This window comes from Topomyia yanbarensis, chromosome 1 (assembly GCF_030247195.1).
Source record: "Topomyia yanbarensis strain Yona2022 chromosome 1, ASM3024719v1, whole genome shotgun sequence".
NCBI classification, from domain to species: domain Eukaryota; kingdom Metazoa; phylum Arthropoda; class Insecta; order Diptera; family Culicidae; genus Topomyia; species Topomyia yanbarensis.
In genome coordinates this window covers 170,168,659-170,240,747 of record NC_080670.1, presented here as the reverse complement: position 1 = coordinate 170,240,747, position 72,089 = coordinate 170,168,659, and the positions used below count along the sequence as shown (strand labels likewise).

General features: G+C 40.4%; 1 long non-coding RNA gene across 1 annotated transcript; it reads left to right on the top strand.

The window, feature by feature from the left end:
• Positions 1–26,793: 26,793 nt before the first annotated feature.
• LOC131676410 (uncharacterized) lies at positions 26,794–61,192 on the top strand. The gene is made up of 3 exons (XR_009303174.1): positions 26,794–26,868; positions 60,484–60,942; positions 61,000–61,192. It is a non-coding gene; the product is annotated as an uncharacterized LOC131676410 (long non-coding RNA).
• Positions 61,193–72,089: the final 10,897 nt, after the last annotated feature.

The following is a 72,089-nucleotide window of genomic DNA, read 5'->3' as shown; positions in this document are numbered from 1 at the left end:
TAACTCAGCTAGGAAATTTCTGGAACGAGTAAACAATTGATTTCGAAACGGCAAAGTAAATTTTGGTTGCTGAATTTCAGCGAAATAGTTTCAGTAACCATTGAGAACTCAATAAAAATACATTAAGTGTTGATTATTTTCGACCGTGTTCCTCATCAGCTTGCTGTGGAAAAGCTAAGGCGGACTAGACTGCCGGACTAGACTGGACCGGCGGACTAGACGGATCTTCTCGTACCTTGCGAACTGTAGCGCCTCGGTGCAACTTGGAACTATACTCTCGGATCCTCTTCACATTTCATCTGGCGTTCCTCAAGGGAGTCATCTCGGACATCTTCTATTTGTGCTCATTGTGAACAACCTCTGCAGTGAATTATCGTCTTCTAAAGTCATGTATGCTGATGATCTGAAAATTTACCGTGTCATAACAACTATGATAGACTGTTGTGCATTGCAAATGGACGTCGATAGGATCATTGACTGGAGTGACAGAAACGGAATGAGTGTGAATATTCAAAAATGCAGCACAATCACTTTTACACGAGTTGGACTCATCAAACGCAACACTATGCATTACACTGGTTCGCTGTATGCTAGAATATGGCGTTACTGTTTAGGCTTCTTATCACACCATACATATTAATCGTATCGAACGGGTACAGAAGAACTTTATCAGGTTTGCACTTCGTCGGTTACTCTGGCAAAATCGTTTCCAGCTTCCTTCATATGAAGATCGCTGTACCCTCATCAATCTCCCTACGTTGCGAAACAGACGGATCTTTCTGCAACGACTTTTCATTTTCGACCTTCTGACAGACAACGTAGACTCTCCTGCGCTTCTAGTAAAACTTGACCTCAACGTTCCTGGAAGATCTTTCCGAAGAATTGTTTTTTGCCTTTCTCAATAGAAAGGTATTGCAATTGCTCTGAAAACCGACCTTTTAACGGAGGCCCGGAGGGCCGAGTGACATATACCATTCGATTCAGTTCGTCGAGTTCGGCAAATGTCTGTGTGTGTGTATGTATGTGTGTGTGTATGTATGTGTGTGTGTATGTGCGTCTGTGTGTGTGTACGCGAACACAATCTCACTCACTTTTCTCAGAGATGGATGAACCGATTTTTACAAACTTAGTCCCAAATGAAAGGTGCAACGTTCCCATAGGCTGCTATTGAATTTCTAATGGATCCGACTTCCGGTTCCGGAATTACAGGGTGATGAGTACGATCACGCAGAAAACGTCGATTTTAAGAAATTCTGCAATGAATGTATAATGGTGAAAATTTTTCCAAAATGTGACCACAACTGCTTCGATTTGTAGTACTAGGTCATTAACAGCCATTCAAAGTCTCTTTGGTCACATTGGCCACCATCATCGGTTCCGGAAGCCCCGGCGGAAGTATCCAAATTCAGAGTAACAGTCACATCGGTTTCTCGGAGATGGCTAGACCGATTCGACTAAACTTGACCTCAAATGAAAGGTATTGCGTCCCCGTAAATGGCTATTAAATTTTATCCCCAACCGACTTCCGGTTCCGGAGTTACGGGTTGTGGCGTGCGATCACATAGCAAATTGTGATTCAAACCGATACCCCGATGGAAGCAAAAAAGGTAAAAATTTCGCTAAAATGTCTCTCAAATAACTTAACTTTGCAGTTCTAGGTCACCGACGGCCAAACAAACTTTCGTTGACTACATTGACCACCATAGACGGTTCCGGAAGTGCCCGGGAAAAGCGGCCATCTTTCATAACTAGCAAACTCATATCAGTTTCTCGGAAATGGTTGGGCCGATTTTCACAAACTTAGTCCCAAATGATAGCTATATTATCCCCACAGATGTCTGTAAAATTTCGCACGGATCGCTTGTATGGTTCCGGAAATATAGACTGAACGGTCCGGTCACACATGAAATTCCCATATAAGCCGGAACTCAATTTTTTTTTCAAAATCGACTTTTTGGGACTTTGCCGATTTCGCACCTTTTTTCAGTTCAATATTACCATGGCTGTTTTTTCTTTTTCAAAATTTTAGAACTAGAATAATGATTTATTGTCCTGTATATAGTTGTCATGTGATGTATATTAATAAAATGTAATATATGCATTTAAAAGTTTTTAATGAATATAAACAACGCACACATTCTCGTGATTCATGATTGAGAAAGGCACAATTGCACCGCTAGGTGGATTAAAATAGGTTTTTTCCTACGCTCCACACATTGCACGCAGTACGGCCAGAATAATCCTTTGGATGTTTGCTGTCAACTCTTCAACAGTGTCTATCATTTGTTTGATTTTAATATTAGTAAAGACTCGTTCAAATTAAAAATAGGTTTAAGTTAGTGTGCGATGTAATTTTTTTAATCGACGACAATACAATACAAGTGTTGAAGTTCGACAAAAAATACTATAAACTGAGATTGTTTCTTCAGTTCCGCTTTTCTCGTTGTTTCAACTATTCGCTAAGTATATCTTTAAATTTTTAAGCATTCAAATTCAAAAACGCTAAAGTTTTAAAACTTTACAGATTTAAAAGTCTATAATTTTGAAAGTATAATGCTTTAAAATCAAATTTATGAATATTTAATTTTTTGTTTTGAATTTATGAATATTTTTCTTATTGATTTTCAATTTATTAAATTTCAAAATTCTTGGATTCTCAAATTTTTTATTTCTGATTTTTAAATTTTGAGAAGAAATGGAACTTTAAAATCTTTGAATTTTAAAGTTTTTTATGTTTAATCCTTTAAACCTTATGTTTTTAAACTTTTTAATTCTCAAATTTTGATATAATCTTTATATCACAAAATTTTCAATTAACAAATCTTCAAATTTTAAAATATATAAATTTTTAAATGTTTAACTTCTTGAAGTCTCAAATATATTTACTTTTCGAATTAAATTTTTTTAACAATGATATTTTTAAATTTTTATGCATTTCAATTGTTTAAATCAAAAATTTCAAATTTAATGTTTAGGCCTGTAAATTTTTAAATTTCCAGTTGAACCTGCAAAAAAAATATCTTAATTGTTTATTAGATTTTTAAATCTTCAATTTTTTAAATTTCTGGATTTCAAATTTTTAACTTTTTAAATTTTTGAATCCTCAGATTTTAATATTTTTTTTAAATTTTTATATCTTTCAATTTTCAATACCTTTAAACTTTTAAACTTTTGAATTTTGAAATTATTTTCTTTTTGAAGTTTTAAATAACTTTTTTAATTTCATAGTTTTTAGATTTTTAAAATATTTAATTTCTAAAATTTTAAATCATTAAGCTTGAAATTTTGAAGCGCGTTGATTTTTAAATTCGTGAGTTCCTGAGTTAGATTGTTTTTATTTCGATTATAGACGTTTTGGCCTTAGGGTCATTTGCCTCCTTTATCAGGATAGAAAAATCTCTTTAGAAAACCCTCTAACTCTATGTGCGAGATTGATAATTGAATCCAAGTGAGCTGCGAACGAGGCAAACAATTTATTATCTACGCTATGCCCGCCCCTTTGAAATTGATTGACGCATCCTTAAATTGTTGTGCTTTTTGGTCATTTTTCAGTTCAGGTTTTTTTTTAATTTTTAATTTATTAGGTTTTAATTGTGATTTTTCGATCATTTAATTTTCAATTTTTATATTTCCAATTCATGTTTTTTTAAATGTTCCTTTTTGAAAATTTCTGGTGCGCAGAACTAAATATGCGTCTGGTCGAATTTCCGCAGCTCCTTTAGTTCATTGAGAAAGTGGATTTTCTCCCACATTCAGCGGCGAGTGTGGAAAAAGTTTTCAGTCAAACATTGAAAATTGAAAAATAAAAGTTATTCATACAAAACGATAATAGATTGTAAAAAAGCTTAAAAAGCCCTTAATAGTGGAAAAAGAGGGGCTTTTATTGCTTGCGGATTTTTGCGGATTTTTACGTCAGCCAGTGATATCAAATTTGCGGATTTTCCAAAATAAATAATGGCAACGCTGGTCTTATAGCTATTTGAATTCTTGTTGCTTTTAGATTCTACTATTTGAATAATTACGACAACTATAACACAAAGAATTGACAACCAAAATAGACAATAACGACAGAGTTAGGTTATGTTGTATCCAAATAATTGTCAAGTAGACCACAGTGGGTGAAATAAAAGTATTTACCCAAAAACATATGACACACGTCATTGTCGTATGCTATTTTTACATTTCTTATAAAAGAAATGTATAGAATTCAACTTTCAAGATTTTTTTCTTATAAAAAAAGGTAAAAAGATAAAATCAATCGAAACATGAAAAAAAAATCCTGCTAATATGAAGATGAACTCATCAAAATGTTTTTTCCGATAAATATTAATGTATAATATATTCCGTGGTATTCCTAGTAAATATTGCGTGCATACCGGGCCTGCCAGGCCCGGCTTGCCTTTTTGTGCATGTAAAAAATTCAAACATAGCTGCGCATCACTCCATAGATGAAAATTTCACAATTCTTTATTTTTGTGATAGATTTCAAAGCTACTTATCAAAATTTCCATGCCCAAGCTTATACTGCATATACATTTATTTGTATCTAAAAAATTGTAACGTGCCGGGCCTCTGAGACCCGGTTGCCTTTTTGAGGGTTAAAGATGATGGGGTTGAAAGGGAGGGGTATGAGGGCTGTATGGGGTGGTGGTCTGAGGGGTGATTTAAGGAGATTTTTAAAGGAGGGGAGTGAACAGTAGAGGGGGAGTGTAACCCCTCTCCGTAAACCATCAACTACGCCCCTGTTAAAATCCAGAAACCTTAAGCGAGTCGAAAAAAAAATTTGCCGGGATTAGGTTGACGTTTTTCAGAGTGATTGCATAACCTTTCTATATGAGAAAGGCAAAAATGTGCAAAATCCAAAAAAGTGAATCTTCGTCAAATTTTTTTCGTGTTTGCATCAAATCTCGACGTTTTATGCACCTTGAATACATTTAGCATCAAAAATAAAAATTCTATTTTTAATTTTTCCTATAGTTTTTATGAGAAATTTCTGTGTGGCCGCACTCTGAAACCCGTAATTCCGGAACCAGAATTCCGATCGATCCAAAATTCAATAGCAGCCGATGGGAAGGTTGCACCTTTCATTTGAGACTAAGTTTGGGGAAATCGGTTCAGCCATCTCTGAGAAAAATGAGTGACATTATTTGACACATACGCACATACATACACACACACATACACACACACATACACACACATACACACACACACACACACACACACACACATACAGACTTTTTCCGATCTCGACGAACTGAGTCGAATGGGATATGACACTCGGCCCTCCGGGCCGGGATTAGGTTGACGTTTTTCAGAGTGATTGCATAACCTTTCTATATGAGAAAGGCAAAAACTCATTCCTTCTTTATCGACAAAGCAAAAGAAAAAATTAACGTTCAATAACGTACCCACGATTGACGATTTAGTGCCTATATAAATGGGATTCGATCCGCAGTTGAAAATCTCGTCTCAATTTGGCATAAGCGTTTGATCACTGATCTGTGAGAAGGTTTAATCCAAACTCTACCTAAATGTTTGGTTGAAATTTCGCAAACGTCTATTGTGGATTATATTTGCAATTGCATTTTCTTCGAAAAATCGTGCAGAATTTGCATTTTGATTTTAAGTTTATTGCATCATCATTTATTAAATGAAGGCATACGAGTTTAGGTAACTATTGGAACGCATACGTATATTTGGACGGCGCCGGTGGTTGAAGGGTAAGCGTGACCACCACTCATTCTAGTTGGCCTGGGTTCAATCCCAGCCGAGGTCGTTGAAATTTGAAAAATCTGTGGTCACGTCTTCCTTCAGAAGGGAAGCAAAGTCGCTGGTCTTCGGTCCATGAGTTGGTAGATCGATATCTAGTCCAGATAGTGGATAGTGGATAGTGCTTACTAACAAATATCCTCTTACCATGATACTTGCGGAGTGCGCAGTAGTATATACGTCAATATAATTGTCAATATATTTCAGTCTCAATACCCCGGCATTTTACTTTCGAAAATCTTCAGGCGATTGACCGAAGTAAATATCCCCTGCATTGACGAGATACACAAAGTTTTACTTAGGAGTGAATTCCAAAACAAAATATTTGATTACTATATTTGCACTGTAAATAGTACCGCCAACTTGCCCCGCGTGCGTCACCGCCAACTTACTTCAACCACATATTTTACAAAAAACTATTTAAAAAATAAACTTTAATTCATGGATAGATTTAATATCTATACGGATACTGAAAGCTCTTTTTACGCACTATCGAAAAATAAAATCAATTGAGAAAGTGCTTAAAATTTAAAAAATTTACCTGTTATGCTCGAAAACACAGTATCGCCTACAACTTTTACAAAACAAAATGTTTTTTAACGAAAATACATTGGATAATGGGTTTCACATAACTTGAAACTTGAACTACACAATGAGATGCAGCGCTATACAGGGTGTTTGGTTCATGGTTATGAACCTCTCTAAGGGTGATTCACTGTTATATTTGGAGAAAAAATCGTTCTACACATACCACCAAATCTCAACCGTTACAGAGTTATTGAACTTTTTGTGTTAAAAACTTATTTGTCTTAAAATACCTCTAACTCAAAAAGTATACCTTATATTTCAAATCTTTTGGATCCATTGGGAAGGTGAGAGAATTTCCCATTGAGTGATGCCCTATGTTTCAGCTAATGAGTTTAAGTAGCCTTTTCAAAGTAATTTATATAAAAATTTAACAATTTTGACCGATTTTTCGTTCATTTCTCGAAAATCTTTATCTTATCATTTTATTAATTCAGATTATTAGTCTTGAAGAGCTGCATAATTCGTTCTTTGACATGATGCACTTATCTTTTCTGGTTTTCATATGTTTGGGTTATTGAACTTGGCTATTTTTATTTCATTTTCACTAATACTAGTTCTAATTGAAAAAGTGTAGCACTTATCGTGCTTTTTTTTCTTTTCATTCGAAAGCCCAGAAAATTTTACAGAGAAAAATGTATTAATACCTTTCAGTTAAGTGAATTTAGCATTCTTTTAGAAATAGATTAGTTTAAAGTTAGTGTTATTATTAGCATATTTTTACCATTTTATTTTTGTTAACGACCTATTGAGTCAATTTGTCAACAGTTTTTACGGCATTTAATTAGCAAGGGACTGGAAGGTGAAATATGTTTTTCAATATTTAGAGCCATAGTTCTCAAGGGAGAGCAAGGTGTTGAAGGGAGAAAGTTTAGAAAAGCGTGGAAGGATCATATATGCAAGCTTAGAGCTCACCGGCGACTTAACTTTTTGTCTGCTACCGTAGGAGTCAAAGTCTTTTGGCATTAGAAATGCGAATCACCTGAGTCTACGGCATGTCCGGACAAGCGTAAAGTAACTTGTTACTTCATGCTGTCGGAACCGACTTATTATTAGCATTTTCGTTAATTTTCTCAAAATAGTAAATAATAAGGATAACCATTATTATCATGTAAATAATGCATCTCAGCAAGTTCTACAATTCTTTCTTTGACTCCATACAATTACCTCTTTTTGTTTCGACGCAATCATTTTTATCACATCGTTTCATATGCAAAAACAACGATTTCGAACCCACTACATTTGTGGTTAGATCATGCTGTGTTAACTATTAAATAGCAGCCAAATGAAAAGAGATATGGATAAAGTTTCAAATGACAGGTTATAGAGAATGTTAAGGGGCACCAAATGAACAATAGTAACGATTAATTTTGTAGATTAATAATTAGAAGAGTTACAAAACTCGAAAAACGCTAAATATGAGCAATTTTACTAGTAAAAAGTCATTTAGTACCCTTAACTAAAAGATATTGGTGCATACATCGAAGAAAATTTTCTCAGCTTTCCAATGAAACCTTTCAAATAACGATATATAGTATATTTTTTTAGATTATAGTCTTTTAAGCACTTGCAAGTCAATCACAAGAAAAAGTTTAGCAATGACATTACTAAAAAATGAGAAGAGATAGGAATATGATGTTTAAGAACAAATTATGAATCGTCCTAAAACCCTACTTTTGGATAATAGATATTGCTATAAACATAATTCATTATTTCGAGAAAATTAACAAAAACCGCCTCAAAACACTAACTTGTAACTACTTTACAACTAAAAGGTAATTAAAACTAATTAACTGAAAGATATGAGAACACCATTCAATAGAAAAATTTCTCACCTTTCGATCGCAACTAAAAAATTTAAAATACAAAGTATACTTTTTGGGTTAGAGGTATTTTCAGACAAATAGATTTTTTACACAAAAAGTTCAATAACTCTGTAGCGGTTGAGATTTGATGGTATGTGTAGAACAATTTTTTCCTCCAAATAAGACAGTCAATCATCCCTCGAGAGGTTCTTAACCATGAACCAAACACCCTGTATGTGTAATAGAAACGAAGACAAAGGGATTCCGCCAACTTACCCCAACCACCAACTCGGGCTAATATTTAATTAACTTAATCAACATGAGTTCAATGTTATCTTCATGTGATTATATTTTGAAATGTTAGTGGAATGGATTTGGAAGTGGAGTGGATTTAGTAGGAGAATGCGTCAAAAATCTTTCATCTTATTTCGGTGTACGGGGTGGATGAAGGAAATGCGGATGTGAGGGTGGTCCAAAGGGAGAGGAGTGATGAAGGAGCGAGGTATGAGGGCAAGGGTGGGGGGGGGGGGGTTTGCTGAGTGGTGACACAATACTCAACCGTAAATGTTGCCTTTCATTTGAGACTTGGTTTGAAAACATCGGTTCAGTCATCACCGAAGAAACGATGTGACTTAAATTGTGGACTATGCCCGGAATCCGGGACTTCCGGAATCGTCGATAGTAGACAATATATCCAAAGAATGTTTGATTGGCAATTAGTGATCTAGACGTGCGAATCGAAGTAATTTGGTGGCCATTTCAATAGTGTTTAGCCTCTGCGGTGTTACGATTGTACCGATTTATACGGGAAATTTCAGTGTAACCTTACTAACCAACCTGTAACTCCGGAACCAAGAGTCAGAACCGAATGAAATTCAGCAGCACTCAATGGCATTACTGTATCTTTCATTTGAAATCAAGTTTGTAAAAATCGGTAGAGAATTCGCTGGGTAATAGGTGTGATATTAGCTTAGGAACTTGGCGAGTCCCCCGGAGGCATCATGTACCGTCATAGGTGGCCAATGTGGTCAAAGCTGCTTTGATTTATCATTAGTGTTTCAGACCCGGAATGTTGAACCCATTTTAATATGTTTTACGTCATTTGGACATCATTATTGTACCAGCTTATATGGGAATTTGCTGTGTGACCGCACTCTTCAACCCGTAACACCGGAACTCGAAGTCGGATCAACTAAAAATTCAATAGCAGCTTATGGGAGCGTTATACCGTTACGCGTTTCAGATGAAACAAAGTTTGTGAAACGATCTCAGCCATCTCTGAGAAAATTGTGTGAGTTTAAATGACACACACATACATACATACACACAGACATTTACCGATCTCGACGAACTGAATCGAATGGTGTATGACACTCGGCCCTCCGGGCCTCGGTTGAAAATTCGATTTTTTCAGTGATTGCATAGCCTTTCTTTATATGAGAAAGGCAAAAAGTGAAGAAAATCGGTTGAATGGTTTTTCGGCAATCGAGATCACGGGAAAGCCAGGCGGCACCGGTGGTTGAGTGGTAATCGTGACCGCCAGTCATTCCAGTTGTCCTGGATTCAATTCCAGCCGAGGTCATTGAGATTTTTCTCAGGTGAAAAAATCTGTGGTCACGTCTTCCTTCGGAAGGAAAGTAGAGCCGTTGGTCCCCGGTCCAGGAGTTGATGGATCCGATATCTCGTCCAGATAGTAGAGTCATCTCTCTGGCGTCGGTGAAGAAGTAGAATCAAACCTCTATACTTACTAACAAATATCCTTCTCCCGTGAGTAGTATATACGGCCTCTAGCAAAAGCCAAGTAGCAGCCAGGGGTGGTCACACAAGCTCAAGCTCAATCCAACCGATTTTGATACTTTTGGGTGTTTTGGATTCAGGAACTCATTCGCTTTTGAACTTGGTAAAAATGAATCGGGTTACTTCATTCGGTTCTCGAGAATCCGGATTTCAGAAAGCAGGTTCCAGTACTGGGATGCTATTTGTGAACTTCAATGGAATACTAGCAATATGGGTATCAAAATTCTTGGAATTGCATCAGTAAGCTTTATCTCGTGGTTTTGGAACCATTTGGTGATTTGACCCCGGAGCGGACATTCCGGAGCAGGTTCCCGTGAGGCCGCTTGGAAGCGCTGTAGCTTTCGATATATTGCTCGGATCTCTATAAAAACTTGGGACAATATTCTCAAGGAGTTGCACTTTCAAATAAAGCAGGGGAGCCCGAGGCTAGTTGGCGGTTGGGGTAAGTTGGCGGAACCCCCTTTTCTCCGTTTCTATTAGACATAAAGCGCTGTCTCTCGTTGTGTACCTCAAGTAATGTGAAACGCATTATCCAATGTGTTTTTGTAGCGAAACATTATGTTTTGTAGAAGCTGTGGGCAATATTGTGTTTTTGAGCATACTTTGTAAATTTTCTTAATTTTAAACATTTTGTGTTATTTAAGGTGGTTTTCAATCTATTCCCCGAACGATTATATTTTTCTATTGTGCGTGAAAAGAGCTTTCAGCATCCGTACAGATATTTTACCTATTCATACCCAAAAGTAATTTTTTAAATCCTTTTTTATAAAATATGTGGTTGGGGTAAGTTGACGGTAACGCACACGGGACAAGTTGGCGGTACAATTTATAGTGCAAAAATAGTCATCATATATTTTTATTTCTGGAATTCACTCCAAAGTAAGAGAAACTTTTCCTTGTGTCCTTCGTCAATGCAGGAGCCAATTATTTCAGCCAATCACTTGTAGAATTTCGAAAATTTGCTTTTGAATATGGAGTACGCGTCGAAGTCAAAATGACGGGGTATTGAGACTGAAATATAATGAAAATGTCCAATACTATACAGTTTTATTGAAAAGACAATCGGCACATTTCATATGGACCACTCATGTAATTGTATTTCCGTTGGATTGTTTATTTTCTAAAAGTCCGCCAACTTACATATTTTTGACTCTAGAAATGAAGACAACGTATCAAACATTTTAATAAAATTCAGAGATGTTGCCAACAGTCTACCCTTTCATGCAACGTTTTCTATTTTGCAAGACCTACCAAAATCAAAGTGGTAAAAAATGAAAACTGAAAACACCGCCAACTAGCCCCAGTCTCCCCTAATAAATAAAATCGATTTTTTGAAAAATAAAAAGGTATGTAACCCCTTAACTCAAAACATTAAATTATATGCCATACGATACCAAAATAAACAATCAATGTCAACGATATTCTGTTTAAAATTTATTTTGAAAAAATAAAAGATAAAAAGCAACCTGCATTTAGGGTAACAATTATAGATTAAACTCCAAATATTTGCAAGTTATGAATCACAAAATTTTGTTTAAAAATGACTCACTGTTGACGGTCTTCTTCTTTTTGCAGCAAAACAAATACTTCGATAATTTTTTTAAAGGTCATTCAATACACATTGCACACTAGAACTACTGAAAACATTAACTTAATAAATAATTTATTCAATAAATGAAATAAATCGATACTTTTTTCATATTTTAAAACTCCGTCTTCAGTATTATGAAGAAGAAAAATTGTATCGGATAGATGTGCCTTCCTTTACGTCCATCGCAACAGTCGTTGAAAATAAACAATATCAATATTTATATGAATCTCATATTTCTCATGACCGTGCAGCGACCATCCACCATACCTATTTTCGGTGGGTTCTGCTGTATCGCATATTCGTACAAATTTGCATAATTTAATAAAAAGCTTTTTTCCGCTTTTTACCAAAAGTCACTCTTCGCACCCAATCGTAGGTTGGTATGTCTTCTTCCGGTGAAACAACGACGACAACCGCAAAACATGCCCAACGACATTATCACGTGCGTCATCATCCGCCATCGAAACACCCGGTCCGGCCCCGGCACACTGTTGCCTTCCAGCTTCGCGAACCGTCAAGCGGTCACTGTTTGTGACGGCGATGGTGACGACGACGATGAAGATGGCGACCATGAGAACGTCCAAATACGAAACTTGAACCACACACCGACTGTGTGCGGATTTGGACAACGAAATAGCGAACGAATGATGGGGCGGGGAGGGAGATGGAACGCCCTCGGTGATACCACAATGTTATGGTCGTGCAACAGCAATTTAATTCTTAGGAAGCACCCATTCATTTGGTACATTCAATATTGGAAAGACCACCTCCGGCCCTCGCGCGCACTAGTCACACAGTATAACGATCGACTGGCCCGGTTCGTCCGCTGTAATCCACCGAAGCGATAATAACAGCTAGCAAGCAGCGGATACAAATTTGATCCCATCTCTGATTGCGCGCCCAGGTCCTTGTGCTAAGAAGACCAAACCAAACCAGGATAGCAACAAGGATAGTTTCGGAGCGCTAATACGATGTAATGCGCGACAGATGGAGAGTGCAGCTCTGGTTTCCCTTCCAAGTGGGACACCGAATCAACGGCACGGCCAGTTGCTAGGTGTCGAAATGTGTCTGTCCTTTTCGCCGTTCGTTGGCACTAGCTAGGACCAGGCTCGAAGCACTATCGGTCGTATTAAATTACCTAATTTATGGATGCTAATGACGAGCCGGATATTCGACGGCAGCCAAACATCTTTTGTTGGTCTGCCCCGGGTTCAGGTTTTTGGATTTTCCGGCTTCACGAACCCAATGGATCAGAAACCGTTTAAATGTACGAGCCGATTACGAATGAACCGGTGGGCGACGGCGTCGGCATTGGATTATGGTGCGGGCGGTCGAATTTTAATGCCATGCAGAAAAGGGTTAAGGTTTGACTAACTTTGCCTTTCGATTGCATTGTTGGCGGTGGAAAGCGTAGGTAGCAGGAGTTAATTGCTTTCGCCGAATTGAGTTTCTGATTTTAGACATAACCTCTTCGACTATTTGTAAATAGCCGGTCAAGCGTTAGAAATTGATTGTTCAACGCTTGGGGAAATGGTTTTTTATCGATTTACGAAGTGGGAACCTTCTTGCTGAAATTGGCTGTACGAAAATTGAATATCCAATGTTTCTTTTCCAAGGACTATTCCGCTGGCGGAATTGCTCCTAATTGCAAGAAAAAGAACCGACGAAAAATGCTCAACTCAGTCATATCAGCCATTCTTCATAGTAATGGTCATTTGAAATGGTGCCTACGAGCCCTTTGCGAAAATTACTGCACTCCAGGGTGAAATATTGCCCCTAGTCGGCACTGCAATAACGTTCTAAGCTGACGGTGCAATCCGCCTACTTCGCCGTACATAAATCTACACCCTTGGCATCGCGTCCATTCGTTCGGTCGGGGGTGCGAATTATTTTCAACTTTCTACCTTGCGTCGTGTGCTGCAAATGGGTGCCCATCTCTTGATTTCGTAGGGTGATACGAGGAAATGGAACATTTTGAAAAGTGATGCGGCACTTGTTTAAAGTTCAGATTTTTTAGGTTCAATTGAAATGAATTATATGTTAACAATGATTAGCGATGTATTTAAATATAGTTCACCACCCTAAACAAAAATTCACTCAAAAATGAAAATCTACCCTTATCATTTATTCATAGCACAATCGAGCATATTATATAGAACTAACCACCACTCCACACATTAAATAGAATACTTTTGATAAATGTTATACCCTAACCTGAAATTCCATCATACTATAAAGGTTATAATTTTCACCGCTACTTGAAGTCAACTTACGTCACCCTAAATATAATGAGAAACGTAGCATTTATACTGTAGATATTTTGAATTTTATAGTGTGTAGAAGATTTCAGGTTCCAGCGAAATCGACATAAACGAACAGTAAGGCACAGAGAACAGACATCCATGATCAAATAAATTTATCAATAAACGTGTGTAAATATTTGAATTATTAAACGATGAAACACTAGCGCCGCCACACCAACTGATCCCAACTATGCGTCAAATTCATTCCGGAATCGGTTCAAAATCCTGAATGGATTCAGTAGGTTTGTTCCAGTACACGGAAGTCACTCCGGAATAAACAGGAGCAAAAAATCTTTGCTCCTTTTTACTCCGGTTTGCTACCAGAAGAAGAAAAAAGAGAAGAAGAGAGTACAGGAACGATTTTCTCCGGAGTTCTTCCAGTTTATTCTGGTACTGGAACAGACCTAGTATGGAATCTGGCTCAAAGAAAACAACCCATTCCCTGTCAAAAAAAATGCGGACGAACATGGTCAGGCGATTTAAAAAGTTTGACGTTTAACTCAACTCGCCTGTGCTAATTGCCCCTCGGAACAAATGCAATTTGAGAATGCGATTTAAAGGCAATTTCAATACTTAGACAAATTTTCTGGCGGCTGGAATGGACTTGGTTGTTTTCGCGTTTTTCAAACATGGCGGCTTTGGCTTTGGCTTGAGCTTAAAATTGTTTTTTGAACAATTGGTGTGTTCTCCCTTGTACTTTGTTTGTCTAGTGCACTTCATTTAGCCAAAGAATGTGGGAAGTTGTGGAATCGTGTGTAAGTATAGTGGAACAACATCTCTGACCTAGAGTCTGAACGTCAGATGGTGATAAGTTTTGGAGTGCAATACCAATTTCACCATTGATTCTTCCTATAATTTGGTGGTGATTACCTAGTATACTGGTAAGTATATGTGAGTAGATAATGAATCCGAAAATAAGTATTATTTTTAATTTTCATATTAGGTAATTAAGGGCGATTAAATGGCGCGTTCCGTGGGCGATTGAAGGGCGGGTAGGGCGGCAAAAAAATTACGGCGGCAAATCACCTAAATGTTGCATTTGAAATAGCCCCCTAATTGTCAGCAATTTGTTGGCAAATTGAAGGGCAATTAGCACATCCGAGTTGGCAAATAGCCCCCCGTTAGCCAGCAACTTGCCCTTTTTGACTGGGTTCCGAGTCAATCGGTTGATGCATTTGAGCAAAGAGAAGAGACGACAACAGGCTTCTTGCTCTTCTTAATTTTCTCGACTTGGCCCTGCCGTAAATCTGAAGACAACAAGCGTTCATCGTTGCCAGATTCCCTTTGAATGTTTATTACAATTGCCGAAAATAATTGTACCTAAAAGATCGCACCTCTACCAAGAATTTACAATGCTAGCTGCATTTAAAAATTAAATTAAATATTCATTTATTCATGTCTCTCTTAACAATACACGTAACTATTCGTATGAAAAATAGCCAGAATAGATTCAGCAGCACTGTTTTCCATCCCGATTGTAAATATAATGAACGCTCATGACTGGCAAAATGACCAATCAGAAGCTGGTTCAATATTGAGGTTAGGACTGGATCAAATTGGCTACGCGATTGTCTTCTCTTCTCTTAGCATTTGAGTTGGAATCTACACTGAAAACATTCAGAAGTTCGAACCGATTCCGAAATGGTTTGACTGTGAGTGCATATAAGGAGAGTGACGACAATGTCAAAATTGGAACAATTATTATTTGTCAGTGTCATTCCAAACGAGTCAAATTTATGTATTTTGAGAGGTCGTTTGTTTGTTTGGAATATCGCTCTGACAGATAATTATGACAGTTGTCTTCACTCTCCTTACATACACTCTGGTTTGACTGGGTAGAGGTATAACCGCTGTCAATTCAGTCCAACTCAACCACTAAAAAAACATGACGACAGTAGCGCACCTTGTTTAGTTATCCCAACTACCTTGAAAACCGCTAGGGATTCTTACACAAGTTGAATGCTGAAGATGGACGTCTGTTCTCTGTGAGTTAAGTATTATTTTATTATTTGGGGTTGGCAACAGAAAGTTGCACTTCGAATGACAGTTTTCTCGTTCCTAACATATCTCGACAAACATACACAGAAAAAAAATATTGGTAAAAGTAAGAGTGTTCCGCTCTTAGCAAAAAACAACCAACGCCAACTACTAGGTTGAAAGTAAAACTTTTAAATTAATCAAGAATAATAATCAAAGTAAAAGTTTTCCTTTTAAGCAAATGAAGAATAGTACTCAAAACAAAAGTTTTATTTTCAAACTAAGAGTATACGTTGGTTGTTTTTTGCTAAGAGTAAAAAACTTATTTTTACCAACATTTCTTTTCTGTGTGTATGATTACAGCTTAAAAGCCAACTGTCAACATTCTCTTTGAAAGGAAATTCCGGACAAACCGTTACTCATCAATCACAGATGTTGGTAGTAAACAAAAGAGAAAAGTTTTAACTTTCATTACCTGCTGCAAACTGTGTTTAGCCCTAGGGCAGATCACTTGTGAAGCCAACTGTCATAATCCACTTTGAATGGAAATTCCGGACAAACCGTTACATGCCAATCACAGATGTTGGTAGTAAACGAAAGAGAAAAGTTTTCTCTTTCATTGGCGAATCAAAGCGCGATTGACTCACAGATGGCAAGTATGTAAAATTGATGATGGGAAATTTGACATCCGTCAAACTACGGTGATTTTTTTTTGGTATTTACGAAACCTTCTCTAATATCTTCAACACGGAATCCAAAACGGCAACAAAAACGTTAGGTAAGTTACAGAAATCTATCAAAGATGTAACTGCAAAAATCTGACGTTACTTAAATATTTTTTGTTTTAATAACCGCTGACATTGGTTATTTTTCAGAAAAGAAAAAATGTGTTGCTCACGCGTGCCTGAGCTATTTTAGTGCATCCGGAAATTTTACCACCTTTTTCAAAATTCCCTATCCAATGTTTCATAAATGAAAGCAGCTCTTGCACTTCTCCGATAAGCGCCGAAATTATATGTTCAGCTCATTTAACTTCGGCGGATATTATTGCAAGTAAGACAAGCTGCGAAAACAGCATATCCCTCCTTTATTGGACGGATGGATTCTTCGACGTAATGCAGGACGTTCATGGTCGCAATATGACAAGAATAACATAACCTTTTATAATTCAAAGTAGGTTTTGCAATACTTCAAAATTTCGTGAACTATAACTTTACCAAATTGCACAATAAAGTAAAAGTAATTTCTTACCGTCACTTTTATATTCCATATCAAAACAATTTGTATTTACCTGTAAGAATATCGTTTAGAAATTCACTTCCTCTATAAAAATTAACCCATCATCCTTTTTGTAATTGCAGGCCCGACAGACAGGTGTCTCACAACACGTTTTAGTTTTGCTTTGATTCTTCAATAAACTGTTGTGAACTGTGTTCAGCTAGTAACGGTTTGTCCGGAATTTCGATTAAAGGTCGAGGGTCTGCCCCAAAGCGAAAAAGAGCGTGTCCGGATAAGAATAAGAAGAGTGGCAGATTTGACAAACGCAAAACAGATTCAAGATAATCTGCATAAGGTGTATGCATGTGTGTACAATAATATGTTTGGTGACAAACGCTTTGAGAGGCTGAAAGCACTAGTTTTTATATTCAAAACATTGTATTAATTAATTTCGATTTTAATAACTTTTTTCCGGAAGTAAAGCAGTATTTACGCAATATAGATGTTGCCAATTGTAAAACCAAAACTCTCGCTTTACGTATGCCTATACCTTATCTGGTATCATCTTGGGTTTTCACGTCATTTGCAGTTTGACAAGACCAAAATTTGACAAGACCATAATTTGATGTTGAAACGGTCTATCCCTGAGAATCATCATAGGAAGGGCAATCCCTCATTAAAGGTGGATTTTGACAGTTGGCTTTTAGGCCGTAATCATATGTTTGTCGAGCATTTATTTCCATCAAATAAAAAAATTATAATGTATTTTGCGTTGCGTGCAATGTTTTTGCGTTGCGTGCAATGATGTTTGCGTTGCGTGTAAGACGTCAAAACCCTACAGAAAAACTAGCCCTACATTTAACAAAACGTCGAACAAAGTGGATCAGCGTAGGACGTTTGTTAAACAAACTTTTTTGCGAGGCAGGGCAAAGCTGATGCAAAAATGGAAGTGAAATGCATTTTTTTCAATTTGATGCAAATTTGTTGTACATTCTTAAAGTGATCTGCCCCTAGGTTTAGCCAGTAACGGTTTGTCCGGAATTTCCTTTCAAAGAGAATTTTGACAGTTGGCTTTTAAGCCGTAATCATATGTTTGTCGAGATATGATTTTTAAACATCTAACTAGCCCTTAAAAATGTGAAAAACATGGAACGTCAGAAATGAAGGCGCGATCAAATTTAACATTAATCGAAGACTCCATATCAAGAAGACTGGCAACTCTGTCCAGAATCCTGAGACAGTAACAGCAACGCCACTTGCGGGTAAAGGTGGTACTTTCCATAGTGATGCACACACACATATACATTTTTACATAAAGCTTCCTCCCTTCTTCCAATAGAGGCGCTGTAACCTCTGTCGCTTCTCGTTTGTATGGGGGAAGGAAAGAGATATCAGTCTTCTTGATATGGAGTCTTCGCATTAATGCAGGGTTGTTAGGGAACACAACAGAAAAAACGAGTCAAATCCGAGCGACATTTTGCGCGGTTCTCAAACCAAATAAATTCTTTAATGGTTTCTATTTAAATATTAATATCATGAATTGTTCACCTGCATCTTTTATTAATAGGCTAAACAAAACCTGAATTGTTACATGAAAATATTCTTAGCTTTCTGAGTTGTTTTGAACCCAAAATATTTTCGACAAAACGTTATAATTGTAGTATTAGCGAATGTAATTCGAATCGAATCTTACACCCGTTTGATTTTTATTTGTCGTTATTGAGAATGCAAATCATATTCGTTCTATTACGCGATCCGTAATAATGCAGAATAAGGCTGATTAATGGGCTACGAACATCCTGATTACCTTACTGCACCATCTAACCGTGCATCCACATGCTCCTCATTCGAGTAGAGAACGACGAATGAAGCACTTCGCATGAAAATGCATGTGGGACTTATATATCTTCCCAATATACCAATATTGGGTGCAACGAGCTGATGTGTTTGCCGAGTTCTTCGGCAATTTCGTGGGGTTCGACTGTTGTGGTTCCGTTTAATTCGAGGGAGAAGCCGACTTGCCCTCTTTTCGCGCTGAGGGCGTTAACTCTCCTTTAGTGCTCAGTGGTGGATACATCGGGAGCTTTGCCGCGTTCCAGCTCTTGATCTTTGCAGCCTCGACGACCTTCCTGGCCCGGTTTCGTGATCAACGAAACTCTGCAGTCCTATCGTTCTTTCATGGTGTGGCTAGTGGAGGACTTTTTCAGTATCCGGAGTGCTTTGCGGTGGTCTTTGATGGCTTGACTGACCTGCGGATTCTACCAGTAGGTGGCTTGGGTGGAGGCTTGCCACTTGTACGAGGAATACTGCGCTCGGCGGTTTCATAGGGTTTAGTTGTTCGGGTGACTATTTGCGACCTGGCGCAAGGGACTCCCAGACTGCCTCCTCATAGGCAACCCAGTCCGCCTGGTCGTATTGCCAGCGCCAAAGGCGTGTCGTGGCTGGTGCGAGAACGGACCAACCACAGGCCCCAGCGAGCTCCGTAGAGCAGAAAGATATGTCCAAAAGTGAAGAGTATTGGCCTCGAATATAGGTGAAACTTCCGTTGTTAAGTACAATAGCGTTATATTCTTGCATGACTACGGCAATTTGGTTGGCCCCATCACCAGGACGGGGGCGTCTAGTTGCTCCTGCATGATCTTCAGTTTTTAACCGATATTGCGCACTCCGGCAGGGGTGTATTTTATAATGGAGAATACATTTACGTACTAGCCCAGTACACGTGCTATTAGTAGATGCCAAGCTACCACACGGGATGTACTGTGGGCATGTCGGGTTCGAATGGTGATGCTGCCATTAATACCGACTAAACTCCATTGGGCTCCGCCATCCTTCCCCCCAGGGACTACCTCTCGGTATTAGTTTTAGGGGATTGGTTATACTTGATGTACTCATTCACTCTCGCTCACGCGTTCATACATCCTGTATGAGGCTTACTTAGGTGCTTTCTCTGTCGCACCTTGATTCTCTCTCTAACACTCCACATGAGGCTGACTTTTGTGCTCACCTTTTTCATTCTTTGCTAGGCTTATTTTTGTGCTAGCCTCTAAAATGCCATGTGAGGCTGACTTGGATGCTCACCCTATCACCTGGTTCACTCTCGATCGTGCCACTCTATTATACCCCTGTCGCTTCCCCTAGCATCCCATGTGGGAAATTTTTCTTAGGCCCTACTTCTGACATACCATGCGAGGCTTACTTGGGTGCTCACCGTTTTCATACCTTGTGAAGCTGACTTTTGTGCTCACCCTTAATATACCGTGTGAGACTGACTTGGATGCTCACCCTTTCACTCCTCTGCCACGCCATGAGGCATCGATAGCTAAGTCCCAACATTCTACGCTACGACCCTCCCATCTTGGCATGAGGCAGTCCACATATACGCCTATACACTCGCTCTTCTGCCTTGCTTCGGGGTGGCTGGGTTTACCCCTTACGCGGTTGCCAGTCGCTGCGCCAAACCTGCCTCAGCACTAACAGACCATTCACTCACTATTTTTCCGCTCCAACTAACCAATCACTAGTTAGTCGTGCCCGTCGTCTGTTGCTCGGTGCGCCAGATTCCCTGTAGCCTACAGGCAATCTGGGTGGTTGTAGTCGAGACTGCGTTCCACTTCTCCACCGATTGACACATCCGCTGAATAATGGTATCAGGGGTTGTGTCCCAGCCACAGACGTCAAGCATTGCTCTTCTTTCGACGTCGAAACGAGGACATACGAACAGTATGTGTTCGGCAGCTTCGTCTACACCTGGGCAGTCAGGACAGACTGGGACCTCCGCGTGCCCGAACCTGTGGAGGTACTGCCGGAAGCAGCCATGGCCTGACAGGAATTGTGTCAGATGGAAGTGAACTTCCCCATGGGGTCTGCCCACACAGCTCGATATGTTAGGTATCTGCCGGTGGGTCCACCTACCTTTCAAGGAGTTATCCCACTCACGCTGCCATCTGGCGACCGAGGTCACCCTGGTGCGCTCGCGGGCTCCTCTATTTCCGCGTAGCTCGAAGCACTCCTCATCTTCCCGAATGACCAGCCCGACTGGCATCATGCTCGCTATCACGCAGGATGCATCGTGTGATACCGTGCGATAGGCAGATATCACTCTGAGGCACATCACGTGGTGGGTGCGCTCCAGTTTCTGTAGGTAACTGGTTACCCTCAGTGCTCTTGACCATGACGGGCCGCCGTACCTGAGGATAGATACGGCAACGCCTGCCAGTAACCTACGTCTACTGGCGCACACCTTTGAGCTGTTGGACATCATCATCGATAATGCCGCAACAGCAGTCGACGCTCTCTTGCATGTATAGTCGACGTGGCTGTCGAAGGTCAGCTTGTCGTCTATAATGACTCCGAGAGACTTCAGACTCCGCTGTAAGGTGATCACGACTTCTCTCACATGGATAACTGCATGTTGTGCCGACTTGCGGTTGCTGACGATAACAACATCCGTCTTATGCTGAGCGAGCTCCAGGCCTCTCGCGCTCATCCATTCCTCCACCGTGCTAATCGCGTGTTCTGCGGTTAGTTCTACCTCAGGAATTGACTCCCCATAGACCTCCAAGGTTACGTCGTCGGCAAACCCGACGACCTTGACCCCAGGAGGGAACTTCAGTCTCAGAACCCCGTCATACATGAGGTTCCATAGCACCGGGCCTAGGATCAAGCCCTGCGGGACTCCGGCGGTAATCGGAACCCTTTTCTGACCGGCATCGGTCTCGTATAGCAGTACGCGATTTTGGAAGTAACTTTCCAGGATCCGGTACAGACCCACCGGTAGGCTAAGCCGGTGTAACGAGAGCGCGATGGCATCCCAGCTTGCGCTGTTGAATGCGTTCTTCACGTCAAGTGTCACTAACGCACAGTATCGAATACCTCGCCTTTTTCGTTGGATCGCTATCTCGGCAGTCTGAGTTGATAGCGTCCACCGTGGACTTACCCTTCCGAAAGCCAAACTGGTTGCTTGACAGACCTTCTGAGTACGGGGTTAGCCTGTTGAGGATGATCCTCTCAAGCAATTTGCCAGTCGTGTCGATCAGACAGATTGGTCTGTACGCCGATGAGTCGCCTGGCGGCTTCCCGGGCTTCGGCAACAGCACCAATTTCTGCCATTTCCATCTATCGGGGAAGCAGCACTCGTCAAGGCATCTCTATATAGCTAGCATGAACATGTTCGGGTTCGCTATGATTACTGCCTTGAAAGCGCTGTTTGGAACTCCATCCGGCCCTGAAGCTTTGTTCATTGCTAGGGAATTAGCCACTGCGAGTAGTTCTTCATTCGTCACCGGAGCCACGATTTCGGCCGTGCCCACACTGTCTCATAGTGCAGGTGGCCAGGGGCTTGTGGCTCGAGACGGGAAGAGTGCTTCGATAATCGTCGCCAACCGGTCCGGAGACCGTTCTGGGGGTGAAGAGCCCCCTTTGGTCTTGGCCATCACGATTCTGTAGGCCCACGGATCCGCGTTGCCATTCTCACACAGGTTGTCGAAACACGCTCTCTTGCTGCATGTAATGGCCTTGTTAAGGGCCAATTTCGCAGCCCGAAATACTTCACGGCGGTTCTCTCTTGCATCCTCGATGCGGGCTCTTTGCATCCTACGTCTAGCTCTGAGGCAGGCTGATCGTAGAACTGCAATCTCAGCACTCCACCAGTATACCGGGCATCTGCCGTTTCTTGGCAGGGCTTTTCTCGGCATAGTGGCGTCGCACGCGCGTGATAGAACGGCTACCAGCGCATCCCCGCTTAGACTGTCGGTGTTGGCCTCCAGTCCCAGCAACCCCAAAAGTCGTTCATGTTCTACTGTAAAGCAGTGAGAGCCGGAGGGTGGAGTTGTTTCCATTGATTGATTTGCTACAAATTGTCAGGACGCTCTTTCCTTGCTTCCTCTGACAGGAGGGTTACCAGCAGGTTTCAATTGGGGCCACGGTAAGGTTTCTACAAGGCTTCATATTCAGACTAAAAGTTTGGAATATGTTCCAAATCTGAAACAAAGTCTATAGGAATCAAGATAGTCGAATTCGCAAATCGTCGTCGTTATAACGAGAATTATAAGCGAGACGCAGGAAGAGGTTTAAATGCTGGCGGCGGACACAATCGAAAACTGGATTAATGAAGTTAAGTTACAGGTAGCCTCCCCACAAAACGAAGGCAGTGCTAGTCAGTTACCAGGTCGCTAGTCTGTTGGACCTGTAAGAGCCGTTATGTCAAAATACGTGTAGTTCTTCCCTCGTCTTTATTCTCCCCCCATTAATCATGTTGAAGTACTGCAATTTTCTGTGGCAAGCAATTAAGCTGTACTGTAGCTTGAATTTATGTTTCCATACGATGGGCTAAACGACCCCAATCAAGTTCACATACATAGACACGTAGCAACAACTTAGCAGGTCTGTGTGAGTGGCACCAGCCCCGTTTAATTGAACGCAAGCCCCCCGTTTGTTTACAGATTTTCATCGGAAGCGGAATGACGCAATAGATATAGTTAACTTAAAAAGCAGTTCCGGCGACACCATTTAAAAAGATTTATAAGGTAATTATTACCTCACGGTTTCTGGGCGGACCACTAGTCTAGCGTACACCATGTTTCGCCCGCGAAGTAAGCCGGAATGGTGTTAAATGGTTTCGAAACGGTGCCGCCATTACCGGGGTGACACAACCCGATGATAACGGTTGGCCAGTTTCTAATTTCCAAAGCTTTCATAATCGATGATGATGGTGGGAAAATTTAAAACATACATTTGCTCACCATACTTACCATTTAATTAAGCTTTTTGAACTCGGGCAATTTTCAGCGGTCAAACTTCAAACGAACAGTACTCGGTTGGCAGAATGTTGTCCAGTTATGCAATGATTGAGCAGCACTCAACCGACCGTCTGGTAATTGATCCCTGTCAACTTACTAATGATACTAAATTAACATAAGCCAGTAATTGTCGGTGCTTTGAGGGGGGAAGTGCGCTGCGTCAGAAGGGGTGGATTTTGCGATTTTCATGAATATATAAAATAAATCATATTAATTTTCCAATAATCTTAGCAATCAAGATTTGATTAGGCAATAGAAATATAATACCCTTTAAGATTCGAGCAATTTAAAAAATTCGTCGAAAGAAAGTTTGAAATATTATTCATTTTTATGGAGGCGGATGGTACTTTGTTTAATTGAAGCGATGTTAGAAAAAATGTAAATCATACAAATATTTTGAAAACTCAACCCAATTAGTTTTAAAACCAGTTTCAAATGAGAGTATAATAATTGGATAATCATCATTTTCTCTCTCTTTTCAATAGGTGATGCCGGATACTGGTATGGGTACATTAGCACCAATGGTCTCTTGATAATTAGGCAATTCAAAATTTAAAATAATTCACGACATAACTTTCGGTACTACTACCAAAAATTTTAAATGCTTCATACCTGCAACTTCAGACAACTCGTTCCTGACAATTGAGTTATTTTTAGCAACGTTTGAACACAAAGTAGCATCCGCCTCCACAAAAATTTCTTTTTCCTGTGCATTTTTTGACATTAAAAATGTCTTACTCCACTATCTGGGGCTAGGTGTCATTCTAAAATCTAAACTATCTCCCATGTAACGAAACTATGTAAGGTTTGCACGCTTATAACTCCGATATTACTAGATGAATTTTAATCATTCATACACCAACCGATTCAGAAACACCTAACTTAAATATTGGTAATAATTTAATATCTCCCCAATAAAAGTAGACTTTTGGAAATTGGTAAAATTAAAAAGTTCACAAAAAACGGGAAAAATACCATTCGTGAGGCAGATTTCTCAGACACAGCCGTCAAAAGAGGGCAGCTTAGTTGCTCAATGAAACACGAAAAGTCATAAATAGAAGCAACGCATGTCCGTTTAAATCAGTTGTTGCTCTTATCCCACACGAGCAACGTCGTCTCCGGGCGATGCAATAAGCGCTATCGATTTTCGGTAACGTTGGCATTTGCACACACTCGCACCTAAGTGACTAAACCATATACGGTTAGTTTATAAATAGAGGTGACGCGTACCCGTTTGAATCAGTTTTTGTTCTTATGTCGAACGGGTAAGATCATGGCTGCAGCGTTTGGGCACTACAATAAGCGGTAGACGCTATGCATTTTCGGCAGCGGTGGCCGTGTGCGGATTTGTCGGGTACCAGCATGGTGTCACAGAATGATTTGCAAAGTGGGTGGGCGGGGTGGTTTGGATTTAATTCAATACGGTGTGTGCTGCTTAAGAGTGTTGCGTTTGAAAAAAATATATTTATTTTTTGTGCATGCGTGTGCGTTGTAACTTGTTAATCCATGTTTACGGCGCTTTGTAGCTGCGTAGGGTAAAGAGCCAATTGGTTTTCATGTTTCATATTTCGGTTATATGTTTTTTATCAGTAAGGCATCTGACAACGTGCTTCTGCAGTTATTGCACTGTTCAGCAGCGTAGTATTTTATATAGGAGAGTACAATCAGGTTTTTTACGCGGTTTTCATTAACGCGTTTTTTTTTAAATTTACGCGGTTTTCATTTACACGGCCTGTATCCCCTGCGTGAAAAATCTGAGTGTAATTGCATCGGAAACAATCACATTCCCAGCAGAACTTTTTGTTTTCTAATTTCAAACACTTTTGTTTCGTACTGCACACAACGGAAAATTTTAAAACAGAACTTACCGTCCCAGCAGCAGCTGAAGCGGGTGTTCTTTTTCGATTCAAATTCAAGCCATGTCTTAAGCGTTACTGGACTTAAAATTGTTTTCCCAGTTTAACCAGTCAGAATATCTGTCCTACCCTATGTATTTAAAACACAGTTCTAATTGCGTTTTAAGGTATACAACAAATACGGTTGGGTATACTAATTTAAATTTTAAAATAAATCTGTTTTAAATTATGAAACAAACCGCTGTACTGAAGATATAATTATGTCAGTCCTATTATCACATAAAACACCTATATAACATAAAACGCTGCAGAATTGGTTTAATAATACAACGTTTACACTACAGAGTTATAACACGTTTTAATAATTAGCAACAAGAAAAATGTCACCAAGATAGCATAAAAACCCGTTTTAACTGGTAGTGCGAACGTTGCATAACAATGTAATTTATCAAATAATTTCATTTTTCCACCACTAATCGATCAAGAAATACTTACACTTAAGATTGTTTACTTAAGTTCATTAGTACATTATTGAAAATTTAAATGGAAAATTAAATTTCATAATTTATGGAGAATCTGTATATTTCCGTTGGCGGGCGTGGGTTTCCTCATCACAGCTCTCAATATGGAACTTTTCTTTTGAATATACTTTCTGGACAGACCAGCCTATTTTTACTAGATGGATCAGCCAAATAATGCCAATCACCTAGTGAGATACTTGATTAATTAATAGATTACCGTTAAAAGACCTTCAATAAATTATGTTTTAATGGGGAGGGTATAAAGCAAATTGTAACATATGAAAACAGGCGAGTGAACAAGAACGTGTGTCGATATGTGTGATAGATAAAAAAGCTATATTTTTAATGTCACCGTGGTCGTGTCCTGTACACAACCCTTTAATTTTTTTTTTAAATTTTCCCCGAAGTCACAAACTTTTAAAATCGCCAAGTCTTTTTACTAGAAGGATCTGAATTATGATATCAAAAAAAAATACTTTCATAGCAGTAGCATAATCCTACCCTTCCCAAACAGCGCGTAGGACACTTTCCCGAGTCACCGTATGTATGTCAGAAACTGAACAGATCCCGTACGTGTGTGACTTTGACTGTGCTCCCGTTTGTGTGTGACTGGGAAGAGGCATCGTCGCTGCCGCTGGCTTAGGTACGTAGTAGGATATGGTATCAACTGATTTGAATCCAGGACCCGGCTATGTGCAGGACGTGTACAAAACACAAACAGGCATTGGAGCGAAAAGTTTGTCGAAGCCAACCAACCAACCAACCAACCAACCAACCAGCCGGTGTTCGTTTTCATCAACGCGCGGTTTTCAAGCTCTCGTAATGGAGTGAATTAATTAACATTTGCCGAAAATTATAAATTTTAACTCAGAGTGTAGCATAGGCGAGAACGAGGCTAGAGGGTGGGGGGACGTGCGTGTGCGTTTTTGGCAGTGTGTAGTATTTTTTGTGGTTGTACAGGAATGAGGCGGCGTGCCTCGGTTGGAGTCATGACAGCAGTAGCAGCCAGTGTAGTGTAGTTGTAGGAAGAAAAAAAACCAACGAATAATGAGGTTATATCTAATTCATATGTATGACAGCACAGCGCAACGCGACGCACCAGCTTTAATGGCAATTTGGCGGTATGCTTCACGGATTCACGGTTTACGTTCTCGGTGGGGCGATGAGATTCTAATGATGGTTTGAAAATTGCCTGCTTCATGCTTGGTGCGGCGTGGGAGTGAGCACAAACTGTCAGGAGCTGGGTGGGCCATAAACATTACATGAAAAAAAGCTTAGTGCTATGTTTACTCTTTACAGAACGGATACAGTTTCAAATGATTTCGTTTGGTTCAGCTAAAAATTAAATCGAACTTTAAGCTGATGTTGTGTACTCGCTCAATCAGTGGCGTAGCAGCGGGGGCGAGGGCAACCGGTCGGCTATTTGAGGAGGATAGATCTACCGCCGAGCTCTACAACGAGTAGATCGCGACGAAGCGGGGAGCTAAAAGGCTCCTGGTATCGTGACATAACGGGGAACAAATTGTATCACGAAACGGACATCGGTACCGTGAGAAATTCCGCCACATTCTGTAGTCTTTGATTGACGGCGAACATGGACTGGATAGTCCCGGGCCCCGTGGTGGTGGAGGAACGCTATGTGGGAAGCTGAGCTGCAAGCAACCGGGTGGGTCATAGGTGATGGATAATGCTTAATCACGATAGCAACTAGTTGTGATTCGCGACCCGAACCAGTAGCGGGGGCTGACTGCGGCTGTGGTAGGACGAGGTAGTGGGCCCTACACGTTCTAGGCCTAAATACCATATGCCCCAAAGCAGCCCTGACATGGCGAGCCGCGCCGCCTTTGAATAAGCGCTTAGCCCAAATCTCTCTCCTCCCGTGATCCTTCAGCGTTACTGCAAGGTTGACGCAGGCCTAGCTGGCCGCCCATAAAAATAGCGTGCTCAGGAAGTTCAACAAGTTCGGATGGACAAAATTGGCACAGACGTACGCAACGAAAACGGACAAGAGACTGAAAACTTGGGACATGGAACTGCAGGTCGCTTAACTTTATCAGGAGCACTCGCATAATTGCCGATATAGTGAAAGACCGCAAGTTCGACATTGTGGCGCTGCAGGAGGTGTGTTGGAAGGGGTCTACGGTGCGGGTCTTTCGCGGGAACCACACCATCTACCAAAGCTGCGGCAATACACACGAGCTGGGAACAGCTTTTATGGTGGTGGGGGAGATGCAAAAGCGTGTGATCGGATGGTGGCCGGTCAGTGACAGTAAGTGCAGGTTGAGGATCAAGGGCCGGTTCTTCAACACCAGCATAATTAACGTGCATAGTCCCCACCTCGGAAGTAACGATGACGACAAGGACGAATTCTATGCACAGCTGGAGCGTGAATACGATCGTTGCCCAAGACATGATGTCAAGATCGTCATCGGCGACCTTAATGTTCAGGTTGGCCAGGGGGTGGAATACAGACCGGTAATTGGAAGGTTCAGCGCCCACCAGCAAACGAACGAGAACGGCCTAAGACTAATCGATTTCGCCACCTCCAAGAACATGGCCATAAGGAGCACCTTCTTCCAGCACCGCCTCCTGCACCGATACACCTGGAGATCACAGCAACAAACAGAGAGGCAAATTGATCATGTTCTGATTGATGGACGGCACTTCTCGGACATAATCGACGTAAGGACCTATCGGGGCGCTAACATCGACTCGGATCACTATCTGGTGATGGTTGAACTGCGTCCAAAACTATCCGTAGTGAACAGTGTAATATACCGGCGCCCGCCGAGGTATAACCTGGACCTACTGAGGGAAACCAACGTCGCGACAACGTACGCGCAGCACCTTGAAGCAGCGCTGCCACCGGAGGAGAAGCTCATCGATGCTCCCCTTGAGGACTGCTGGACGAGGACTAAAACAGCCATAAGCGGCACTGCGGAGAGCGTCCTGGGACACGTACAGAGGAGTAGACGGAACGATTGGTTCGATAGCGAGTGCCAAGAGAAATTGGACGAGAAGAATGCAGCACGCGCAGCGATGTTGCTTCAAGCCACTCGTCAGAACGTGGAGTCATATCGACGGAAGTGAAAACAGCAGACTCGTTTTTTTTTCAGGACAATAAGCGCCGCCTGGAAGATACTGAGCGAGAGAGGAGATGGAGCTGTTGTATCGCTCTCAGGAAACGCGGGCGTTCTTCAAGAAGCTGAATGACTCTCGCAACGGTTTTGTGCCGCGGTCCGAAATGTGTAGAGACAAAGGTGGCATCTTGACGGACGAACGTGAGGTGGTCGAAAGGTGGAGGCAGTACTACAAAGAACATCTGATTGGTGCGCAGGTGGACTATCGGGCGTTCGAGGAGGACGATTATGTCAGTGTCGCAGCCGACGGGGATGTACCGGCGCCTACTATGAATGAGGTTAACGAGGCTATTCAACAGCTCAAGAACAACAAGGCAGCTTGTCAGGATGGTCTAGGAGCGGAACTCTTCAAGGTGGGTCCGGAGAAACTGACGGAACGCATGCACCGAATAATCGAAAGAATCTGAGACAGAGAACACCGGAGGAGTGGAAGGAAGGGGTCACCACCCCGATATACAAGAAAGGCAACAAACTGGACTGTGAAAATTTTCAAACGGCCTCTCGGGTCCGTTGTGTCAAAATTTCAAACGGCCTCTCGGGTCCGTTTGAAACACGCAGGAGACTAAAACAAGGCGGTGAGTTGTCCTGCCTGCTGTTCAATATAGCGCTGGAAGGTGTAATGCGAAGAGCGGGGTTCAACATGCGAGGCACGATTTTCACGAGGTCCAGACAGTTCGTGTGCTTCGCTGACGACGTAAACATAATCGGTAGAAACAAGGAGACGATAGTAGATCTGTATACCCGACTGATGCGAGAAGCAGCACGAGTAGGACTGAAGATAAATGTGTCTAAGACGAAGTATATGCTGGCTGGCGGAATCGATCGCGATAGGGAACGCTTGGGCAGCAGTATTACGATCGACGGCGACGAGTTCGAGGTGGTTGACGAGTTCATCTATCTAGGCTCATTGGTGACTGCGGATAATAACACCATCCGGGAGATAATAAGGCGTATTATCTCTGGAAGTCGTACTTACTATGGGCTCCACAAAACATTGAGATCCAGGAAGCTTCACCGCCGCACGAAATGCGCCATGTACAACACACTGATTAGACCGGTGGTTCTCTACGGCCACGAAACGTGGACAATGCTCGAGGAGGGTCTGCTAGCACTCGAAGTCTTCGAAAGGTGCTGAGAACGATCTTCGGTGGTGTGCAGGAGTATGGCCTGTGGAGGAGAAGGATGAACCACGAACTTGCGCGACTCGATGGTGAGCCAAGTATCCGGAAAGTAGCTTACGCTGGGAGGGTACGGTGGGCGGGGCATGTTGTGAGGATGCCGGACAAAAACCGCACCAAGTTGGTTTTCACCGCCAACCCGGCAGGTACAAGACGGAGAGGAGCACAGCGTTCCCGGTGGCTGGACCAAGTGGAGCAGAACCTGGCGAGTATCGGGCACCTGAGAGGTTGGAGACAAGCAGCAACTGACCGAGGCGCCGAGAAGGACGACCGGCAAGCTAAAGTGGAAGACGAATGCCTTTAACAAAAACCTCTTCGTTGAGTCACTTCGACGAACAGCGGAATCAAGTATGCGGCTGATCTAACAAGAAGGATTGTGACGCCTTGTGACGTTACAATGCCACGAAAACTGGAGCCATGCAGTAGACGGCGTGCAGCTTACTGGTTATATGAGTAGCTCAGTATGCCACACGCCGCTTGTCTTAGAGCAAAAGGCTGGCTCAGAGAGCAAGATCGGAGAGTGAGAGAGCAGCGCAAGCGACGTTTCGAGAAGGTGAGGACACTATCAAACGAGCTTAGCAAGCCAGTTTGCCATAAGTGGCTGTGCTGAGAAGCAGACGCTAATCCCTGGGGGACGCGTACTGAGTCGTCATGACGAAGATGACGGGCCGTCGACACCAGCTGAAATATGCCCGGGTAAGCTAAAGATAATCGTTATGGGTCTCTTCCCGAAGCACGATCCAATTACCTGGTCACCGACTCCGCACGGCGAAGAAGAAGGAGCAAACACAGCCGAGTAGCAAGCGACTAACGACGAGCTCAAAGAAGCGTCTGCGACTAAAATCGAAGAAAGCTTCCGATCCGGATGGAATACCAAACGTGGCGCTGAAAGCTGCGATCCAGGCATATCCGGACATGTTCAGGATGCTACTGCAGACGTGTTTAGATGATGGACATTTCCTAGAAATGTGGAACGTGCAGAAGCTGATGTTGCTGCCAAAGTCAGTGAAGTCACCGAAACATCCAGCCTCGTATAGCAAATGCCGCAGCGCCGCACAGAAGAATAAGACTGATCCTGAGCTACTTCCAGAGTACAGTACTGCCGTACGAGACGAACGAAGGGCAGAAGTCAATGCGAGTCAAAGCGAGCGTTCCTCACGGCTCCATTCTCTGTCCAACTCTTTGGAACGGGATGCCCCAGCGTGCATCTTGACACTGCGGCTGCTCGGGAAAGTGAAAATCGTGCGTTTCACGGATGACATATCACTGACGGTGATTAGTGAGACACTTGGAGAAGTGGAGGTGTCTGTGACGGAGACAATAGACGCGACCGAGAGCTGAATGAACGGGGTCCTCAAGACGAATGTGTTGTTGGTCAGCAGCTGCAAAGTGGTTCTGCGGATACAGATCACCGTCAAAGGGCACGTGATTGGATCAAAGCCTGCACTTAAGCAATTGGGAGTGATAATCGATGACTGGTTGAGCTTTAACAACCCCTTTGATTACACTTGCGAAAAGTCGGTCTGTTATCTAGTGCCGAGATGATCCCCATAGGCATCACCCTGGCGGAGGATATCAAGTGCTACAATCAATGTAACGCCAGAAACGTGAGGAAGAAGATGATAATCGTTTCGATGGTGACGTGGCAGCAGGAATGGGACAATACGGAGAAAGGAAAGTGGACCTACCGGCTCATCCCAAACCTATCGAAGTGGATCAATAGAAAGCACGGAGAGATGACCTTCCAGCTGAAACAGCTCCTGTCGGGCCACGGCTGCTTCAGGAAGTATCTTCATCGGTTCGGGTATCCAACGTCACCATTGTGCTCCGAGTGTGAGAACGTCGAGGAGACACCGTAGTGTAGAATATAAGAGTAGGGGACGGTGGGAAGTTGTGAATATAGTTTATTGGTCGATTTTCGAAGCAAAAAGGAAAAACAGTTTGCAGAAGCAACTGTGGCGCGAGCACTAGCAGTACACTCGAGGAACGGCAGAACAGGGCAGGGAGATACTCGAGTTGGCGCCGGCACCAGAACGAGGCGGCAAGTAGCAGGACGCTCGACCGAGTGAGCGGGCAGCTGGACTTTCGAACGAGCGAACATGGATGGTCGACGGATGGCATCGAACGAGATAGCAGTGGAGCCGGTTCGAGACACATCCATCCAACAGCGACACCCGGATAAACCAGCTTCAGTGAAAGCGCCGATTCACGACACGAAGCATGTGGTCTTCGAATATCCGAGGTTTGAAGTGACGTGCAGGGAGCTTCTTGAAACGGGAGGACCAGGCATCAGCCCAGATAATGTAGCCCACAGAATGATAAGCGATGTAAAGACGTGGAACGCAGTCAATAGAGTTATGATGTAGATCATGATCGTCTTACAGCGGAAACGGTGTGATGAACATCGAGCAACGGGAGAGCAATTATCCCCAGGAAACTCGGTAGGAATAAGCTAGATCCACCGCTGAAGACTAGTCGAGTAGACTGCAACAGAGCACCGAGCATGGATCGTCGAAACGCCAGCGAACTGGACGCTACGCTCCATTCAGGATCGCCAGACTAACCACGGCACCCCACCGGTTTTATCGATAGAAATATAGCGAAAACCAAAGAATTGGTATTGGGAGAACTTCTTTCGCCAGGGAACTCTTTGTTAGCGTAAGCTAGATTCATCGCTGGGGACTAGACTGAGTTGATCGCGACGAGACACTACCAATCGCGGGTCGTCGAGAATCGGACCGGACGCCCTGCTTCATCGGAATCGCCGAACTGACTTCAGTACCTAGCCGATTGGCTCCGTTTCTGTAGAACTTCTCTTGCCGGGGAACTATTCTTCGGAGTCCATCAGGTCCATCGTCAGGGACTAGACCGAGAAGTTCGCGAACAAGATAACACTGAATCAACAATTTGCCTCCATAATACTCGATTTGTAGCTGCAGCTCTCCAACGTCGGTTACGCCCAACACTCGCCAAATCACGTTTCACCTGGTTCGCCCATCGCGCTCTCTGCGCTCCTCGCCTTCTTGTACCAACCGGATCATTAGCGAACACCATCTTTGCAGGATTGTTGTCTGGCATTCTTGCAACATGCCCTGCCCACAGTATCCTTCCAGCTTTGGCCACCTTTTTGATACTGGGTTCGACATAGAGTGCAGTGAGCTCGTGGTTCATCTTCGCCGCCACACACCGTTCTCCTGCACACCACCGAAGATCGTCCTTAGCACCCGTCGCTCGAAAACTCCTAGCGCCTGCAGGGCCTCCTCTAGCGTGGTCCAAGTCTCGTGCCCGTAGAGAACCACCGGTCTTATAAGCGTTTTGAACATGGTGCATTTGGTGCGGGGGTGAATCATTCTTGACCGCAGTTTCTTCTGGAGCCCATTGTAGGCCCGACTTCCACTGATGATGCGTCTTCAGATTTCACGGCTCACGTTATTGTCAACCGTTAATAAGGATCCTAGGTAGACAAAATCCTCCACTACCGCGAAGGTTTCCTCGTCGATCATAACGCTGTTTCCTAGCCGGATGCTGTCGTTTCCGGTTCCGGCTACCAGCATATACTTTGTTTTGGACGCATTTACCACCAGTCCGACCTTCGCTGCTTCGCGTTTCAGGCGGGTGTACAGGGCTGCCACCGTTACAAATGTTCGGGCGATAATGTCCATGTCGTTCGCGAAATACACAAATGGGTCAGATTTCGTGAAGATCGTGTCCCGGCTGTTGAGCCCGGCTCGTGGCATCACACCTTCCAGAGCGATGTTGAATAGTATACACGAGAGTCCATCACCTTGTCTCAGTCCCCGTCGAGATTCGAGTGGACTGGAAAGTTCACCCAAAGTCCTTACGCTGTTTTGTATACCGTCCATCGTTGCTTTGTTCAGTCGAGTCAGCTTCCCGGGAAAGCTGTTTTCATCCATGATTTTCCATAGCTCTACGCGATCGATACTGTCGTATGCCGCCTTGAAGTCGATGAACAAGTGATGCGTTGGGACCTGGTATTCACAGCATTTCTGGAGGATTTGCCGTACGGTGAAGATCTGGTCCGTTGTCGACCAGCCATCGATGAAGCCGGCTTGATAACTTCCAACGTACTCATTTACTTTAGGTGATAGACGACGGAAGATGATCTGGGATAGCGTTTTGTAGGCGGCATTCAAAATGGTGATTGCTCGAATGTTCTCACAATCCAAATAATCGCCATTCTTGTGAATGAGGCAGATCACCCCTTCTTTCCACTCCTCCGGTAGCTGTTCGGTTTCCCAGATCCTGACTACTTACCGGTGCAGACAAGTGGCCAACTTGATGAGTTCTGCTGCGATGCAATCTTTGCCAGCTACTTTGTTGTTCTTGAGCTGCTAGATGGCATCCTTAATTTCCCTCAACGTGGGAGTTGGTTCATTCCTGTCCTCAACTGCACTGACGTAGTCAAATCCTCCATTGCCTTGGTAATCTGTACCTGAATTCTCCTTGCCGTTCAGGCGCTCGTTGAAGTGCTGCTTCCACCTTTCGATCACCTCACGGTTGTCCGTCGGCAGGCCTGTCCTTATCCCTACATATTTCGGCTTGCGGCACGAAGCCTTTGCGGGATGCGTTGAGCTTCTGGTAGAATTTCTGTGTATGTTGAGAACGGCATAGCAGTTCCATTTCCTCGCATTCCGCTTCTTCCAGGCGGCGTTTTTTCACCCGGAAGAGGCGTGTCTGCTGCCTACGCTTCTATTTCTATCGTTCCACATTCTGCCGGGTTCCATGCTGCAGCATGACCGCTCGCGCTGCATTCTTCTCCTCCAAAACCACTCTGCTCTGCACTCCTTGTCGAACCAATCGTTCCGTCGTGTCCGTTCCTCGTACCCGACAATGTCCTCAGCTACGTTGTTGAAGGCTGCCTTTACTGTTCTCCAGCACCCTCTAGAGGGGCCACGTCGAGCACTCCCTCGTCCGGACACGCTGCCTCGAGGTGCTGCGCGTATGCAGTGGCGACCTCTGGTTCCTTCAATCGGCCCAGATCGTACCGAGGCGACCGTTGGTACCGTTCCTGATTAATGACGGATAGTTTTGGGCGCAATGTAACCATCACCAGATAGTGGTCAGAGTCGATGTTAGCGCCACGATAGGTCCTGGCGTCGATAATGTCGGAGAAATGCCGTCCATCGATCAGGACGTGGTCGATTTGCGATTCCGTCTGTAGCGGTGATCTCCAGGTGTAACGGTAAGGTAGGTTGTGCTGGAAGAAGGTGCTGCGAATGGTCGTGTTCTTGGAGGCGGCGAAATCAATGAGTCGAAGGCCGTTCTCATTCGTCAGCTGATGAGCGCTGAACTTTCCAATCGTCGGTCTGAATTCCTCCTCCTGGCCTACCTGAGCGTTTAAGTCCCCAATGATGATCTTGACGTCGTGGCTTGGGCAGCGGTCGTATTCTCGTTCGAGGTGCGCGTAGAAACCGTCTTTGTCATCATCGGTGCTTCCGGAGTGAGGGCTGTGCACGTTAATTATGCTGATGTTGAAGAAACGGCTCTTGATCCTCAACCTGCACATTCTTTCGTCGATCGGCCACCAACCGAAAACATACATACACACACATATTGTATCTATACATATATATATATATATATATATATATATATATATATATATATATATATATATATATATATATATATATATATATATATATATATATATATATATATATATATATATATATATATATATATATATATATATATATATATATATATATATATATATATATATATATATATATATATATATATATATATATATATATATATATACAAAAATATTCATTTCCCCACCTCCGAAAATTTTTTTTACTACGCCACTGGTACTACTCAAGTGTTCATCTTGGGGGAGCATATCAGCTACAGATGAATACGCCGCTTATCCTGGTGATCACGAAGCCTTCGTGTGTGTTATCCACCACCTCTTGGACAGGAAAACCGCCCATCAGTTGGATTGCCGCCATCCCTACACTATCCGCCGACTAATGGCTGTGTGTGCGCATATGTGTGGGTGTGACCAACAAATGCACATCGGTTATTCGGAGACGGCCGAAGCCGAATCGATTTGCTCAAACTTAGTCTCAAATGAAAGGCACAACGTTCCCATAGGCTGCTATTGAATTTCATTTAATTCCGTCTTCTGGTTCTGGAGTTACGAGTTCCATATAAATCTGAATCAGCGTTCTCCAAGGGGTGAGTCGCTAAGTACAAATCGAATTGTCCTCACAAACAAACAGCGTGGTAGCTTGTGCCGCAATGTGCCACGATGTGCATTGGTGTTTAGTAAAACAAGAGCAATGGTTGCTATGATCATTCAACTACACTTTGTTGACAGTTTTTAAGTTGTCAAAATTTTGCCTCATTGTGCCACATACTGTGGTAACGAGTGAAATGAGCGTGTATTACTGTGAATCGTAGTCTTATATCGTGTTATCGTAGCGTGATACAGTGTGTATGGCACATTGTTCTAAGCCACTGACCCCTTGGCGTTCTCCGGTTTTCAGCCATCGTACTTCCTGTATTGCTGCTACGTATACGCCAACATCACGCAATACGCAAACCGGGAGAGCTGCGCATTCAAAATTCTTACGTTCCAAGATCCAAGTTTTTAATCGTTATCTTTTATTCATTGCCGGGTTGTTTGCCGTAAATCCAGTTCGTTTTTTTTTTGCTCTTGTCTTTCGAGGTATTTTGGGTATTTCGGTAGACTATCTTACCGGGGGGTCGCGCTACCTATATCGCACTGATGGGGCTGCCACCTTAGGTGTAGCTGGCGCGATGCAGCGTTTCTTATTCAGCCACTGGATGCCAGTCAGACGCTGTTTGAGCTGCACCTCCTGGTGAATAGAGGTGTGCGCCGCGCCGCCGCCGCCACGCCACGCCGACGATTGCAGGTAAAAATAGATAGCACGTCGGCGTGACGCCGGCGCGCCGCCGATTTTTACCTACAATTGGCGACATGGCGCACACCTTTACTGGTGAACAGACGCTCGAGTAACTCCTCGCTTCGCTGATGTCAGAAGGACAACAGTGCCCAGGTTGCGCTACCAACTAAGCACTCAACTCTCATCTGGAGGTTATTTGTTATCTTTCGACCCGTGGAAGCGTGAGGTAGAAACTTGTGAGGACCAGAGCTATATTGGTCGCTCCTTTTTGTTGTCAACTCACCATTTGTAACCCGAACAGCTTCTTTAATGCCTTCAAAAGTAGGCAATCTCCTAAAACAACTCCGCTGGAGACGCGAACCTTGTAAGCGGATAAAAAACAAGATAAAACAGATTAAAATTTGTAAATTTGGCATTCACTTTAGTGTGTCACGTAATGACCTGATTCCTAATTTATGACCTACAGTCTCCTTAGTCTTCAAAACAACTTTGTTGAAGAAAGTAGCTCTGTAGATAAAGGGCGAACACGAAATTATTGCGACACCGAAAATGTCATGTCAATTTTCATATAATGTTTAAAATCAAACCAAAATTTTAGGGTAGTTTTATACATATATTTACTTCAAAAATCAAAAGAAAGGTGATCGATGGAGCCTTGAGTGTAAAATTGACCGCATTTTCGCTTGATGCCTTTCATCAAAGTCTTTACAGTGTCATCCGGTACCAGTTTCTCAGTTTTTTTTCCATTTTCTTAACATGTCCTTCTCGTCCTTGACTGTCTTCTTGCTCTTCCGAAGTTCCCGCTTCATCATTGCCCAGTACTGCTCCACCGGGCGCAATTCAGGACAGTTTGGCGGATTCATGTCCTTTGGAACAAAATGGACAGAATTGGCCTCATACCACTCCAGGACACTTTTAGAATAGTGGCATGATGCCAAATCTGGCCAAAATAGCGGAGCTTCGTCGTGCTGCTGCAAGAACGGCAAAAGGCGCTTCTCGAGGCACTCAGATTTGTAGATCTCGCCATTTACTGTGCCCTTTGTCACGAAAGGCTCACTCCTCAGTCCGCAAGAGCAGATGGCCTGCCAAATGAGATATTTGGAGGCGAACTTCGACATTTTCTTCTTCTTAAATTTGTCGTCCACGTAGAACTTGCTCTTGCCGGTGAAAAACTCCAACCCCGGAATTTGCTTAAAATCGGCTTTTATATACGTTTCGTCGTCCATCACACAGCAGCCATATTTTGTCAGCATCTTCTCGTAGAGCTTCCCGAGTTTTAGCCGTCGATTGTTGCCGCTCATCGCGGTTTGAGAAGTTCTGTACCTTGTATGTATGTAGTCCAGCTCTCTTCTTTGCATTCTGGGCGTAGCTTTGCGACATGCCGATCTTTTTAGCCAAATCACGGCTTGAGACGTTGGGAATTGCTTTAATCATCCGCTTCACCTTTCCCTTCGTCTTTTTGTTCTCCGGTCCCGGTTTTCTTTCAGCTCCTTTGCCGTGGTCCAACGTCAACCGCTCCTGGAACCGCTTCAATACTCTGGAGACGGTTGAATGGTGAATGTTCAACATTTTTCCCAACTGCCGGTGCGACAGGTCAGGAAATTCCAGGTGTTTGGAAAGAATTTGTTCTCTCGACTCGCGTTGGTTCACCTCCATTTTCATTGAATCGAAAAACACGACTTCGAGTTTGACAGCATGTAAACAATACGCGTCAATGAGAAAGTGTGCAAAATTTGGTTGATTTTTACCCAATGGTAAAAAAGTTATGCCCTGTTGAATGTGTCGCAATAATTTCGTGTTTGTCCTTTAAGCAGGATCTTGAAATATAGTTCCCCAATTTTAAGTTTTTAGATGATGCTAAATAAGGTATACACATCAGAGGAATATGTGAGAAAGTTTGAGGCCAAAGAGATGAAGTGCTTCCAATCAGATACGAGACTTTCCATCGTTTATTATAATTAAACAGTCCATATCCAGGCTACGTACGGTATATACGAGTATAAGGTAGTAACAAGTCAATGCTGTAAGTAGGATATAAATTACAGTCAATTGTGCTCGAAGGGATATCTAAGCAAATCTCACTTTTCTTCTGTTAAACCCAGTTTTGGAACCATTCTTCCAGGTGCTTATACTTTACCTCAATGTCAACAACGCAATGAGTATAAAGACTCTGTCGAATAGGGCTCACTTGCTAATCGGTTCACTTCAACATGCTGGGGTGAAATTTTACGAACCAGTGACCATTTTACGTTCGGCAGCTTTGCTATCTTTCAACACCATCCTCGAACAACTAACTGCAAACAGACAAGCTGTGAAGGGTGTAATTAATCCCGAGAACAAACAAAACATGCCATGATTACATTTCCGACTCAATTCAGCCGAACGCAACGACGTCGACGAGGACGACGACGACGACGCAGACGACCTGAACAAATTTGCTCCACTGTTCCGGGTGCCTCCCATCCATCCACACCCCCACACACACACAAAGCATCGTGAGAACCATTCTTTTGTTCCAATATATTGTCTGGGCCATTGTGAACTACTCAGCAGGATAACAGATGGCGTTTAAACCCATCACCCGGTAGGAAGCTAAATAGTGCGCCCCAGTCATCGTTGTTACCGCCCCGTCGCGTCGTCGTCGTCGTCGTCGTCGTCTTCATCGTTGTCGTTGGAGGGGAAAGGCATCGAAGCTCAGCACAGGCTGCTGCGGTGGAGCACCACCGTCGCTTTATCATCAGCTTCTTTGACTTTGGCCATCAGCGAGAACAACAGAGACGCTCGGCCCGGTGGCTGTGGTGGCTGCCTTCCTTTGTCAGCCGTATAAGGCGTAAGGATTCATTCATTATGAAAACTGTTTTACGCCTCGTTTCAATTCATATTCAAGCATTAATGAAACACAATGGGACAACAAGTAGACGAACCACCTTCCATCCGACCGAAGATAAATCCTTTTATGGCTTTCTAGGGTAAAAAAGGTTGCGTTACTACTTCAAAAGTGGACTTTTCTTTCCAAGTATTTGCTCTTGAAAGTTTTATTCAATTCAGTTAGGCTGGTTTAGTAAATTATGTGGTGATGCTTAGTTCTACTTTCCAAAATAAAGGCTTCAAGATGTTCTGAATCAATGTTTCGGTTCGGAAGATAAGGGACAATGAAAATTAGCGCCACCATGACAAAAGTATTCAAAATTTATTCATTAAATTCTGGGATATTCGAAAAGAAAAATGTGTCTTTGGCCACTTTCGACGGTTCCTGGAAAGGATTTACCTAAAATCTGGAGTACCATAGCTATATGTAAATTAAGGTTTTTTATTGAGGAATGCACGTCAAACTCATCAAAGAACAGTTGCTATCGTATGCGATTCCTTAGTGTGGGTTACATATTAAAAATCCATCAATGAACCCACCTAAATCTGGCAACACTTTCCACCTACAGCATCGTAATAATGAGCGTCTTTTCTTTCGGAGGATCACTTTCACAACTCAGCTCCAGCAACTTTTCGACCATATTGTTCTGGTGCTCAGAATTCATGACCTTAGATGCCGGCAGAAAAGGTAGGCAAACATTTTATCGGGCGAATTTGTCGAATTGTTATCACTCAGTTACAATGCTGCTTGGGCTTGGAACCGGATGAACAGAAGGAAACACCCCACACGAAAGAGTGATGATTCGTTGCGGCGGCGGCGGTGGCGGCGGAACAAGTGTATGGGATTTTGGAAGAGTGGAGGGTGGGGCTGGATTTCCGAGAAGATGGAAGATTTTTGGCACTACGGCGGCTAAGACGGAGCGGGGATGTAACTTACGTATAAATTATAGTGGGAAATATTTCACAAGAGTTTTTCATTTAAATTCCTGTGCGTTACTCTGTGCCGGCCTGTATGAAAATGCTTTCAAAACTGAGCTGACTGACTGGAAGAAATTTAATAAAACTTTGCGCGGTCATCTGAGAAAAGACTCAAGACTGTGCAGAGACAGTTGGCAATTTATCATTCAATTCTTCAGTCAACCGCATTGTTTGAGGCGAACGAACGATTTTCTTTGCTCGTGAAGGTAACCTTGAACGGACAAAGCACATAAGCTGGCGGGGTCTTCTGGAGATAAAGCGTGGCATGACTTTCCGGCATTCAATTACCGCGTCAACATAATTACAGTGTCGATTATGCATTTTGCGCGTCAATGTTCAGTGGATCCTGTTGGCGTATGGCTCACTTTTTCGGATATGATTTAATCTATTATGTACTTTTTTTCATTTCCTTTCCTGCTCCTTTCCTTTGTCATAGAAACAAATCACTCTGATACTCCACTTTTTAACGGAGGTTCGAAGCGCCGTGGCATATAGGGAAGTCAGAAAAGACTTGACCAAGCGCTAGATGCACTACCTGTCAATAGATCTCCGACATCTCTGAGAAACCGATGTAACTGTAGTTCAAAATTTAGATACTTCTGTCGAGGCTTCCGGAATTATTGATTGTGGTCAATGTGATCAAAGAAACTTTGAGTGACTGTTAGTGACCCAGAACTACAAATCCAAGCAGTTGTGTTCACATTATTGAAAATTTTCACCTTTATCCATTCATCGCAGTATACATTGAAATCAAGATTTGCTGCGTGATCGTACTCATCACCCTGTAATTCTGGAACCGGAAATAGGATCCATTAGAAGTTCAGTAGCAGCTGATGGGATCGTTGTACCTTTCATTTGAGACTAACGAAAATCGGTTCAGCCATCTCTGAGAAAAGTGAGTGACATATTTGGTCACATACACACATAAACGCGCAGGGTCAGGAAGAACAGGAGATCAGGGGCTTAACGATCCCCCCAGATATACTGCGAGCTGGGGAGTCTTGCTACTAAGCAAGTCTGTGCCGCTTCTGCTAAAATCCTAAGATTCCAGTAATCCAAGATCTTAGTAATAAAAGCACTCCAGCCCAACCGGAGTGCCTACCGGCACATCAGGATCGGTGCCAGTAACAACATGATTATGGCATACTGGCCATGGCGAACGACAACGGACGGGACACGGGTTTCGAATTGGACGACAACTTTGAGCTGACAGGGGTGCTGTTCTACTCCCTGAGTAAGGAAGGATGACACCGTAATGAAATGACGAGTGGGCTAACAGCACGGCTGCCTCCATCCCAACAAAATCCTGGCAGGTCTCCGGGTACGTTCAAAATTCGTCACCATTTAGTTGGTGGTACTAGGTTCGGTTCCCGATTTTACGCCGATACGGCTCTAAACACTATTCTCTCTGAACACTATTAAGATAATCATGGGATCACGAGAGGCGACTCTGTACAACGAGAGGAGATAGCGGCCCGGAGTTGGGACCCAGCAAATTGGAGAAAAACATTGAAACTCACACATACGGAGCAGGCGTGGCGAATCCGTTCGCCAGAGGTGGTTTGGTGAGGTCACCACCACCACCAGAAGCAGCTGTGGTTATTCAGCGGGAACAATAGAAGGGGAAGCAGCAGCAACAACAACAGCCACAGCAAAGCGGGATGAATAAAACCCCACAGAAGCCAAAAGTAGTGGCAGCGAAGTGCCTGGTGGAGGAGCTCCACAAGTTTGTGGATGCGAGAAACAATGTCCATAAAGATATTAAGAAGACGGTTATCAGAATCCGGAAAGCGTTATTGTTTGCCGTGAATAAGTACGACACGGCAACGCGGAGGGCTGATGTAGCTGAGCGAGCAATGGCGTCGGCTAAAGCTACTATCTTCCTATCCCCCGAAGCAGGGGAACGACAGGCAGATTGGAGTGGAGAACACGCCAGTTTCCACGACTCCGAAGAGGACAAGAACTTCGCCAGGAGATGGAAGACCAGGCGGGCTCAAGAGGCAGACACTCGAAGACGCTGTTGTTGCCGGCGGAAAGGTGGTCACCGAATAGAGAAAAAGCTGGAGTACCGTTGTACGTCGGAAGAAGAAACACAGGAAACAGCAAAAGTAGAAGTAAGAGCAAAAAAAAGAACAGAAGAAAAAAAGTTCCGGCTCGTCAGAAGACTCCAAAGAGAGAAGCCGTGCTCGTCAAAGTCAATGATGCGACAACGTATGTAGCGCTGCTCAAGAAGGTCAGAGCGGACCTGGAGCTGAAGGATTTGGGGGAAAACGGCGTGAATCAGGCGTACCCAAAAAAGTGAGATGCTCTTCAAGCTGAAGAAGGATCCCACAGCTAGTAACAGGAAACTATTACCAAATCGATGGGTGAAAAGGCACAAGTTATAACCTTAAACCGGCGGATGCTGATTGTGTGCAAGGTCCTTGATGAAATCACGACGGAAGGCGAGCTGAGAGGCACACTGAAGCAGCAGTGTAACCTGGGCGAGGTGCACATGACGATCCAGCTTAAAAAAAGATACCTGAGGAACTCAAACAGCGATGATTCGTTTACCGGGAACCGCTGTCGATAACGCACTGGAGGTAGGCAAAGTTACGGTTGCATGAACGAGATTCCCATTGAGAGCCACCCCACGAGTGAATAAACAAGCGGAAAAATTCTTCAAGCGTTTGGGCTTTGGACATTTGGGCAGGGCCCGGATAGATCCGGGATGTACTGGAAATGCGGGGAGACGGGCCATCTTGCGAGAGACTGCATGCAAACGCCGAAGTGTGTGCTCTGCACGCCAGCGGATGATATTGACCATCAGACGGCTGCCTAAAAGAGGGCGATTGTAGGCCAACGGCAATGGAGATAGCCTAGAGAAATCTGTATAACTGTGAATAACTGTCGACGTCAGCCGACATGTGCCCGGGTAAGCTGAAGACAATCGTTGAAGGTCTCTTCCCGAAGCAAGATCCACCTACCTGGTCATTGATACCGTGTGGTGAAGAAGAAGGAACAAGCACGGACCATCAGCACGTGACTGACGATGAGCTCGCAGAAGCATCGAAGCGACTGAAACCAAAGAAAGCCCCCGGTCCTGGTGGAATACCAAACGTGGTGCTGAAAGCTGCGATCCTGGCATACCCCGACGTGTTCAGGATGGTGCTGTAGAAGTGTCTGGCTGAAGGCAACTTCTCCGAAATGTAGAAGATGCAGAAGCTGATGTTGTTGCCGAAGCCAGGGAAACCACCGGGAGATTCGGTCTCATATAGGCCAATATGTTTGTTGGATACAATAGGAAAACTCCTGGAATAAATCATTCCTAACATGCTGAGGAAATGCACGAAGGTCGAGCGCGGACTGACTAAGATGTAGTTCGGATTCCGCAAAGGATCATCGACAGTGGATGCAATTCGGACAATGCTTGAAAGTTTTGAAAAGGTATCTAAACGGATGTGAAGAGGAGATCGATACTGCACTGTGGTCATGATAGTGGTGAAGAATGCATTTAACAGCGCCAGCTGGGTAGCCATCGTTGCAGCGCTGCACAGAATGAGGGTCCCGGACTATCTATGCCGGATCCCGAAGAGCTACTTTCAGAGCAGAGTGCTGCTTTACTGGATGAACGAAGGGCAGAGGTCCATGTGAGCCACAGAGGGGATTCATCCGGGTCCACTCTCGATCCAACTGATTTGGAACGGGATGTACAATGGGATCTTGAAACCGACTGCTCAGGAAAATTGTGGATTTCGCGGACGGTGATAGGTGAGACACTTGAAGAAGTGGAGGTGTCTGTGGCGGAGACAATAGACGCGATCGAGAGGTGGATGAACGGGGTCAATCACAAGACGGAGGCGTTGTTAGTCAGCAACTGCAAAGCGGTTCAGCGGATGCAGATCGACGTCGGAGGGCACGTGATAACATCGAAGCGTGCATTGATCCCTGGTGGAAAGTATCGAGTGCTATAATAGGAGAAACACCAAAAAGGTGAAAAAGATTGGACGTGTCACTATGCAATGTCTGGGTATGCCTTGTATAAGCAGGGGTTTCCCTACTACTTGGATTCTGATAGTCTGATAGTACACTAATCTCTGCTGTCAGCTACCGCTGTCACTGGATGCTGTTAAAGGTGCGTAAGCGAGCGGTTCTTTGTGATCGGCCGGAATAACAACACCCGTGTTCTCCAACTGCTAAAGCAGTGTTGGGTGCTTCGCCAGTGATCCTCCAAAATTAGTTACGAAAGTGGGCTTCGTTCCTCTGTCGGAACCTCCCTAGTGACGTTGGTGATTAATCATCGGATTCTCCTTAACACATATCTGTTCCAATTCGGCGATCCAGCACCACACTTTAAGGAGTAGCCGGACCACGGGCTGGCACTTTTCGACAGGGCTTTTCACTATCGCACGCGCACACTAACTATCAGTTATGCAGCATCAGCAAACAGCATCACCTCAACTGTCATCACTCATCACTGCAGCATAGCCAACACATACTTTTTTAGCAAGAGGAAAGCGGTAGTCTATCTATACCATATGTTAACTATTAAGCTTTTTACTGACGCAGTTAACCTCACTTTTCTTGACAGTTCAGTTCACTAGTACTGTTTACATGCCCGGATAGAATTTTACAATAGCATTTACCCTACAAACAATCATAAAACAATAAATATTATAGTTATTACTGTTTCAACATTGTTCGATGTCAAGTTCTCACAGTAGATTTACAATAAAATTTCATGTAACAATAAATTTCACTGTTCACCAAAAAACTGACACAGTGCATTCACATTAAATTTTACTGTTTCCGAGAAAAAAATGTATGGAGAAAAATTGATTTTTTTAATGTTAAGATACATAACCACCCCCCTTTTTCACTGTAAAAGTCTATTTTACATTGAAATTTACTGTAAAAACGTTAAAGTTTATTGTTTTTGTATTGTAGCATAACACTAAAACTTACTGTAAATTGTTGTAAAATTACTGTACTGTCACAGTGAAAATCATGGTTTTGTTACTGTACATTTCTATTCGGGTGGACTTAAAAAAAAAAATTAGTGGACGACTAGATTCGCTCGAAGCAAATCGCAAACATTTTTTCTAAGCCCATGTAATCAGTACAAGCGAACTGTCAAAAATGAACATCGAGTTCATTTGTGACGTGCGTGTAAAGTATTCAATACCAAATCACACAACAAAAGTTATCTAACCTCTCTGCACAACAAATTTACAACTAAACGTGAACCACACAAAACAGCGGCAAGTATAATCCCAGTCAAAAGGGCAAGTTGCTGACTAACGGGGGGCTATTTGCCAACTCGGATGCGCTAATTGCCTTCCAATTTACCAGCAAACTGCTGGCAATTTGGGTGCTATTTCAAATGCAACATTTGGGCGACTTGCAGCCGTCATTTTTTTGCCGCCCAACTCGCCCTTAAATCGCCCACATAACGCGCCATTTAATCGCCCTTAATTGCCTAATATGAAAATTAAAAATAATACTTATTTTCGGATTTATTATCTACTCACATATACTTACCAGTATACAAGGTAATCACCACCAAATTATAGGAAGAATCAATGGTGAAATTGGTATTGCACTCCAAAACTTATCAAAATCTGACGTTCATTAAGACTCTAGGTTTACAGCCCCCCTCTGAATATCTTGACCAAGCATAAGTCTCCGCTAAAAAAAGTTCAAATTTGTATTCTGTATTCCTAGTTTTAAGATAGTTGTAATTTTACCTCTTTGTTAAAACTATTGTCCCCCATCTTGTAAATAGAATTGTATCCCTAGTCTTAAAACACCTGTGAATTTTCTCATAAATATTTGTTCGCCCTTTTGTGTACCAAACTATATTGTTAGTTTTAAGATAACTGTAAATACTTCCTAAAAATTATTACTATTGAATTCCTTGTTTTAAAAATTTTTCATAAAAAAAATCTTTCGCCCCCTCTCTTGTATATAGAATCTTATTTCTAGTCTTAAGATAGCTGTAAAATTTTTCTTTTTTAAAAAAATATTTCAACATTGTAACCTCCTAGTTTTAAAATATACAAAATGTAAAAACAAAAGAATTTGGCACCGCCAAGCTAACGCATTTGTGCCTATCAAATAAACGAAATGAATAAAAAAAAAAGACTCTAGGTCAGAGATCTTGTTCCATTGGACTTACACACGATTCCACAATTTCCCACATTCGTTGGCTAAATGAAGTGCACTAGATAAACACAGTACAAGTGAGAACACACCAATTCTTCAGAAAACAAGTTTAAGCTTAAGCCAATCATGAACCGCCATGTTTGAAAAACGCGAAAAACAACCAAGTCCATTTCAGCCGCCAAGAAATTCTAAGTATTGAAATTGCCTTTAAATCGCATTCGCAAATTGCATTTGTTCCGAGGGGGCAATTAGCACAGGCGAGTTGAGCCAAACGTCAAACTTTTTAAATCGCCTGATCATGTTCGTCCGTATTTTTTTTGACAGGGATGTTGCGTAAACAAATACACTCTACGGATTGTATAGACAATAATAGGTACAGTTCCACCCAGTGCTCAATTGTTACCTTGACGGATTTCAGTTACTAAAATACTGCTTTTCCTCACCAAGTTCTCTTGCTCTACTCCAGTCAGGACCGGGGATTTTTTTTACAAAATATGTGATCCCAACATTTAACATATCACCTGCAGCAATCTGTCATCTGACGCTAACCCAAGCCATGAGCCGACTCTGTGATACAATAATCAACCATCGGTATGATTTACCACAGGATTAATTGACAAGGCAACTAATCCTCAATCGCTCGCCATAAGTGTGTAATTAAAATGTCAATGCGTTACTCGTCATCACGGTCATTGTCATCGTCATTAACACCATCACCGTCATCATCATCATCAGGAATCCGCGTCGGCTACAGCGGCACCCCGTTGGGAGTCATTTGATCGTAAATAATAGTTACAGCAAGCGAATGCGAGGCTGCATTATAATGAGATTTAATTCCTGTTCGATAAATCTTGTCACCGGCAAAAGCGCTCGGAGATGGCAATGACGACGGCGACTACGACGCACGGGCCGACAGGTCTGCAAGGATAACTAACGCATCCCATGTGCGTTTCTATTTATAAACATCGGTCATATTTCAAGTCGGCCGGCACTGCACGGAACATCACCGGAGACCAGTGCGTCGGTGGGCATGAGGACTGTCATTCATCAACGGCAGATACAATTGTTTATCGGTGCAAAAGACGCGGAAATGGCATAGAAAAGATGGGAATCTCTGATAACAATGGCTTTATGCTATACTAGAATAGTGTGAGGCATTGACAGTTTAGCGGCTGTACAAAATTGTATGTTTCCATGTAGAATAGCTCATATTTTGTAATGTACAAGCGAAATACTTGTTGAATACAGTTAACCTCACTTTTCTTGACAGTTCACTAGTACTCTTTAAATGGATTTGAAAATTTTTATAGACTTTTCTACGTCTCATGTACGTACACGTCACATGGCACACTACATCACTAGCTGGTGTAAAATAATAAACAAAGACGGCAAAAATAAATGGGATTGTTTTCAACCAAGAAACTGCATTACTGTTCGTGAGACCAGCCGACAAGAACTCAATAGACGCCTAGATTCGCTCTAAGCAAATCGCAAATATTTTTTTCTAAGTCCATGTAAACGTCACAAATAAGCTTGAGTGTTTATTTTTGACAGCTTGCTTGTACTGCAGTTTTACATGTTTACATGGACTTTGAAAAATTCTTTGCGATTCGCTTCTGGCGAATCTAGTCGTCCACAAAATTAAGTCCAAAATAAACAGTACTAGTGAACTGTCAAACAAAGTGAGGTTAACTGCGCCAGTAAAGAACCTATTTCAATATTACCCCAATTCAGAAAATTCTTCTAAAACAAACAACGAGAGGGATGACAGATGAATCGGAATGATCCGATGAAAAGTATGCCAAAATTCTACACAGGATCAATGCTGATAATTGTGCAGTTAGGTTTGGTCGTGTAAAACAAAGCCAGCCATGGATAATGACACGGGAAAAATCTCCTCTGAATGATAATTTAATCCCAGTCGTCCTGAGCAACGGCGCTACGCAAATTATCGCCAATCGTTGCCACAAGCAATAAATCTCCCGATGGGAAATTGAAATATCACTTCAAAATTTACGGCACTACTTCCGTGCAGTATTTGTTCGTTTGCTATATTGGCATACTGCCCCCCCCCCCCTCTCCCCACCCGAAGAAGGAACCTCCAACGGGTCTGTGTAGGTTAGGTATGTATGTGACGTATTTCCCCACCCGATAGATTGGCTTATCGGACAATACTCAATTTCCTCTAAACTTCCCTCGCCCTGTGTGATGGCGATGGGAGTCCCGGTTCCTGTTACCCGTACAGTCTGTCTGTTTACGTGGCAAAATTATGGCTTTACGCATGGTTCAATGTACGTCGTGCAATATTTCAGCACTGTTGTATGTAGTTGCAGGCTATAGTTCATAATGTTGTTAGCAAAACAGGAAGAAGAAAGGTAATAAATATCGCAAGAAAATAAGGGATGGATTGTACAAGTCAGTGCCGGGAAGGTATTCTCGGATGGGACGAAAACATCGGGAAAGGGAGAGAGAATCTGCGGATGAATTACGATCGTCATCTCGGTTGTGGAGATTGTCGCAAAACCTGCTGGACGATAGTTGGATTGGAATGTCATTTCCGGAATATCCGAATGCTGCTGCTAGCCGGAGAAAACGTGGAAGTAATACATGCATTATTACGAGATAAGCAACGGCGAGAGTGATAAATAGATCACAGGAATTAGTCAATGTTTAGGTTATAATTGAACAAGGAACATTTAGTAGACCAGCTTAGGCCTTCCAGGATATCCGGTACAAATGTGAAAGAAATTAATTCTGGTAAGATTATATATAACCACTGGCGACATAGAAGTCACTGAAAGACTCCTAAAAACTGAGGAAACTAAACAAAGTTGGGCTCTATACAGTGACGTTATGCATTAAAGAGGCGTCTGGGGTAGAGCACTCTAGTTAGAGTGTGGCCAAGAGGCCATGACGTATCCAAACAAACATGGAATTTGACTATACACAATAGAAATACGTCAAATTTCATGTTCGTTTGGATACGTCATGGCCTCTTGGCCACACTCTAACTAGAGTGCTCTAGTCTGGGGTAGTGGGCAAAAAATCGACTTTTATCGCTTAATTGTTAGTATAAAACCTCTAGAATAGTCTCCCGCATTTTCGGTGGCAACGCTGAACTTCTTTTGTATTAAACGGCCATGCATTCCTCATGAGTATTTGCTATAACAAACGCAGATTTCAATCTATCAGCAACAATTTTTGAAAAACTGACAGCGCCAAAAAAACAGTGTAAACAATACACTGTAAACTATCTACCCAAATTTTCAAGAGAAAATTCCCAATGGATCATTTTCTACAGCAATGCAGCGTGATACAATTTGATGTGGGTTAACCTTTAGTAGCGTTTTTCTTGAAACCGCGTTTTGTCTTTCTCATATAGAAAGTATATACAATCACTCTAAACATCGTCAACCTAATCCCGGCCGGGAAGGCCGTGTGTCATATCACATTCGACTCAGTTCGTCGGTATCAACAAATGTCTGTATGTGTGTGTATGTATTTTCTAAACTCATTCATTTTTCTCAGAGACGGCTGAACCGAATCGCTCAAACTTAATTTCAAATAAACGGTATAACACTCCCATAAGCTGCTATTGAATTTTTTGTCGATCAGACTTCCGGTTCCGGAGTTACGGGCTTAAAAATGCCACCACAGATATTTTTGCCCTTCTCATATAGAAAGGATATGCAATCACTATAGAAATCGTCAACCTAATCCCCCCCCCCCTATTTTTTTTAAACTTACATATGGTTTCTGGATTTTAACAGAGGCGTAGCTAGTGGTGTATGGAGAGGGGTTATAGTCCCCTCCCCTCACTACTCACTAACCATGTAAATTCGCCTTAGATCACCCCTCATTGTACCCCCCCTCAGACCACAACCCCATCCATTACTCATACCACTCCCCTTCTCAACCCCATCATCTTTATACAACCGTTACATCACAAGGGATCATCCATAAATGACGTAGCATTATATGGGGGAGGGGGAGAATTGTATTTTGTGATGATGTGTGACGACAGGGGGGTAGGGGGTCATGTCATGCTACGTAGCTTTTTTAAAGGGAAATAAATATCATCGTTTTTTATTATTTTTTTTTTTGATTTTACGGGGACAAGGGGGGGGAGAATTACCGTCAAGCTACGTAATTACCAAGGAGGGTATTTGGAGGTTTGTGACGAAATGCTACAATGGGGAAGGGGGTGTCAAAAATAACTCAAAAAATGCTACGTCATTTATGGATCGTCCCCAAGGCATCCCAAATTATGCTGGGGAGTGGTTCGTTCGTGGGTTTTTCACTCTCCTCACACACCCATAACGCATGACAAAATTAGTTAACAGGAAGACAACATTGGACTAATGCTGATTAGGCAAATTAAGTATGATATTTTTTTGTTCCAAGTATTTCACCGTCGACACGTAGCTCATCACGTGTGGCTGGTGAGTCATTGTGGGTAGTGTACTAAGAATGTATTAAATATTTCCATAATTGAAACGAACATAAATAGCCATGGAATCACTGTTTGGAGAAATATGAAAAGCACAATTGAACCACTAGGAGAATTAAAACAAGTTTTTTACATTTTTTAGATTTTTGCATTTTTTACATGTTTTGCATTTTCTACATTATTTGCATTTTTTTACATTTTTTTAATTTTTTTGAACTTTTTGCATTTTTGACGATTTTTTAATTTTTTACATTTTTGAAAAAAAAAATTCATATCTGAAATTTTTATGTTTTTTACATTTTTTACATTTTTGACCTTTTTTATATTTTTTACATTTTAAAAAAAAAAATACATTTTATACGTTTTTAACACGTTTAACATTTTTTACATCTTTTGCATTTTGACATTTTAACGTTTCTTTTGCATTTTTACATTTTTTACATTTTCTACATTTTTTACATTTTTCACATTTTTTTACATTTTTTTGCATTTTTCACATTATTTGCATTTTTTACATTTGTTACATTTTATACGATTTTTTAATTTTTTACATTTTTTAATTTTTTTTTCATTTCTGAAATTTTCATGTTTTTTTACATTTTTTGCATTTTTTACGATTTTTAATTTTTTTACATTTTTGGAAAAAAATTTCATTTCTGTAATTTTCATGTTTTTTTTTACATTTTGACCTTTTTTATATTTTTTACATTTTAAAAAAAATTCATTTTATGCGTCTTTTACATTTTTAACATTTTTTACATCTTTTGCATTTTTACATTTTTTACAGTTTTAACATTTCTTTTGCATTTTTACATTTTTCTACATTTTTTACATTTTTCACATTTTTTGTTACATTTTTTTTTTGCATTTTTCACATTATTTGCATTTTTAACATTTGTTACATTCTTTACATTTTTTACAATTTTTTACATTTTTGATTTTTTTTTTTCATTTCTGACATTTTTATGTTTTTACATTTTTTACATTTTTTACATTTTTTACATTTTTTACATTTTTTACATTTTTTACATTTTTTACATTTTTTACATTTTTTACAATTTTTACATTTTTTGCATTTTTTACATCTTTACATTTTATACGTTTTTTACATCTTTTGCATTTTTACATTTTTGCAGTTTTTCCTTTTTTTTGAATTTTTACATTTTTTTTCATTTTTTACATTTTTTACATTTTTTTTATATTTTTTTGCATTATTTGCATTTTAACATTTCCCACATTTCTTAAATTTTTTGAATTTTTGACATTTTTTACAATTTTTTTTAATTTAATACATCTTTGAATCTGATATTTTTATATTTTTTACATTTTTTCATTTTTTTTGAATTTTTTACATTTTATACGTTTTTAATATTTTTTGCATCTTTTGCATTTTTTACATTTTCTGCATTTTTTACATTTCTTATATTTTTTAAATTTTTTGCATATTTTATATTTTTAGCATTTTTTACATTTTTTACATTTTTAGCATTTTTTACATTTTTTTACTTCTATATTTCTTCAAAGTTTTTTATATTTTTTACATATTTTATAGTTTTTACATTTTTTACAATTTTTACATTTGTTACATTTTTTACATATTGAGCATTTTTCACATTTTTTTACATTTTTTAAAAAAAATTTCACATTTTTTGCATTTTTCCCCTTTTTTGCATTTTTTACATTTTTACTACATTTTGTACATTTTTGGCATTTTAGTACGTTTTACCTTTTTTGTCATTGTTTACATATTTTATATTTTTTCCTTTTTTGTATTTTTTACATTTTTTACATATTTAATTTTTTTATATTTTTTACATTCATTGCATTTTTTACATTTTTTATGCCTTTTAATTTTTTGTTGCATTTTTTACATGTTTTAATAATGTTTTAGCTTTTTACCCTTTTTCTTGGTTTTTTATCTTTCTTATCTCTTCCACCTTTTCGCGGTTTTTTCATTTTTATATTTTTGACAGATTAAAAGAAGATTTGGTCACCCTTTTCACATATTTAACAATTTGTTCATCTTTTCCTTTTTACATTTTTTACCTTTTTATAACTTTTCCCTTTAGCGCATTTTTAAATTTTTACCCTTTTTACATTACATCTCTTTTTACTTTTCCTACCTTTTTTCCTTTTTTACCATTTTTCATTTCTTAGCTTAACTTTTTTCCCTTTAATCTTTTTCAACATTTTTAAATTTTTGACATTTTTCAAACCTTTTTTTTACATTTTTCCTTTTTACATTTCGTACCATTTTTACGTCTTTTAACTATTTTACATTAATTTTTACCTGGTCATTCTTTTTTACATTTTTCACCTTTTTAACATTCTACAACCATTTTTTATTTTTTTACCTTTTCAGAATGATTTCCTTTAATATATTTTTTACCATTTTTACATTTTTTGCTTTTTTACATTTTTTGAATTTTTCACATTTTTCACATTTTTGTGCATTTTTCACATTATTTGCATTTTTTACATTTGTTACATTTTTTACAATTTTTTACGATTTTTTACATTTTTGAAATTTTTTCTTTTCTGACTTTTTTATGTTTTATACATTTTTTACATATTTCGCATTTTTTACATTTTCTACATTTTATACATATTTTGCATGTTTCCATTTTTGCATCTTTTTTTGCATTTTTTACATATTGTACAATTTTTTACATTTTTTTGCATTACTTGAATTTTTTTATTTTTTAAATTTTTTACATTTTTTACAATTTTTACAATTTTTTAAATTTTTTAAATTTTTTACATTTTTGAAATTCGTTTTTTTATTTCTGACATTTTTATATTTTTTACATTTTTTTGAATTTTTTACATTTTTTGCATTTTTTACATTTTATACATTTTTGTACATATTTGCATTTTTTACATTTTATTATATTTTTTACATTTTTTAAATTTTTTACGTTTTTTACATCTACAATTTTTTACATTTTTTTACATATTTTATAGCTTTTACATTCTTTGCATTTTTTACAATTTTTACATTTGTTACATTTTTTTACATATTGAGCATTTTTTACATTTTTTTACAAAAAATCGCATTTTTTACATTTTTTGCATTTTTGACAGTTTTTACATTTTTTACAATTTTTGCACTTTTCACATTTTTTAAATTTTTGCATTTTTTACATTTTTACTGCATTTTGTACATTTTTGGCATTTTATCACTTTTCACCTTTTTTGTCATTGTTTACATATTTTACATTTTTTATATTTTTTCCTTTTTTGCATTTTTTACATTTTTTATACCTTTTAATATTTTTTTTTGCCTTTTTTACATGTTTTAATAAAGTTTTAGTTTTTTACCCTTTCTTGCTTTTTTATCTTTTCTATCTCTTCTACCTTTTCACGGTTTGTTCATTTTTAACAGATTAAAAGAAGATTTGGTAACCCTTTTCACATATTCAACCTTTTTACATTTTCTACCTTTTTGTAACTTTTCCCTTTCGCACATTTTTAAATTTTTACCCTTTTTAGATTACATCTCTTTTTTATATTTTTAACATTTTTAAATTTGTTGCTTTTCCTACCTTTTTTTACATTTTTACCATTTTTTCATTTCTTAGCTTAACTTTTTGCCCTTTAACCTTTTTTAACATTTTTAAATTTCTAACATTTTTCAATCCTTTTTACCTTTTTTACATTTTTCCTTTTTACATTTCGTACCCTTTTTGTATTTTTTACCTATTTTACATTTTAAATTTTTTACCTTGTCATTCTTTTTTACATTTTTCACCGTTTTAACATTCTACAACCTTTTTTTACTCTTTTGCCTTTTCAAAATTATTTCCTTTAATATTTTTTTACATTTCTTAACTGTTTTACATTTTTAGATATTTTATTTTTACACATTTTTTAACTTTTTATCTTTTTACATATGTTAACATTTTTAACTTTTTTGGCCTTTTTACATTTTTGACCTTTTTTAGATATTTTTCTTTGCTTACGTTTTTTACCTTATTTACCTTACTGTTTAACGATTTTTATCTATTTTACAGTATTTTCTTTTTAACTGAAGTGTTTTCCAGGATTCTTTTCAATACTGGCTGTGTAAGGGTTAGAATAGAATTTTACAGTTTTTTCTTCTTAACATTTTTACCCTTTTTCACATTTTTAGTCATTTTTGATTTTTTTCATTTTTTATTTTTTACCTTTTTACATTGAGTACCTTTTTACATTTTGACTTTTTTACATTTTTCAACTTTTTTACATCTTTTTTGTCTTTTTTACATTTTATACCCTTTTTACCTGTTTACTTTTTTTATCTCATTTACCTTTTTATAATATTTACCATTTTACATATTTTACCTTTTACATTTGCCACATCTTTTATATTTTCTACATTTTTACATTTGTCTTTTACAATTTTTCTTTTTTTCATTAGTTTAAATTTTTACCTTTACCTTCTTACCTTTTTCGAATTTTTACAGTTTTTAAATTTATACCTTTTACCTTTCACATTGTTGACCTTTTTCTTTCTTACAATTTTTACGCTTTTTATTTTTTGACCTCTTCATTGTTACATTTCAACCTTTTTATATTTTCTACCTTTTTTGGATTTTTAACCTTTTGGACCTATTTTACATTTTTGAATTTTCTAACCTTTTTACAATTTTTACCGGTTTACCTTTTCACGCTTGTATTATAGGCCTTTTCTATCTTTTTGCGTTTTTAATTTTTTTATGTTTTTTACCTCTTTAACCTGTTTATCTTTTTTACCTTTCGATATTTCATCTTTTTACTTTTTTGCTTATTTTACCTTTCTTCATTTTGTCTTTTGTTTTGCTTGTTTTACATTTTTCCTTTTTTACATATTTTATGTTTCTATCTTTTTTTACGTTTTACCTTATTTAACCATTCGGATTGTGTCCCTTATTGCCTTTTTTCCTGTTTTACATTTTTTACCTTTCTTACATGTTTACCTATTTAATATTTCTACCTTATAAACTTTTTAACCTTTTTGCCTTTCTTACATTTTTAATATTTCTTTTCTTTTTTATTTTTCTACATTTTTTACCTTTGAACTAATTTTACCTTTTTACCGTTATATTTTTAATATTTTTTACCATTGTGACATATTTACCTTTCCATTCTTTTTTCCCACCTTGTACTTTTTGCCACTTTTACAAATTAACATTCATACCTTTTTACATTCTCTGCCCTTTGTACAGTTTTCCTTTTTTAATCTTTTTCCATTTTTCACTTTTCGGCGTTTTTTATCTATTTTGCATTTTTTTACATTTTTTAACACTTTTTAGCTTTCTTTGCATTTTTTTTTAAATTATATTTTGTACCTTTTGACATTTTTCAACACACAGCAAAAAAATATGAAAGTTAACTTCAGCATATTTCCTGACATCGCAGTAAAAACTATTCGTGTAATTATGTTTCACGAATAAATTTACGCTATATATCATGCACATAAAATGACCCCTGAAAATCATGCTAATCTGTATGTTCCTATGGAAATTTACATTATTCTGCTCGAGACCTGCGCGCTATTCATTCAACTTTCAGGTAAAATATCTTATTTTTACACCATTTTATACAAAACGGTGTTGAGCAGAGCGAAAAACTAACTGCGTCATACACATACACGCACGAGCCGCAACTCAATGCGCTTGGATCGTCCACGCTCAAGCGAAGCTTATGTACGCCACTTTGCAGTCACGTTGTTATGTGTCGCTTTAGCCTAGTCCATAAGGGGGTGTCTATGGTGAGTCAATGATTGTCGGTTCAAGTCTTGGTATTATTTAACGGATTTTTTTTATGTCGGTATCGTCACCAATACATACGTAAGTTATTTATAGTACGATTTGTGACCAAGCTAAAATTAATCACTCGCATAATTTTACACTATTGGTCGCGTTCCCTTTATGTGCAGTATAGTTAGCATAATTTTACATGAATTTTTTTATCTGTGCACTTTATCTCTTTACCTTTTTCCATTTTCATTTTTTTACCATTTTACATTTTTTTTAATTTTTTTCAAAGCTGTGGTGATTTTTACATTCACACTTTTTACATTTTCACATTTTTTTTTTCATTTTTAGCATTTTTGAATTGGTTACATTATTTATGTTTTTACATTATCCACTTTTCATAAATTTGTTTACATTTTTCACATTTTAATATTTTTATATTTTTAGCATTTAACGCAATAAAACAAGCGTTCCGAAATCAGGTTCAAGAGAGACTAGTTTTTTCGCTAGCTCCAATTCGCAAACGCTAAAACCATTTATAAGACACACCACTCGGCAGCAGTCCATTATTCATTTCCCTATTCACACCATTCGACATCAAACCGCTACCAGCCAACCATCACTTCATTGGCCCCTCGAGCACTACCGATTGTTTACGATCTTAATCGACGTTATTTATGTTGTTACATTGTCAAACACATCGATAAAAGTGAACGATCGTTTGGCGGTCGTCGAGTGCTAGCTAGTGCATAAGGAAGATCCGTACTGCTGAAAACGATTGACGACTTTTGGCGCTGGAGTGCCCTATTATGCTTTGATTGCTGGCAGGATGCTGGATAAGGAAAGGGAATCACCCTTAAAGTGGGTCGTAATTTCAGATCCAGTAAATTGATGCCCGAAGCAGAAAACAATATGACCAACCTTTAACTGCCAAGGCTTACTTCCGTGCCGGAGCGGGGATAGGAGAAAAGCTTTGAATGATACCCCTACTTGTTTTATGGACGACGATGGGTGAAAGATAGCTGATGCCGTGTCCGATGGTAAATATTCCTCACCTCTCCGGATGGATAATCGACCGTTTTGAAAGTTGATAGATGATTTTACGATCTGATATGGTGACCCGTTGGCGGTTTTAGTGACTGAGAAAGTTAAACCAAATTTTGAATTTAAGTAAGCGTTCAATAAAATTCTTAACAAATAGCAAAAAACTAGAGGCAAAAGCAATCTTCTATCTCAAAGATTTCACCGTTTCAACCAAGCAAGCTCATCCACTGCCCACGCACATTCTCCATCGTGGCAAATTGCGCCCGAATACCGGTACATAAATTTAAGTTTACTCGCAGTGAAGCGTGGATTTTTCCTCCGAACACCGGTGGACTACACATCTTTGGTCGCATCACGGAAACCTTTTTCCTATAGATACAGAACAGGATCTGGATGCCTCGGGGTAGGGTATCTGTATGAGTGCGGGTGTGTGTGTGCGGAAAAGCTTTTGCGGCACTTTACCTAATTCTGGCAGCCAGCTCATCCGGTCGTCATTTGCCATTGCGGCGACGGCGGCGGTATGCGAACAAAGAGCAAAAGCGCGTCCCGAATTTTCACAGGTGAATTAATATTCATTTAACAGAATCACCCTCGCAGATTAATTCTAATTAAATGCGCAGTAATTTGGTTAATTTTTACTACCACCCTCCGTGCGGCGATCCGTAGAAGGATGGACTGTGGGTAGATTAAAGCGGAAGTTGAGTTAACGTGGGAAGATAGAGCAGGCACGAAGCTCATCTCGGTGAAAGTAATTGGAGGTCTGTTTTATGAAGAGGTGCATCTCCTGCGGATGCTTTTGTGGGCAATTCGGATGAAATCACGTTTCGATCTTCCGCATGGAAGCGACTATTCCTTTGTGGAAAACGATTTTTCTCGCTATGGATTCAGTGGGGTAACAGGTTAGAGACATATTTTATAATACAAAAAAGTCAGTCGATAATTTATGTCTTTTAATGCAAGATTTTCATAAAATTAGTACGTTACAATAATAATACCAAAATAATCATTGAATTGATTACCAATATTTTGAACAAATTTATTTTTTTACCTTCTCATTGTACCTTGAATTGGCTTGGAGTTGTGTGTACACAATAAATTTCCCACTGACCGGCAGTGCTTTTATGGAAGAAACTTGTCTGCATCTATGTAATTATATATTTGTTTTTATCGATAGATGTACACAGGTTTAGCCCTGGAATGCCTGTTCCTACAGATACATTCTGAGGCCTTCATATACAATAAGCCCTGCGCGAATACATCCACCTATCAATTTGATATTTGCAATATATTGAAAAATATTTTTGATTCTAGCACGTATTTACAAAAAGTAAAATATTTATGAAAGGTAGACAAGCATTGAAAAATGACATGAAACAATCTCACCAGCTCTGAATAAATAAATTCATGATATTTCTGTGAAGAATTCTCCTTCATCCGTGAAATTGTTACAACAGCTACTCAGGTCCAGACGGCGCTGCAGGCGCTAAGCGGAACGAACGGGTGTATTTTTTCGCGACTTGCTTCACATAGTTCAATGGCAAAGTTGTGACGATAAATCACTATGCAAAATCACATTTTTTTTCGCGATACTTTTAACCTACTAACACGTAACTCAACAGAAAAAAACTACCTACTAATCGAATTGCTTCATTTTCCTGTTGAATATACTGTATATCACTGAAAAACTTTGACAAATATTGGACGTTAACGACAACACGTCCGAGCGATTCGCCAGTGCTGCCACTTCTCCACCTTGAATTGGCTTGGAGTTCTATCAATATTCCATTCAGTTGATTCTATTATTTACCCATTTATTTTTACACATCTTTTTTTCTTACAGTGCGTGCGTGTAACTGTTTACGGACTTCAAGAAATCCCATCGCATCCTTTCTGTTCTCAAGGCTGACGAAACTAGAAAAAAAAACAATCATCAACAACAACTGCAGAAGATTGATCCCGTACGGAGCAAATAACTTAGCTTCGCATACAGCTGACAAGCTTTTTCATCAACATAAACTAGCAAGCAATCCTTTCATGATGCATATCCGAGAAGATATCTTCACCGCATGAACCAACAGTGCAACGATATCACGAAAACACCCCGAAAAGAACAACCAATGCAAAAACTATGTAATCAACATTTTCCGAGCCCGCGCCAATAGTCCTCTGCACAACACTATACCAGCTGTTGGTTCGATACGTTCAAGATGTGATGACAGGGCGGCTTTTTGATACCGGTTCGAGATATGGAATGAGAAGTTATCGTTAACTATTTTGCTTTCTCCTCTATAAATATCAAGTGGGTACGCTGAAATGATATAAAAAATAACATACAAAAGACGCTATGTCTTTACAGTACAATCCTCTTGCGGAATTTTCGACTTAGCAGCCGACTCTTTGCTACGATCCTACTGAGAGTGAGCATCCTGGATAAGTACAATGTGTCCTCATGGTAGTGTATGACTATGGAGACGCATAGTATTGCAGCAGCGAAAAAACACAAAAAAGTGTATAATACATTAACAAGGCGGAGGAAGAAACCGAGGAGAACCGGGATAATTTCGACAGGAGTTGAAGGCTAATTAAAATAATACGTCTAGTCCAAGATGGGAGAAAGGTGGGAACATTTGACACATTTGAGTATAATAGTTTAATACTTGCAAAATTAAGCATGGCGGCCGGGGCCCTTAAAGTGAACGAACGAGCATCCTGATTCTTTGGCACACGATGAAAAGTGAGAAAAGGACGAGCTTCACCTCGGATCTACCTTTTAGAACACTTAGAGACACTTTTTATCTTGAAAAAAACCGATTAAATTAACTATGACCGAACCGTAAGAAAACTTATGGCAACAGAAAGGCCCACTACGTCATTTGTTTGTGCTTTTCTTCTTCATATCCTCTTGTTTTTTCGGCTTCATCAAAGAAAAATGACAACCGCACTCACACACAGAAAAAAATGTGCACACCTGTATCCGTCTTGCGTTTAGTCACTTTGACCCAGTAAAGTTCAGTCGGAAATGAACTGGAATTCTGGCTGGTTCCAGTTCGTTCACGGGCTCCAGTGATGCAACCGATTCTAACTAGAATCGGTTGTGTCACCGGAGCCGGAATACGAACTGGAATCAGCCAGAATTCCGGTTCATTTCCGGCTGAGCTTAACTGGGGAGGTGTTCAACAGAATTAGGCAATCCATGAGACGTTTCTGATCAGCTAATTATTTCTTGTTTACTTATTCTGACGTTACTCCGAGGGGTGCGACGTCCGAAAACATCGCTGATTCGATCCAACATCAAACGCATCGGACTAACGAAAGTTGTTTGTCGGACGAGTTTTTCTGTTCGCAGGAGCACTGCTTACATATACTAGGCTAGCTCGTTAGAGTGTAAACATTTGATGAGAGCGCGTCATAGAAATCGTCGGCGAAAACAATTACATGAAATTCATATATTGTTTGCTGCTAACGAATGATCGGCACCTGGTAAATCAAAAAGAAGCTATGAGAATGTCCAAAACCTTTGCTATGATCAGAAAGTTACGGTGGGATATGTTTTCTATGGTATGCATCCAAATTCTCGATTTACGCTAATAATCACAGATGCACTGATTATCCACTGTGTCTAGTGTAATTATGGCGTAATTTACGTCAAAAATCCATTGCACACTATTTTTTCCACCATAAGAGCTCAAATATTATCTATTAACTTTCGAGAAATCCGTTTGTTTATCTCAACGATTTCTCTGACGTCACCGAAAACTGTCAATTCGCGGAATAGCAAGCCTCCTTTCTGTGAGCCGTGCGCAGGAGTAGACTTGTTGACAGAACCCACCGTTGAATTGTCAAACAAACGTCTAATGGATTGCCTACATGCCCGGCTTACTCAAAAAAAGTGTACACGATAGGTAGTGGAATCAAAATAAAATTCGCAACCCTAGCAAAATGTAAACGATCCAGGCCTGTGCACAAGGGAAGGGTTTTGGGGGTTCACACCCCTCCCATGAGAGTTTTGAATTACTTTTGAAAATTTCTCTTCTTCCGGATCAGGAAGAAAAAAATTATACAGCGAGCCGCATTGACACACAATGTCATTTGCGTTCGGTCACTCTATCAACAAGTTTGAAAGCTGTAAAAGGATATAAGTCAAGTTAGCTCAACGCCGCTGGATCGGTTCACGTATCGACAAGTTTTGATATTACCAACGGTTGTGAGTAGATCAGATACACAGCAAATATCGGTAAGCGAGCTAGCAACAGCAGCTGAGGAGGAAAAACAACGAACGAACTACACAAACTCGGAAAAAATCGGGATATCACTGTCTAGAGAAATCGCACCGTAGGTCATCTCTGCACCAGAGTGGATAATAATTAAATGGTTCACGCAAACGGGCATCGGTATCGGGAGAAATTCCGCCGCCGCGAAACTGTCAGCACCAGCTAGTAGAGAATTGGGAACGAGTATCGAAGAAGGAATAAGAAGCCTTGCGAAGATAGATGTAAGAGATAGATGTAAAGAGATGTAAGTCATTATGTTCGAAACGATTAACACTTAATTAAAAGAGAAAGAGTACACTCCTGAAGTAATACCTAACGGTGGCCCCGGAATAATGAGTATTGGGCAAAGCAATAGGTTTAGGATTAGTCTGTAAGCTTACTACAAACCACCACAGTGAGAATCCGACACTATCATGAACCAGCAAGCGGTGGTGTGTGATTAAGATTGCTTCTCGATAACAGACATTGTCCAAATTTGTTGAGCCAAGTCGGCGCAAGACTCCGAAACTCGGAACAAATCTTCAACATTTGAGGGATTCTAAACCTTCCTTGTATAAGGAACGAAAAAATCAAAACCCCTCCATTGACAATTTTTCTGCGGACGGGCCTGAAACGTACTATCTATTTATGAAACAAAAGGAGAATCTTATTCTTTATTTAATGACCCAATTGACATTTTGACGAGTTTTGATTCCTGCCAATAATAGGGGGCCATATCACATGTTTGTCGAGAGTTGTTCTATCCAACACACCGTGTAGTCGATGAAATCCTATAATTAGCTACGATTCTGATTGAGCCTGACACCCAGCCCAATCAAAATTGAGGGAATATTACATTTAGCTAACGACAGTAATGACTGACTAGCTTTTACAGTTCGCTGTGCTGTCCGTGATGGAGTTCATCATGTTGAAAAATCTGCTCAGTGCACCATTACCATGCTACGGATCCTCAAAATCCCCCGCGGCTGAATCCGACTAGACGCTGCAAATGTAATTACATTATTTTTATTCCACTTGTTCGATTACGCCATCATTTCTCATGCGCTCAACTTTTGCCCGGTTCGTAGGGCAAAAATGTCCATTTCCGTCCTCTGACCCAGCAGATACCTGCCCAACAGGATACAATCTATCATCGTACCGCAATCCGCGGACCCTATGCGGTTCAACTTGTATCTGCACCCATCAAACTGTACACAGCGGATTATGAGAGTGGTTCCGTTTATTCCATTTGGATATTGAGTATTTCTGCCGGTTTGTGACACGACATCCTATATTCGGTTTTTGATTTGATTTACCTTTACCACCTGCCACCACCGACAGCTCAGCAGGGCAGCATTCGATGTATCGGGAACTGATTGGCCGAACGGTGGTACTGGTCGTGCGGTATCCGCATTCGCTGTAGGCTTTTCCAATCCAATCTCGAAATGATTGACGGAATCTCAGCACCGAGGAGTAGTATATTTGGCCACTGCATTCACTGGAGATATAGGTACGTACTATAGACGAAAGTTTCTCAACTTGGGAATTTAGGAAAGTGGTTTTCAAAAGCGAATTTGGCATATTGGCATTTTTGTAATGAAGTAAAAAATCACTTATCTATGATGAGTTCATGCAGAAAAATGTTCATTGCCAATATGTAGATTTGCATGGTAAGGGAAAACTTCGAATAACAGAATTACAGTGAAAATATTTGAGGGTATTGATAGTAGTATGCCATGCAGCTTGGTAATTAGGTTGTACACCAACGTAACACAACCTCTTCAAATGAGTCGGATGAACTTCGTTTGACCATTAGGTTCTTTACCGCCACAGTGAACCTGACTTTTCTTTACAGTTTATTAGTATCAGCCCGGGGACAACTAGGCAATCCATGAGACGTTTCTGATCAGCTGATTATTTCTTGTTTACTTATTCTGACGTTACTCCGAGGGGTGCGACGTCCGACAATATCGTTGATTCGATCCAACATCAAACGAATCGGACTAACAAAGTTGCTTGTTGGACGAGTTTTTCTATTCGCAGGAGTAGACTTGTTGACAGAACCCACCGCTGAATTGTCAAACAGACGTCTAATGGATTGCCTAACTTGACAGATAGTGCTTGTTTCATATAGGTACCACTAATTTGATGGTGGCGCTAGTATGCCTTCTCCGTACGAGTACCACGAACAACGAAACGAAATTGTTTCAAGAGAAAAACGTGTTTCCCCACTGAGAAGTCCAAAAAATTGTTTCAAAATCGTTCAACACGGGTCCAACGATGGACGTTCGTTGAACGGTTATTTGGACGATGTCCAAATTGGTCCAACGAACGTCCTTCATTGGACGATTTTGAAACCAACCGTTCTTAGAGGGTCGTTACGTGTGTTATGAACGCCGTCAATGCAGCAAGAACAACATTTAGAAAAAGCGTATTCCAAAATGTGGATAAAGTAAACAATTATTTGAGAATAAATTTATCCCTAACTGGAAACTACAGACACTTTATAAACAGACTAGCGAAGTATCAAAAATTGCAGCCAAACGGACTGTCAAAAAGTGCAGCCAAACGAGCATGAGGGTTTTTGTAGGGGGTGTGCAAGAGGAAGCCCATGCAAAGCTTATGGGAGCTTCCGTGATGCCAGTTTACATCCATGGTTGCTAGTTTTTCTGTTTTTCCCTCCGCTAGTCTGTTATATAAAGTGTCTGTACTGGAAACTGTCAGCAAAGTACATAAATCTTATTATAAATTTAACTGGAAGTCGTTGTTTTTTTGTTTTATTGTTGTGTGATGTGTGTAATCGGTAAATCATTTGTGCTTTTTGCCCAAGAAATATGAATGAAAATCATTTTGGCCAATGAAAGTAAATCACCAAGCCTAACAATTCGTGAACATATGACATCTTATTTCAAATTAATTAAGAACGTCAAGAATTCTAGAATTTCGTTTGGGAATATAAACGAAATATGTAGGATTTTCTACACAGTTAGCAAAATTGGTTTTGGATAGAATTTGTGCGCTTTTACCAGAATTCTGGCAGCAAACCGGTAGTGACCGGTTTTAGGAAGAATACTGCCAGGAATATACAATTATGTTCGACTCTTGCCAGAGTTTTGTTCGACTTTTGCAATAATTCTTTCCAAAAGATTTTGCGATGGTTTTGGTACTGATCCCTTCAGAATTCATTTCGCATATTACTCAGTTCCAGCCCGACAGAAAACTAATTGAACGGCGTCTACCGGAGGATTTCATGTTGGTTCGATCCCGAAGATTTTCGGAAATTTCAATATAAGTGGAAGTGGCTCGATTTTGAAAGCCATTTTCTTGTATTTCTGAAAATCGATTTATTTTTTTTGGATTTTGTAGATCCAAAATGGAATCTATGTTTCTGTTAAGGTATGGACAGTTTCTAATTTGAAGAGCGAAATAAATTTGGTGATAGAAATGCTTAAATTGTTCATTTTTTACAGATATAGAAAATAATAGATGGGATGCGCCTTTTTTAAATTTTGTTCCATTCGAGCCGCCATCACATCACCAAATCACCACAAAATTCGCTTAGGAGCTCAATATATGGGAGCTGTCAAGTTGTCCCCGGGCTGATTAGTATATACTGTTTACATTGATTTAGCAACTCGCAAAGAATTTGTCTGAGTCCATGTAAACAGTACAAACTACAGACACTTTATGTAACAGACTTGCGAAGAGAAAAACAGTAAAACTAGCAACCATGAATATAAACTGGCATCACGGAAGCTCCATAACCCTGTTAAGCTCAGCCGGAAATGAACCGGAATTCTGGCTGGTTCCAGTTCGCATTCCGGCTCCAGTGACACAACCGATTCTAGTTAGAATCGGTTGTGTCACTGGAGCCCGTGTACGAACTGAAACCAGCCAGAATTCGAGTTCAATTCCGGCTGAGCTTAACTGGGAAGCTTTACATGGGGTTTCTTGTACCCAGTTAAACTCATTCCGGAACCGGTTCGGATTTCTGAATGGAGTCATTATGGATTCCAAATCAAATGCAACAACCGATTCCGACTCAGAATCGGTTGTTGCATTTGATTTGGAATCCATACTGACTTCATTCAGGATTCTGAATCAAATTCCGAATGGTTTGACCCTTCTCAATACCCACATGCTCGTTTGGCGGCACTTTTTGACAGTCTGTTTGGCTGCAATTTTTGACACTTCGCTAGTCTGTGTATAAAGTGTCTGTAGTACAAACGTCGAACTCTCGTGTTCATGTGACAAACACGGCCCTCTAAGAACGGTTGGTTTCAAAATCGTCCAATGACGGACGTTCGTTGGACCAATTTGGACAACGTCCAAATAACCGTTCAACGAACGTCCATCGTTGGACCCGTGTTGAACGATTTTGAAACAAATTTTTGGACGTCTCAGTGGGGGATGTTCGTTTTTGACAGAGATGCCATATTCACAGACATGTCTCTAAATGTGCAGACTTTTATTTTTTGATGCAGACATGGCAATGCAAATATTTGCAGATTTCTTGAGCGTTTTTTCAAAACGTCATATCTGCAATGAGTTACTCTCTTTGTTCACTTCCTCGTCTGTTAATAATTCGGTCACTTTAACGTTTATCCATCAACTCTTTGCATAATATGCTAGTTAAAACCACCGTCTTTCGATCTGTACTGTAAAATAAGTGAAAAGTATTACAGTGACGCCGTAAAAATCGAAAGAGAAAGTAAACAAAGAGAGTAACTCATTGCAGATATGACGTTTTGAAAAAACGCTCAAGATTTTTCATTTTTGTTGCAGATATTTACAGACTTCAAGTTTTAGAAAAAAAAAAAAAGAAATTTGGATACCCTGATTTAAAACTTCATTCAACCCATCCGAAATTCGAATCACGATTTTGTCTTGTTTCTGTCAGAATCCCGGCTGAAATGCAGTAACCGATTGAATTCCAAATCATTCCGGATGGGTTTGACTCGGAAATCGAATGACGCGAGCGATGCGTTTTGCAACACACATAAAATTAGCGCGAGCAGCTTCGATTTTGAATCGTAATTTGTAATTTTATAATTTGTAGTTTTATTGCATACGAATCGAAAATCGAAAATCCGGATATTTCGTTGGGTCGGACAAAAACATCTGCCATTGTTGAGAATGTTCTCGGGGAATCGCATCATCAAGAACTTGCTGAACTAATGCGACACACTTGCTTCAGCTTACTGATCGATGAATCCACTGATATTGCATGTAAGAAAGCGTTGGTGATGGTGATACGAGTACATACTTGGAAAAGTGGACTGCTTGTGGTGAAAGATTATTTTTATCAAGTACTGGAAATTGTTGAAGCTGATGCTACAACCATCTTCAACAAAATTGTGGATGTTTTCGAAAAAGACCAGATACCATACAAAACGCATTTAGTTGGTTTTGGGATCAACAGACTGAACCGGTTGTTTCAATCAGAAAATCCAAAAGTATACCAGCTACACTCTGAAATTGAACGACTTGTTCGCACTATTCTGGATAACTTTATGCGACCTGACTATATAATCAAACTAAAAAATGTTCCTGATGTTGTTCTTGAACCAAGACATTATTGTGAGTTGGCCAAATTGTATATGGGAGTTAAGGTTCAAAATCTGCTAGAGCAATATGTTGGCAATATTTCTACTGACGATATTCACAACTTTAAACTGGCTGCAATGAGTCTATATATTTCGATTATTAATCAAATAAAAAAGCGCTTGATTCTCGATGATGAAGTATTATCAAGTCTAGTCGTATTGGATCCTAGAAATGTTCAGCGTAGAATCCACCCGAGCGCTTACAATCTGCTTAAACACTTTTCTCACGTACCGAATGTAGCCAATCCTCAAGTATTAGACGATGAATTTAGAGAGTTGATAAATATGAAATGGGAAGTTGATCAAGATTTTGAAGATGGAGTACAATTCTGGGGTACAGTATTATCTACGAAAAGGGTAGATGGCAGCATAACGTACCCTAATCTCCGAATACTCATTCCTGTGCTCTTATCGCTTCCTCATTCATCTGCATGTGTTGAACGCATTTTTTCATCGTATAATCTTATTAAAACTAAAACAAGGAATAAGTTAATTACATCAAGCATGCAAGGCATACTTTCTGCTAAAGAATACGTGCGGACACACAAAACACCTTTCGGAGTTATCGTCGTAACCGAAGCTGCAAAGAGTCGTTTCACAAAGGAAATGAATTTTAAAAATGATAAGTCCTAGTTTATCGGACGTAAAACCTGCAAAAAAAAATATTCGTAGAGAAAATAACGTAAATAGAAAATGAGAGAAAATATACTTGTAAACATATAATAACACTTGGATTATTTTAAATACATTTAATGTTCACAGACATTTTTGGAAATTCCTAGACATTTTCAATTTTAATTGCAGATATTTCAATAAAATATCTGGCATCGCTGGTTTTTGATGGTTTGCTTGAACTGTTTACATACACAGTATTGACAATACTGTGTATTAGGTTCTTTACAAAATTTTGTGGACGACTAGATTCGCTCGAAGGAACACGCAAAGAATTTTTCTAAGTCCATGTAAACAGTCCAAGCGAACTGTCAAAAATGAACACTCGAGTTCATTTGTGACGTCACCGTAAAGTATTCAATTGACAAAAGTATTGAATACGCTGACGTCACAAATGAACTCAAGTGTTCATTTTTGACAGTTCCCTTGTGCTAATTAAACATGAACAGATTTTTTTGCAATTGAATACTTTACGGTGACGTCACAAATGAACTGAGTGTTCATTTTTGACAGTTCGTTTACATGGACTTAGAAAAATTCTTTACGATTTGATGAGCGAATCTAGTCGTCCACAATTATTTTCTAAGTCCATGTAAACAGTACTGGTGAACTGTCAAGAAAAGTGAGGTTAACTGTGTCAGTCAAGAATCTAATTGTACGTGCAAGGGCCGCTAATAAAACAGACATCGTAAAATGGTAAACAAAAGATAAAGATGTTGAATTTTTATACAGAGACTGATCACCGTCTTCAGCTATAGCTATTCCAGTTAAGTTCTTCGTTACAAAATGCCTCGAAAGTCGACCATATTTGATAGATAAAAGCAATTTTGTTAAGCATTCAATAATATCAGTCAGTATATTCGAGGCATTACTAGAGCATTACTGCTTGATTCAGTCAAAAAACAGAGAAGAAAGTGCATAATTTTGTGGTCAAAGTTCTTCACTTTTCGGCACTTTCTCCATCGAACCAGAAACTGCGTTTTCGAAACGGAACCAAAGATGGTTGAATGATAAACATAACCTTATCAGAGCGACATCCCACTCATTGATTATTCCAATCGATTGTCGTAAAACAACATCTCCAGCCCCGAAAGATCTGCTCATTCTGGCACCGACAAATAGAAGCCATCTCCACTCGACCGGTCCCTATCGGATCAAAACTGATGTCGGTCGGTCGGTCAAAGCTCTCGCTCTACGGCACACAGCTTACCTCAAAAGAATAATCCGAGAGCAAAGCCGCTTTCTCGCATACGCGCCAATGACGGCCTGGTACACCGGACAAGCCATACACAACCGGATGGCCGGAAAGAATTTTGCGAACGACGAAACATAATTTCCTGAGAACCGGAACGTGACGTGTATCGATTACTGAAATTTGGAAAACTTGATATCCGGGCTGGGCTTGCTGCTAAAAGCCCACCCAATCTTGTACAGCCATCGATCCGCGCAGTCCGTCCCTATCAAGGCTAGATATGAACACGGTTTGGATAATGAGAGTAATGATGTCCTCGGCCAGCGTTACAGCTTAGCACTGCTACCGTAAGCCGCAGTAAAACGACGGCATCACGGGCCAGGTTTTGCCTCAACCGACAGGCGAATTGGTGAGTTTAATTAAATGACAAACTTGTTCGTCCCGAGCGCCCTCCGGGGGGTCATCGGCATAAGCATATCTCCTGCGTTCGTTTCTGCGGAACCAAAGTGCCAGTAGTAATGCCCGATGTGTGGCAAACCGCACTACGCAAAGCGGCTTTGGCCTGTCGTCGCGTGGTTGATCCGATGAGCGCTATAACTGTACCGGAATTTCATCACTTTGTCACCTAGAGGTTGATTGCTCACCATTTCTGAAGGGGAAATGTTGTGTATTGAATGGTCGACGGTCGGTTTATCGAAATTCTAATGAGTTTTGATGATTGAAAACTTTTCAGTCATCGTTCGAATGAAGCGTAACGATGATATTCGATTGCAGCACAAGAACGACCATGCTTATTCATTTATAAGCAAATGAAATTTGATTAAATATTTATGCATGATTTACTCCAGAATGCAATTCTGAGTTTCTATGTTTCTTTTGAAAAAGTTATCTTCTAAGAATATTTTATAAACTGAACCGCCGCGGTAAATTGGCTCACTAAAAGGACACCGGTGCCGAGAGAAATCCCACCACCGCTAAAGTAAACAGGTATCGGCATGGGGAGAAATTCCGCCGCCTGGTAACTCTCAGTCTGAGTAAGGTGAGTTCGCCTCCGAGTAGATCGCGACATAGCTGGGATCAAAATAGCTCAGGGAAGTCGGGTCTGAATGACTGATGGAATCAGGAGCTAAATGGGTTGCGGTAGTTTACTGCTGAAGAATATCCGAGTGAAGTGGCTAAATGGCTCAAGAACGCAGAGGATTGAAACGACGTTATAAACGGCAAACAAAAGGAAAGTCGAGAGCTAAATAGATTGATCAGGCCAGGCTCCGAGTTGATTGTGGAAAACACTTGAGCGAAAGAAAGAGGTTATATGACAGCAAAACGAGCTACCCCCTCGATGTTATAATGTTACACGCCACAAAAAATATTCACCATGGATTTTTTTCTACCTATTCCAACGCTGTTGCTGTTGCCGCGTGTAAGTAGCGGTTTGCCCACTACTCAGGTTCTTATATAAATTTTCCCGGCGGATCCTTCTTTTCAGGGCGGCCTAGGTGCCTCTACAGAATTTCGGATTTTCGTAACAAAAAAAGTAAACAAACAAATAAACTAAATTTACCAACTTTTATTTCCTCCACTTCTCCACTTCACTGCTGCTGCTGCTAATCAGTCACTACTGCGGATCTAAAGGCCGCAAACCGGCCGGGACAGCAACGGCCGAGTTCTGCCTATTTACGTTGCCTGCTCCGGCAGCGGTCCTTCAGAATTAGCTAGGAAGGTGTGC